Here is a 60,948-nt window from a genome sequence, read left to right on the forward strand (position 1 = left end):
GCAGCAGACCTGATGAAAAATCTCTCTCGAATGGTGTGTATGCACTTCCAGAGAATTAGACTTTGTCTGCTTATCAGAACATGGTAGAGTAGATGCACCTTTGATGCACTACCAGAGACAATGCTTGGTCTAAAAATCCATTTGAAAAACATGTCAAAGTAGTAGATGTGTTGGAGAAGATAGCACAAGTGGTCCTGATAATACCAAAGAAATTCAGATTTGAGGCTATGACAGTGGGGTTTTTTTGCCCTTACCTCAACAAGGTTTCCATCAGCATTAAGTATTTTTACAATAGCAACAATGGGAATCCAGATGACGCAGAAGATGATCATGCACCAGCCAACAATGCTTCCCCAGGCTGGGTATAACACTGAGCCATAAGTGGGGTTTGGAAATGTCATCAAAGACCAGACCAAAACAACCTAGAAAAAATGGAAAAATAAGAGAAAATCAGGTTTCCAGCAACATTGAATTTGCACTGCTTCCAAGTTGGTTTAATAAAAAGAAGGACTGTCTACAAGTTCTGCATGGTTCCATTGTGTTTTCTGAGTGTGAAAACAGTTGTGCAGGATTTGGTGTTCAGTCATCACCAAGCAGCAAGACTGAAGGCCAGGACTGAAAAATGGCACCAGTGCTGAGATGCACTAACTATATTTGTGTTTACACATAACTTTATCTCTGGGCTCTCTTTAAATCTTATGTTGGATAATATACTTGTTGCTGGCTGAGCCCAGTACCCTTCTCTACATGTTTTATGTGTTCCTGTGTTCCATTATTTACAGGAATACAGGAAAGAATCCAAGATTAGAAATTGGCAAATATCGTTTCAGAAATTGGATAGTTGTAAGCAGCATTTTCTAAACTAGAGTCTGGACAGATTACAGGTAATGTGCTGGCCAGAGTGACTGGCCACTCTTCCTGGATTGGGGATGTTAATAAATTCGGTCATAGTAACATAATCCAACCACCTACACTCACAATTGGAAGTACAGGAGTAACAAAATCCAGACATGCAACAGGACATTAAAAGGTCTCAGTCAGAGAGGAGAACAGCAGAACATATGACCCAAAAATGAGATTTCCCTCAAAAGATTTTCAAACCAATCTCAGTCTAAAATTAAGATAATCCAGCTGCCAAGGCAGAGGATCTAGTTGCCCTGTGTTAGTCCTTGGGAGGGTAGACCCAGCTCTTAGTAACTGATCCCAAGCTCCAGCCTCTCCTGGAGAGGATCAAAGGAGGAGGGAGTGTATCAGAAAGCAGACACAGCCCACAGTCCACTTCACTGGCACAGCTATGCCCCATCTTTATACACAGAGCCTGGGCACTCAGCCCTGACTCTTCACAAAGAAACCTCTTCAATATTAAGGTACTAAGTTCTGTCACACTGACACAATCCAGTCATGTGCACGCACCATTAACAGCACAGGAGTGATGAAAAACCAGCACATTTTCCACCACAGCCAGAATGAACTGCTCTTCTTTCCAATCATCATTTCAATGTCTTCAATGAATCTTCTTCCTCCTATTGGAAGAAAATCAAGGGACTCACTGTAAAGTAGGTACCTCCCCTTGCAGGTGGGGTTACTCAAAAGTGATCAAAGAAAAGCAGTCATCAAGGACAGTTCCTCCAGTTCTGCATTAAAGTTGTCTTGAAATTGTAATACTATTTAGATGGTTAACTTATAAATTCTTTATTGCAATAATTAGGATTTGTATCCTTGGCAGTGCTCAAGGCCAGGCTGGATGGGGCTTTGAGAAACCTGGTCTGTTGGAAGGTGTCCCTGCCCATCAAAGGGGTTTGGAACAGGATGATCTTTCAAGTCCCTTCCGCCCCAAAAGCATACTGTGACTCTGTGATATACACTGTTCCTGGGATTGCTTAGTTTCATTATGTATTTTCAAAGCAAATAATTTACCGTAAATGTGGGCAATGCCTACTATCTCCAGGACAGCTGAAATAAGGATTCCCCATCCAGCACAGAAGTGATCTATTAGGTTAACCCAGTAAATTCCTGCCTGCAGAACAAACATTAGAGGTTAAAATTTGAGTAGTAACATACAAATAAGATGCATTTGTTCAAGACAATTTAACTAATCATCACTCTGAGTTTTTCAGTTCACAGCTCTCCAGGTCAAGTACAGATTTGTGAATATTATTTTCTTTAAATCCTCTATGGAAAGTTGAAAAGCACATCTAACAAAATACTATAGATGCTAAAACCAAGATCTATGTATATGCAGAGCATATATAAACAGCTGAGAGCAAGATTTAAATTTGGAGCTTACAGGACTACAGCTGGGACTGAAGTTTTTATACTGAACTACAGCAACATCTATACAGTTATCAGTTCTGGGAGGCTTCTATCCTCCTACATGCATGACTCCATGGGGTTAACCACAGCTTTAAACACCAGTATGCAATAGCAGGATCCCAGAGCAGGAAACAATCTCTGAGCCATTCCCCACTCTTGTGTACTAAGTCCTTTGCAAGCTTCCCCACCACCCTGTTTCATGACTTACGTACTTTGCTTGACCATACAAATGTCTACTCGCCACAATTACCTCCTTCACATTCTCAGTCTGATTACACACATAAATCTGCATTTCTAGATGGAGTAATTGCAGTGAATCTTTATACCCTTCAAAGCAATTCTCTCAAGAAATTTTACTCAGTATACTTAAAATTCCTTTTCTGTACATCTATTTATATAAATATACACATGCAGGAGAAGTAACCATGCCATTATGAATGCTCATGAGCTAATGAGTTTTTATTACATGGATAGGCCATTCCTCAATTCCTGTCCTGTTTGGTAGTGACTTCTGAACAAAAAGATCCCATCAGCATTTATTAGCAGCACCCATTGTGCTGTGGACATGTTGTATGCGTGTACTTGTGACTACACAAATAAATTCCTGAACTGAGGAACGATAAATCAGGCTGATCATTCACAGGCTCTGTAAAGGCCTTCTATTTCAAAGCATTTCAAAGTCTCAGTTCAATAATCACAGAAAACCTTAGGTTCTTCAAGCTTTCCCTGGGAGTTGCTTGCTTGTGTGTTCAGACACACTGTCAAAATTCAAGGGTCTCTAAGATTTATCCACAAACACAGGAACAGGTGGAAAGGGTATTTTGATTTGAGTTCATCACTTGCAGCATAACTAAACTCACTACCAAAAAAACCCTCCATTTCTTACCTGAGTAACACAGATAAGCCCAAGAAAAAAGAATGCTGCACATAGACCCAGGGTTACAGGTACTCTTAATTTTTTCATCACTCTGGGATTTATATCTTGAATGGTGGTTGTAATTGTTTCTGCAAAGGAAGTAGTGAGTTTGAGCAGCAAAATTAAGAAAGGCAATGGTCATTTGAAAAGCCATGAGTCACTTAAAACCCCACTTACCAATGGAGGCAAACTGGGAGTCAAGGCCCAAAAGCACAAGCATGAAGAAAAACAAGAAAGACCACAGAGGAGAAACTGGTAACTGGGAGAGAGCCTCTGGGTAGGCTACAAAGGCCAGTTCAAACCCTGGAAGGTAGTGGAGAGAAGGATGTTATTGTCATGCCTTGACCAGTTCAAGTGCCAGTACCAACAATGTGACCATCAGCCTACCTGAGTCCACCACCTCTGAGACAGGCCTCTGAGACACAAATGCCATATGTCCCAGGATGGAGAATATTGCAAACCCAGCAAACACGCTGGTGGCACAGTTGGTCACACAAACTAGAATGGCATCTGAGTAGCAGTTGTTGTGGAACTTGTTGTATGAAGACAAAGCAACAAGCCCACCCCACCCCACGGCCAGGGAGAAAAATATCTGGGTGGCTGCATCTTTCCAAACCTACCAAAAAAAAAGAACATGAGAAGTACTGTATTACTTATAGTATTTGTCACAAACATTTAAGTCTGTCTTCCATTGAAGATTAAGGGTATATATTTTTTTCATTCAGCCTGTATATCTAATTCTATTTCATATGAATTTTAGGGAGGATAGAAGAGATAGCCAGTATTTATCATAAACATTTAAGTCTGTCCTCCATTGAAGATTAAGGGTATTTTTTTTTCCATTCAGCCTGTATATCTAATTCTATTTCATATGAATTTTAGGGAGGATAGAAGAGATAGCATGCTGGTGACCTTGCAGTCTCATCTCAACCTTTAGACTCTATAATGTCTAAAGATCACATCCCAAGCGTGTTGCCAAATACTTAAATCTTATTGGGCTAACCCTGAAGAAAAGATTAGATTTGTTCACATAGGTGAATTGCCGAGATATGAATTTTGGCACAGATACAACAAATAAGGACAACCAGGACTGGCTGCAGGAGTGAGAACTTCCATGTACCCTCCCACTTGTGTGACCCAAACAAACCACTCCTGCCACTGATGTAGCCCCTCAGCTAATGCCAAGCACTCATAGAAGTACCACAAATAAATATCACACTCATGATTGCCTTTGATAAAACTGCAATAATATTGGCCTAAGCCAGAACAAAGAAAGTTCTGGCTTTCTTTGCATGAGGTGCCCTTCCTGGTCCACCTAATTACTCAAGGTACTTTCCCAGGCAAGGCATGGCCTGAATTTAAAACTCAGGCATCCCTTCAGCCTTATTATAAAGTCCCTTAAAATTATCAGCAGGAACTTTCTCAGCAGATCTTGCTAAGATTAAACTCCAGCAGGATCCCCAAGAACTGTTTAGAAGCAACAGCACAGTTCTCATCACTGGTGTGGCAGGGAGGGGGAAGGAGGTGACTGTCTTTCAACGTGAGACTAGCTGGAAAAGGGGCTTGGAATTTTTACACAACCAGCTGCTGATACAAAATACAGGGCAGGACCTGAAGCACCTGACTGGGTAAAAAAGAAGAAAGCCACATAACCAGGAATGGAAAGGAAAGGATGTCACTCTTCTGGGGCTGAACTTCCTCTCACCTCTGCCTCCATCAGCTTGGTGATGTTGGACTGTCTCCCAATGTAGTACTCAATGCCATCCAAAGCACCTTCCAGGGTGACCCCTCGCACCAACAGGATGAGCAGGATGACATATGGGAAGAGTGCAGTAAAGTAGACAACCTGCAGAAAGATGGGCAGGGACATGAGGTGTGAGGGGATCCACAGACCTCCATGCAGCAAGACTGGACAGGCTTTAGGCTAAGGTCTGCTGGGACAAAAGAAAAACAGGCAACCAGAGAAATGAACACATGACAACCACCAAACCATCTGGCTTAGCTGGTTCTGGAGCTGCATTCCAACAGAAGCAGAAGGCCCAACCACATTTCAGATAGCACTTGACCAGTTTCAGAAATGGGGTTTTCTGGCATGATTTACTGCTGTAGCAAGGTCTGAACTCAACTACCCCAGCCATCTCTTGCTAGGTAGTGCTTCTAGCAAGTGCAAACTGAAAGCCAGGAAAAACTAGGTGACCAGGGTGGAATGATCTCCTCATGAGCTCCCTGCTACTCCCCCCTACCACACCTCAAAAAAAAAAAAAAAAAGCCAGAACAAAATTTTTTTTTAAAAAGTCACAGTTCTGGAAGCTTTCTTTACAGAACTCCCTACCACCCCTCAAAAAAACAAAAACCCAGAACAAAATTTTTTTTTTAAAGTCACAGTTCTAGAAGCTTTTATTACAGGACTATGCACTTTTAGGTTCTCTCAGACACAGTTCTATACTGTTGTACTAGCACAGTGGGACCAAGGCCAGCAGTACAGTTATTGTTACACAGGCTATGTTAAACAATACTCTGGTTTCTTGAGTCTTAGTTTCAGTGTTATTCAGACAGGTAATTGACCCAGAACTGCTGGCTCCACCAAGCCAGAGCATTGCACCATTGTGTGGTGAGGCTGACATTTCCGAAGACCTCCTTCATGCTTGCCTAGAATGGACAATTCTCTCTGCCTTTCATCTGTCTTGAGAAGCAAGGACTTTTAGGTTCTCTCACAGTTCTATACTGTTGTACTAGCACAATGGGACCAAGGCCAGCAGTACAGTTATTGTTACACAGGCTATGTTAAACAATACTCTGGTTTCTTGAGTCTTAGTTTCAGTGTTATTCAGACAGGTAATTGACCCAGAACTGCTGGCTCCACCAAGCCAGAGCATTGCACCATTGTGTGGTGAGGCTGACATTTCCGAAGACCTCCTTCATGCTTGCCTAGAATGGACAATTCTCTCTGCCTTTCATCTGTCTTGTTCCTGCCCAGCTAGATTCTTCCAAGTCTCACCTTACTCTCCAAAGACAATTGCCTTTGCGCCAGAAAAAAACTGACAATGGGAAGAGCCAACTGCCAGGAACCCAAAGAACATGAGATTCAGAGGAGCCATGCAGCCAAATAACTGAGGCTGGCAAAGCACAGGTACTCCAAAGCACTGAAACAGGGCAGAAAGCTCCAGATCGAAAGCAAAACAGGAGGAGACATCACACTGAGCAGGGGAAAGGAGGCAGCAAGGAGCCAAAGAAAGGCACAGTGACAGAAGGAAAAGGGGGGGAAAAGAACTGTGCGCAGAAGGTGAACAAACGAACAAAGACAACTGAGGCTGAAGATGTAAATGATGGCGATGCAACATGAAGGTGAGAAAACAGAAGGAAGCCACAAAACAAAAAAAAGGGTCTCAGGTGAGGAAGGATGAAATTCAGCCTGCCTTAAGTCAGCCTAGCCCAAGAAAAACTCCAGAAAACCACGGTGAAGGTTGTGGAAATGGCAGCTCAGCAGAGACAGATTGTGAAAACACGCATCTAAGTACCTTGTCCCTACAAATAACTTCAACTCTTGGGAACAAACAACATTTCACAATCTGGAAGGAGCCTGCACACACACACACACACACCTGTTCACAGCACCTGACCTGTATGGTCCAACCATCTCCACCAGACTGGAAGTACAAAATAATCACCAGGTGTTCCCAGGGCGTGTGCCCGTGTGTGCCATCACATGCACGCTTCCATCACACAGCCCAGGCAATGGCTAAAACTCTGCTGGAATCACTGGCATGACAGCAAGATCCCAAAACACAGGGCAGCCTGGTGGAGTTGAGGCCCAGGTGTTAAGTAATGGCTGTGTAATCAGCACCTTACTCATACTTTATGTAACAGTTATGAAGCCGAGGAGCAGGAGGGAAGCCAAATGCTGAGCCCAGCAGAGGGGGTGTGTTAGGACTGCCTTGTGCTAAACTTCTCTAGGTCCAGCTGACATTGGGAGGGCAGAATCATCTCCTTGCTCTTCCTAACATACCTTTCCAGAAGACTTGATTCCTTTAAACAGGGCAGCTCCAACAATCATCCAGGACAGGAGGAGGCAGAGAGCCAGGTACCAGACGATCCTGCCGGTCTCGTCCAGCCCACTCGAGCGCTGCAGAGTCACTTTGCTGAAAGCACACGATGCTCCCGTGAGGAAGGGATGGCAGCAGCACACACACCTCCTCTTCAGTTACTTCTCCTGTCTACCCCATAGATCCTGCCCTACAGATCCCCTGTGCCCCATAGATCCTGAAATCCTGCCTCATAGATTCCTTCTGCCCCATAGATCCCACCCTGTAGATCCCCCATGCCCCCAGGAAAAAGTGAGCTGCTGTGTGAAGCTATATTGAACTGCATTTTTCCCCTCTTTTTGAAGCCTACCAGCTCTTATCTCTCCACACATCTCCTGGAAGGCCCACCTAAGATATTCAGTGTTAATCATGAAATTCTGACAGGAAGAGAAGAGCCCAAAAGAATCCGTGTCCAGGAACCCAGGGAACAAGAGGCAAATTGAGACTGTGGGGCAATAAAGAAATGGCAATTTTACAACAGGCCCAGATTCAGAATAAGGTGACTATATTTTACACAGCAGCTCCTGAGAAAAATAAAAGTATATGCTGCATGTAAAGATGCCAAGTAGTGCCTACCAGAGAAGAGAACTTCTTTAAATTGGAGTATTTTTCAATTGGTTAAAGGTTGACTCACTTGCTTCTCTTTCTATACATAATTTCTCTTAAAAAGGCCAAACTTATCAATTAAATTTTAAGTCCCCTCTCTAGTGATTTGCCTGCCCGTGTCCCTTGACTAGATTTTTTTCTGAAGTGCACGATAGGACAAAAAGAAAAGGTACATCCAAAACCACAATGCATAAAAACGTATTTTTAGTAATGTCTATAAAATATTTACTTACTTCCAGTATTGCTCACTGGGAAATTGCACTGGTTTGTAGCTTATGGTGCCATTTATACACGTGAGATTGTTGCCCGCGATGAATGAGTAGTTCGCACGAATGATTTCCCCATGCAAGGTTGCGTTGCAGTCACTTACTGAAATCAAGAAAAAGGAATCATTAACAATGGAATGACTATTATTAAAAAAAAAAAAATCAGACTGATACAGGAAACATGTTTCCTAAGCAATTAGAGCTTCAGTTTGCTTGCTAACAATATTTGGAAACAAACCTGAAATGTCACTTGCAGCTGTGACTTCGCTACTTGACTGTAAATCAAAAGAATCTGGTGTGCTCACCACGTTTTACTTATCCTCAAGAATACTTATAAAAATCAAAACTGAGCATAGTTAAAATCGAAGCCTAGGTTACTCTATGAAAACCTTTGTCCCAAACCAAGGTGATACATGGATCTTCTGTGTCTGATATTCATCTTAGTGTGGCAGAGGGCTTATTAGAGCACTTCAAATATTTCCCTTGGAGCAGAGTTGGATGAATGGAAACTGGGATAGGGAAATTTTTGCCAGAATATACAATAAAAACAATAAAAAACACTTTATCAGCATATGTATCAGCATTTACTGGAAATTCTTGTTGAAGCCTATTTCAGGACAGCTTCTTCCATTCAGTTTTGTGTTCCCCCAAAACTTACAAATTAGATGCTGAAATATTTTTTGTTTTGTCAATAAATAATCACTAACTTTTTGATACATAAGACCTCTTAGAAGATATTTTCAGATATATGGTTGAGATGTATTCACATTAATTCTGTAAACAATGCAATGCATCCTCATCTTGTCCTTGTTATTTTTATAATCACTGGTTACCAGGCAAGACATTTCCAGCTGCTAACTGGTAATTACCTTACCACCTTCACCTTTTGCCTTAAACTGGGCTGATACAGAAACTGGCAATAGAGACAAGTGTTTGGGCCTTACATCTACTTTGAAACACAAGAACAATGGTGTGGAGATATGTCCTAAAGAGTTAATGAAGTGTGAAACCAGTGCCTCAGTGGTGCTCAGGATTACCATAGCCACAGGGGAGGCAAGGGGGAATGAAAAGACCTCGATAAAAACTACTGCAGTAGTTTGTCTCATGGAAGGTACTGTTTTTGCCACAAAGCCGGATGAAATGGGAATGCAGTATTTCCGGGGATTGGAAATGTATAGACTAGAAAAAAAACTGAGGTTTAAAAGAAAAAAAAAAAAAAAAAAAAAAGGGATCCAACAAGGGGATTTCTGCCCAGTTCTCTGTAGATTTCCCAAGCACCCAGAACTGGTGGCAAAGTGGATAAGCATCAGTCCTCTGTGGTCAGATGCAAAATTCCAGGAAGGACTTTTGAAGCCATGGGTAGCTGTCTTGTTCCCATACTTCCACCCAGAAAACAGTCCAATGACCAAAACCAATAAGATTAAACTCTATCTGGTAAGTATGGTACCTATTCGTGTCTTGCTGCATAATTCATCTGCCCAGGAGAAGCAATCTGACCATGGCAGCACTTTTTGAAATGAGGCAAATAAGTAGTAAAGTGCATAAGCAATGATAACGTTGTAGTAGATAGTCACAAATGTTGAGATGATGACCATTGTGATGCCCACTCCTAGGAAAGAGAAACACACAATATCATAACCACCCCAAACTTGGGTTACAAACACCACACCACCACCCCCAAAAAACAAATAGCCTTCACATGAACTTTAAAAGGCTACTTGGGAAGAAGTTTACGTTGGTTTTTGTTTGGTTTTAAAATATTTTTTTAACAGCAAACAAACAGTGAAATTTTAAACCCATTAAATGATGGATATGATCCAAACTGACCATTCAAACATGGTTTTGAAACAGAGTTTGAATCAGGCCCATAGAAAAATTGGACTATTTACAAAGTCTAAAGGAGAAATTCAGTATTTTGTTCTCTCCCCAGTCAGAGGGAAACTTAGTAAAATAAACTGTACTAGGACTGCCCAAGCCATTTTAAAGATTCCACTGTAATGCATGCTTTAAACAACAGTAAATATTGTCCGTATTACTGTTCTTCCCGTGTAGAGTTTTGTTTTCTGAGTTTGGGAAAGCCTGACAAACTGCACCAATCATCTTAAACATGTATAAAGTTTCTGTTATTGCAGACACATTAAAGATGTGCTGTGTTAAAACCTTTTGCTTTAAGATAGACACACTGCTTTCATGAAAGTTTCTTGTGCTGCAGAACAGAGACTGGCAAAAAGAGTAAATGTTGGGGCAACCAGTTTCTGTAGGTGACAAGCAAATTCTTGTTGCATCAGAAGGAAACTTCCTCCTTCCTACGTTAACTCCTCTGGTAGATTAAGACAAACAAAACCATTGCATAGTCCCTTTACACCCATGGTGCACGACCAGGATGGACAGGCGTGGGTAAAGCACGTGTTAATTGTTTCCAAACAAATCTCCCCGTGAGAGAGTTTGAAATACAAACCCTCACCGAGACAAACTACCTCTACAGCATGCAATGATATCTCTGATCTCCAGAGGCATCCCACTTTACAAAGCCAGAGTCCAGGCTCTTTTATCACACCTGCAGATGAATCCCAAGCCAGCTGCTGGCTGATTGTGCACAATATTGCACAGAGCACCCAGACCTGTGTGCCTGTGCCCACACTGGCAGCCAAATACACAATTAACCCATCCAATACACAATTGCCTTGCAAGCTACACTGGACGTGAAGCATAAAGAAACAGTGATAAATAAAGTCAACTTCTAAAATTTATTTTCAATCAAATCTAATCAGATTTTCAAATCAAGGGATATTTCCTTCTGCCTGGACAGCTAGAGTGAGGGTGATGTGCTGCTGAGCTCTGAAAGAATCACTGATAAAACCTTTCATAACCAAGAACCTTTTTGGGGAAATCTTTACTCAACATCTGTTTATTAGCTGAATAATGAGGAAGTATATACCTGGGTACACAACACTGACCCTGTAACACTGGCAGTAGTTGCAACACGGATATCGGTGTCCCAGAATTAGTAACTTCATGAAGAAATCATTAATTCACAACAGTTTATTACTGGAATAAAAGGAAAGATAAGAAAACCAACCTTGAAACAATGGTAGTATTCTCCAGATGGAAACTGGCCCTAGACTGGCAAACTGCCCAAGGGAACATTCCATGAAAAATAAGGGCAAGCCAGCTAACGCCAGCATGAGGGTGTAGGGGATTAGAAAAGCACCTGAGAGAAGGAGATAAAAAATAGGGGGAAACACAATCACACACACAGAGAAAACAATGCATCTTTTAGCATTCACCACAGTTTTATCACATTTAGTGTAGGGGATTAGAAAAGCACCTGAGAGGAGATAAAAAATGGGGGGGAAGCACAATTACACACACAGAGAAAACAATGCATCTTTTAGCATTCACCACAGTTTTATCACATTTGATACTCCTCCTTTCTCCCCTGCTCCCCACTGTAGGGGCTTTTTTTCGAAATAGAGAGATTTGTTTCCAAGTCCTGTTTTCTAGAAGACTAAAGAGTACCTGCAATGAATGTCAGAACTGCTGATTTAAAAAGAATGGCTTCTCTTATAGAAAGTACATTAATTCTATAAAAAACTATTGAAGATGTGCTCTAACACAAGTGGGAACACTTACATTAATTTTATAAAAAACTATTGAAGATGTGCTCTTAATACAAGTGGGAACACTGCTTAGCTGTAGGCACCACCAGCCTTGTCCGCTTTCTATTCAATCTTCCAACTTTTAATTTAAAGAGGAACTTTTAGAACCATTCCTGTGTGTGCTCAGCTGTGTTTTGCAACTACCCCGTTAAGCAGCTACTGGACATCAAAGCATGAAGATTATTTTCTATGGTTGGCTGAGTCCTGTCTCAAACAACATCTCAGGATGGCTCGTGTTCAAGTCCATTTAAAGGTGCATGTTAACCTGATATCAGTGAGCACCTTGTTCTGTGAAAGGGACTGGCACTTCTTTGTGTGTGCACAGAAGACAGGGAAAGAGAGAGCACGAGTTTCATAAACACAACACGGTATATCCCTGCAGGAACCTGTCCTCATCACTCTCAGTGAATTTAAAGCAATCAAGGACCCAGTTCTGCAAGGAACTGCAAATACCTGATGGAATTTCAGGAAGTAAATTATCCCAGAGAATTAACTGGATTACTCCTGTGTTTCAAAACAAGGATGTAACAGTTGCCTTTTTCAATCATGACAAGGGGCACAGAAAGGATGCAAGCAACAGCACAAATATGCCTTAAATCCAAAGTCTCTGCTGCAGCAGATAAGAAAAAAGATCTACTTCAAAGGCTGATGTCACAACTTATTTGTTTTCACAATTTTCCTCAACAAAACTCCAGGTATTGCAAACCAGCCCAGCTCACGCCAATAAAAGTTCTGACCTGGGAATGCCTCCTTATGTTCCATGTGCATCTGTGTGGGCTGCACTGCATTTACAGCCCAGAATTTTACTTCAACGACTTGGGCAGAGCAAATAGGTACAAATAAGTAAGTTCTCTGCAGTTACTATTTACGGACTCTTGAATTACCAGTGGTAGCCTGGCAAGTAGATAAAGCTCTGGAATACAAGCCAAGGAAACCAGTGCCTCTGCTTGGCTTTGCCACTACTTCATTGTGCAGGCAGGTAGAGGCTCTCTGTCTCACACTTCCCAAGTGTTTGATCTGGGTAATTATTGAGCTGAGATAATTATTCCAGCTTACATTGTTTGCATGGAAAAACAGAGGTGCAGTGGGGATTCAATTGTTCTCTAGAAACATACCAGGTAGGGTATGTAACAAACTTACCAGGAGGTAAGCACTGGGGAGGGAGAGCAGCTATTTAGACAAGTAAAGGATATTGGCACATGGACAAAAAGGTACATGTTGGTTGTGAGTAATTCAGAAGATGGAATTCTCAGGTAGAAATTTGCAACTCAAACTAAATACTATTTCCCTTCTCAGCTGGTACCCAAAAAGCACATAGCTGCCTCTTACTGCCCTTTCCCATGAGCAGGCTCCATCCCAGTTCCCAGGGTGACGCTCACATCCAGCTTTGACAGAACATGCCCAACCTCAGACCAACCCTTGGAGCTTGCCCTCCTCTCTCCTGGGGAGAGCGAGGCGTGCCCACCCGACCCTGCCATTCAGCACAGGTACCTCCTCCATTCTGGTAGGTGAGGTAGGGAAAGCGCCAGACGTTGCCCAGGCCCACGGCATAGCCCACCAAGGACAGCAGGTAGTCGGCCTTGTTTGACCAGTTTTCACGCTCTGAGTTCTCTTTGCTGATGCGGGCATCTCCAAAATTGAAGTCCTTTGAAGAGAAGAGGGAAGGCTTTGATACCCACCAGGCAAGAAGGGCAATCATATCATCGTTTCTCTGTCCAGAGACGCACCTTGGTATGGCTGATCACCCAGACAGGATGGGCACGGATACTTGAGCTGCCAGTCCTCCTGACCCCTGGCAGGACAGCATAGACCTGTGAGAGAGGGTCCCACCAGAGAGCCCAAACGCCTCCACAGTTTTTCCTTACTCCCACCTTACTCCTGCCTTACTCCCTTGTACAATCAGCTCCAGGAGGCTCCCCTATTCTGCCCCTGCACATGCCCCCACACTTGTTCAGACGTTCACATCAGAACATATCTCTATGCCCACTTTAAAAAACACCTGACCCAGTGCCTTGCACATATGCCAAAATCCCACTCATCCCACTTTCCCTTCCACTACATGTTTGGATCTCACCTGCCCAGACAACTTCATATCTGCCCACAGCTGCCGACGTACCTGCAGCCTGCTTGCCCACCTGGGCACCTCCACAGCTCACCTGCTCAGCTGCACCTACACTTGCCTACATGCTCGGGCACCCTACCCGCCCGGGAGCCTCCGGCCAGCCTCCCTCCGCCGCCTCACCTTCTTCTTCCCGCAGGACAGAAAGCCGGGCAGGCTGAGCATCCCCATCGCTGCCGCCGCAGCCGCTGCGCTCTGCGGGAAGGCTTTGATACCCACCAGGCAAGAAGGGCAATCATATCATCGTTTCTCTGTCCAGAGACGCACCTTGGTATGGCTGATCACCCAGACAGGATGGGCACGGATACTTGAGCTGCCAGTCCTCCTGACCCCTGGCAGGACAGCATAGACTGTGAGAGAGGGTCCCACCAGAGAGCCCAAACGCCTCCACAGTCTTTCCTTACTCCCGCCTTACTCCTGCCTTACTCCCTTGTACGATCAGCTCCAGGAGGCTCCCCTATTCTGCCCCTGCACATGCCCCCACACTTGTTCAGACGTTCACATCAGAACATATCTCTATGCCCACTTTAAAAAACACCTGACCTAGTGCCTTGCACATATGCCAAAATCCCACTCATCCCACTTTACCTTCCACTACCTGTTTGGATCTCACCTGCCCAGAAAACTTCATACCTGCCCACAGCTGCCGACGTACCTGCAGCCTGCTTGCCCACCTGGGCACCTCCACAGCTCACCTGCTCAGCTGCACCCACACTTGCCTACATGCTCGGGCACCCTACCCGCCCGGGAGCCTCCGGCCAGCCTCCCGCCGCCGCCTCACCTTCTTCTTCCCGCAGGACAGAAAGCCGGGCAGGCTGAGCATCCCCATCGCTGCCGCCGCAGCCGCTGCGCTCTGCCCGCGCCGCCGCCGCCCGGCTGCCCCACGGCCCGGGCGGGGCCGCCTCCCGCCCCCGGGGCAGCCCCTCGCAGCCCGTGCCCGCTTCCCCGCCGCACCCCGCCCGCTGACCCTCCTCCGGCCCCGCGCCCACTTCCTCGGGAACACCCACCTGCCCAGCGCCTCGCACGGTCACCTGCCCACTTCCCCTGCCGAGCGCTGCCTGGCCTCGCTCCTCGCCTTACCCCGACCCACTTCCCCTGCCACGAACCTGCCTGGGCTCGCTGCCCCAGTCAGGGCTCCTCAGCTCTCCTTGCACCCCTGCCTGGCCGCCTCTCTCTCACCCGCCTTCACTTCTAGCGTGTCCCCCCCACTCCTTCCCCTCTCCCTCCTCTTCCAGTACCTACCTATACACTCTTCTCTTGGTCTTCTACCTCCGGGCCGCCAGTTCCCCATCACACAGTGACCCTCAGCTGAGCAGCTCCCTGTGCCTCCCCTCGGAGGCACTGCCTGTGTGCATCACCTCTGCTCCCTGCCCTGGAGACCCTGCTCCACCCCTGCCTGTGCCACAAGGGGGTTAAACACCACGGAAAGTTCTGAGCACACCTTTCAGGTACAGGCACAGAAAGGGCAGGTCATAAAAGTTAAGTCATCTCCAGAGGAGGAATTTCAGCAGAAGGACTTAAGGATTTTTCTAAAGAACTCCCCCAGTTCAACCACCAAGGTGTCTGTGACATTTCACCCTTGATGGGAAGGGATGTCACAGTGACCTCCCCCAGGCATTCCATAACACATGAGGACACTGCTCACAGCACACTCCGTGTACAGACATAAGGACACACAGATTGTCTGGTCGCTTAATTGCTCTCCCCTATTTATAAATGGTCTTTCCCATGGCTCTTTCAGATCCACACCTTGACAAATACCTTTTCTGTCCAAATTAGTGGGACTTTTCATTTAGCAAAGTGCTACCCAGCATGTCTCAATCTAGCCACAACTAAGAGGTACACCAGGACTGAGGACTGTGTGGGACAGCACCTTCTGAAAGGTGGGAAAGTAAAATAAGATTGTATTTTATCATCCTGTGCAGCAGACTTTCAAGGAGAGTTATATTTTAGATAATGGAAAGATGTCAGAATACTCTTATCTTTGGAACAAAAAACAAGTACAGGTGCAGTGTCCTGACAGGACACAGGCTTTGGGAGAAAATAATAAATAAAAATTAAAGAAAACTCTCCTTTACAGGCTCTCTGTAGCGAGCAGTGGAGAAATTAGTATCTCCAAAGAGGATACTGGAGATATCCTCTGACAGGAGCCTGAAGCAGGGCTGTATTTCTCCTGTTAGCTCTGCAGCTGAACAGCACAGCAGCTGCACTTGCATTCACCAGGGGCTGAGTCCATCAGGTTGATCCCTGAAGGCTGGTTCCTCACAGCTGGGATAGCCACTCACCAGCCAAGCACCATGCCAGCCAGCCACCCCTGGAATGTCTCAGCTATGAATACAGAATTATCAGCCACCAAACCAGAGCCAGTTTGGCTCTACCATAGATGAGATAACCCATCTCCTGACCAGCAGCCTAACTGACGTCACCTTTCTAGTTTGGAAAGCACCCCTGGATTACTATCAGTGCCATTTACTGAATCTTCTGTTAATCCAATGGGGAGAAAAACTAATTTAGAAATAAATTAATTATAATCTTAACATGCTGAGAATACAGCAAACAGTTCTGACATTTCCTAGGAGCAGAGAGATACCTGTGTTTTCCATTTGGTTGCACCAGTGCTATTATCAGATGTTGGGTATTGCCCTTAGCTAACACAAACAGCTCTGGTGATACAGCAGATTGTGTTTGATGTGCTTATTTAAGAATACGATGAGTAAATTCTCTTCTTAACCTATACCTTCTGCGATAGCAGTGCTTGCTAATATTGGCACCTGACACACACATCCAAAACTGATTCAGCAGACAAAGCTGGGGCTTGTTTACCTCTCCCCTTCCCAACTGGTGTGAGCTAAAGACCAGAAAACCCACTTTGCAAATCACTTTAGAATGCACTAAATCCTGGCAAGCCAACACATGCTGACCAACCAACAAACAATAACAAAAAAACCCCCATGTTGGCCTTCAGGATCTGAGGAAGAGGACCTAAATCATTTAACTGTCTATCAACAGCATGTAATTACTCTCATCCAGAACTCAACTGGCAATGTTACACTCTTTAGAGGAGAGGATCAGACAGACAGGACTGCTATAAACTGACAGGTGAAGCAAGGCAGAAAACTTAGAATGTTGGCTCCTGCAGCTGCAGGAATTATCCTCTCCTCTGCAGCTGAACAGAACCAAGCCCCACAGTTCATATTTAAATTAAGGCTTTCTGCCTAAGAATGTCTTTAAATCAAGGTTAAGTGATTAAAAGTGAGATGATTTCCTTGATGTTGAACTGATCTACAGGCAACTTAGACCAAACCTTTACCACTAACTTAAAAAAAAAAAAAAAACCAATCATTGGTCTGGTAGTTCATGAAAGCAAGGCAGCATTCTCTATCTGGTGAGAAATGTCTTATTTCACTGTGAGCCTGCTGTAAGCAAGGTGGAAGTGTATCTACAAGGAGGGCATGTCAAGCAGTGGCCCTTCTGCTTAGAAGACAGAATGGAGAGGTGAAGATGGTGTTGTCAAGGACAAATTGCAAAGGCAATGGATTCTGAAATGGCCATCTGTGACTCCAGAGAGGTACCTGTGGAAGCAGACAGGGTTTGTAGCAAAACACAGTGTGGGAATTACTTGCTGAAGAGGCCTCGTGCCAATACTGGCTTGCCTGGCTCTAATAGTTCATCCAACCATTTGTGCAACAAAGGTAGGAAGAAAATTTTCCTCCCATCGCTGCCAATCCCTTCAGGGTGATGAGGTTTCGCTCATGGAAAAAGGAGTTGACGCATTGTATATCCTTCCTGGATTTATTTTTTTTCTTTATCAGTTTTTGCTTTTCTCCATAACTGGGATGTTCATTGCTGCTGCTCAACAGGTCACCAGGACACACACATCTACTCAATATGGATCTCAACCCATGAATTTGTTTTCATTAATGGAAATCCTGAAAAATTTTGATTCAGAACAACATCCAAAATTTTCAGTACTGTGTGATGTTTGTTTCACTAACATAATAGTAGTTCATTCTATTATGAATTATGTAATCATATTAAAGACCTGTATTGGCAAAATCACAATGAGCTGCTTAATCCAATTTTCCTCCAACTTCAGGACTTTTGGATTAATCTCTAAAGCCATCTCAGAGGTGAGAAATGCAGCAAGGTCACTCCTACTTTCCTCTATGGACAGTCTGCTATCACAACCCAAAAGAAGCAGCTGAAACCTCGCTCGTTATCTCCTTACGTGGAACAGTTGCAAAAGTGCTATAAATGCAAAATGCTTAAGCCTTCGAAGTCGTGCTCATAGGATGGGTGGAGACTTGAAACTATATGGAAAGCAAATTTGCCCTCAGGCCTTTTCAGCAGGTTGCAACCTGCAAATCGTTCATATTACATGCAGTAATCAAGTTAGTGATGGAGAAGTTTTACATATGCATGTAGAAAAAACTTATAAGGCAGAAATAAATAAAAATATACCAATAAAACTGAAAGGTTCTGCAGAACTGCTTTTCTACTACACTGAGCCTAGAAGATTTTGTTGTCCCAGCAACTCAAGAGGAAGCCACAGGTATTCATCCACAAAATTATTCAAAGTGTTTTCGTGACTCTTGGCAACATTGACAGCTCTGTATCTATGGAACATTAATTTCCACTTTAGTTAATTTTATTCAAGAGTTGGAATGCACTCCTCAATCACTTCACCCTCTGACCAAAACTCCAGGATAACATGGTCTTTCTTGTAGCACTGCCTCTCTCCAGTCCCTGAGAGCTCATCAGTCTGTCAGAGATTACTGAATTTGCCATACAGGAAAAAAAAGGTTGCTCTCAAACACAGAGCTCCATATAGAATAAGGAGAAAAGCAACCAATAAAGGACTAAATGTTGACAAAGGTCGAAGATGCTCAAATCACACAACCATCTGAAAATCTCTGCTGAAACCCAGACTTGCATTAGAGTTACCAAAGCACAGTGAACAACAGCATTTGTGGCCCAGGGCTCCTAACTCCCCCAAATCTGCTTCTGCTTTTGGCACAGAGCATCTGAGTTTTCCATGAATCATTGCAGCCTTGTGCCAAACAAACATCCAAGCTTTTCCACGGTGCATCAGGCAGGTGTCACTCTACCTGCCCCCTCCCTGACCATTCTAGAGGCAGGTTCCAAACACGTCCAACTCGTCTTTGAGCAACTGAGGCTCTGTAAACACAAAACCTCGGGTATCGCATAAGGGAGGACATAACAACAGATCCAACGAAGGAAAGGGAAGAGATAAAGTATGGGAAAATGAAAAACTGGAAGCATGCAATTATCAAAACTTAATGATCAGGGAGCACATAGGTGTCAGAATATAATGACTTTTCTATTACGAAATATTTCAGAGGTGGGGCCAGTAGAAACTAAGGAGTCATTTTTAATTGAGCAAAGTAAAGCCCAGGAGTGAGCACAGTAGTAATTTTCAAATATGCTGTACTGAGTTCATCAATCATTAACAGTTTCATTTTTAAATTCTTCCCCAGCACCAAGTGTCAATATTTCTGGAGTTCAGCACAGCCAAGAGATGCTGGTAGGTAGTTTCTCTTCCCCAGCCCCCCAGCTTTTCACAGAAGATAACATAAATGCATATTCTTGAGAAGCTTTTGACTAACAGAAAGGCTTTGAAATACAGGTATTGGCTATCACGAAGCAAAAAGAAGACCTTTCAGCTCAGTCCTTTCCTTGAGGTAATTTTACATATTGACATGCAGTCTTGCTATGTGATAGCCAAGAGAATTATCTTTGTGATTGTCCTCCTTCACAAAAGGACAAAAGCCGGGCTGTTAGTCCTGCCTGATATCTTTGGAATGGAAATACCCCCATCAACACTTTCCTCCGTGTGATACCTGTTCCTGCAGGTTAGCAATTACTCTCAGAAAGAGCCTCATCCAAGTCCCTGGGGCTTCTCACGTGAGAAAAAACAACCTCATATCAAGTAGTAATGCCATGAAGTCACCTGCTACAATAGCATGATTCTGAGTCCAAAACGAAAAAGCAAGATTTGCAGGGACACTACAACAATTACTTAGCTGAGCATTTTCACAATTAAAAAAAAAAAAAAAAGAAAAAAGGCATTTAAAATAAGTTAAATACTAGAGGTATTAATATTATTCATTCTGCTATCTGCATCTCCTACAACTCTTTTCCTAATTAGACTTAGAAATCCTTTCTAAAAGAAACTGGTCTTTTTAGCTTGTTTCTGGGAGGGTAGCAAAGGTAGGGCTCAGGTATTTAATATAGCACAACTTCTGCAGAGAGCATGTGAACTGCAGTGGTCACAATTACTAGACCCCATAATTTCTTTAACTTCACCACAGAACCTCCTCCCCTCTAAAATCAGGCGGTGCGTTTTTATTCCCCTTAGCAAGGAAGAAAGCGGACTACCCCAAAATAATCCATAACTGACTGAGAAGAAAAGCTTTAACAAGAAACACCATAAATTATTTTACCATCCACAACACTCACCCTGGCTGCCACAAACCTGGTCACTCCCCTGACATTCCTTTCCAGGCCCTCAGGCTCTCTCCCTCTGGCTCAGGCTCTCCTGGAGAGGCATCCTCAGAGCCCAGACCATCCTTTTCTCCTGCAGGATCAGGAACGGCCATATCTGACCCCAAAAGCCCAGAGAAAGGCTGGGTGGAAGGGATGTGAAGGCAACTCCCTGTTTCCCATGGCCCTGCCATTAGCAGGGCAGCAGAGGCAACACCTGCTCCAGGGTGGATCCTCTCAGCACACTCTCACCTGACCCAACGCCAGAGAGAAGCCATTCTCTAAGGAAACACTGATTTTAAACAAGCCTCTCAGAACTCCCAGCGCTGAGGATTTTCTGGACTTTGCCTGACTTCTTGTGCCGAAATTTGGGGCCCACAGATTCTAAATGTGTTAGGCAGCATCTCATCCTCATATAGGATTACAGTTTTGGATCCGTGTTCCATGGAATTGCCACTTTAATTGATTGGGGGGAAGGGCTGAAGTCTCTATCAGACTTCAAGGGGTCTCAGTATGGAAAGGTAAGGGACTGAGCACTGTCCTGATGTGAGGTCTCCGTGCAGCTGTACCTCTGAAAGGTTAATTGCTAAAATGATTGGTACACCCAATGGCAGCAGCCTGTTTCCACTAGGTTACAGCTGCTCTGTAGTGCTAAGGATGCCCACTCCTACAAATGTTTTACTCCAGAGGACAAAAATAAGTACACTCCACTTTCCTAAAAGGTGAAGACTAATGTATGAAGTTTCAGTTATTTTTTTGTTCTCAAAGGACCTGCACTTTGCATGGCTGGTTTTAATGTTCAAGTGAAAAAAAAGTATTATGAAGACATGGGGGTTTTTTCCCTTAAAGCTGGGGCAATTATATAAAGGCTGGTGTCTGGTATATCAACATTTGGCACTTGTCTGGACACCTCTGGATTGTGAAGCTTTGTAAACTTTTATACAGTCATGAGTTTCTTTGCATAATCTTTGTCTGGCAATCCTGTAATCTCCTACACTCCTCATTACAAATTTCTCCTTGACTGGCAAACAAGGGAGTAAAGTTTGAACAGGAGTGCAGGAAGGCAAAGTAAGGAATTGCACTGACGTCCTTCCCATGAGATGAAGCAAGGCACAACAAGCTGTGTTTATGCACTTGGCAGGAACACCAGGACAAGGCAGAGACACCACTAAAAACAGTGGATTGGGCAGTCCCTTGAAAGGTACAAATAAACTGTGATGGACAGCAAATACTGATCCCTAGGGGACTAGCTGTGAGAAATCCTGTGCTTTATGGTGACAGTCTGAGTGTGAGGGCTCTACAATGTTCTGTTTCTTATCCCCAAAGGCTCACCTTCTCTCTGTTGCTTTGGCTTTGGTTTTTTTATGAAGAGCAAAAGCTGAAGGAGAACCAGATTTTCTGTCCATTATAGGAAGTCTCCACATAGGAGACTGTTCCACACAGCACAGAGCACATGCAGCTGCTTTTAGGACCATGTAAAAAAATGCCCTACAGATTTATTGCTGAGTCATGGTACCCAGTAAGAAGTTAAAAACAGTGGGAAACCCCAGAGTTTACGCAGAACGGCTACTTCAAACCCAAGAAATGTGCACAGAGATTGTCTTTGTTTGCATATCCAGATACATGCTTTGCAGCCATACCTCCCACACCAGCACACGTAAGAGTATTTGCCCTGTTTTAGCACCCTGAGGCATGCAGTTAAAACACATCATATTTTCAGCCTTCTGAGTAGAAAGGACCCGCCTTGATTAAAGAATTTAATCAAGTAATGTGATTAGATGATTTAGTCAAAGCAGATCCTGTCCTACTGACATCATGTAACATGATAATTTTCCCAGTTGCATAGTACAGCACCTGGAAAAAGTCCCAGGAAACTTCTCTCCGTTATTCCACCCAATCCCATGCACTTCTGAGCTGATAATTCAAGGTTTAGCACTCCAGAGCTGTTGCAGAATGGAGAAAATTTGAGAAAGTAATTTTTGAGTGTTAATTTTCATTTTTAAAATTGATGGCTTATGTCCAAACCACAAGATTCTATGTTTATTGATCATCACTTTGCAGAATTTCATTAAGTAAGCACATATCACTTCCTTCTACAGATGTTTCAAGGTAGCATTTCATTTAGGACATTCTGGTCCTTTGTATTCAAATTTCATGCACTTGGGACTTACCCTGAATGTATATACCTGAAACACTAAATAAATAGATTTTTTTTTAAACCTCAACAAGATTACAGGAGGCTGATAGTACTGTAAAAGAAACATTTTCCCATCAAAGACTAAAAGACTACTGGTGATAGGAGTCCAATCAGAAATCCTGGTACGTTTATCTCAACTGTTTCCTAAGGATTTCCAGGGTTCACTTGACAGTGAATGCTCTTTCTCCAAGGGCATGCATTGGCTGATGAAGTGGATGTGGATGGTGGAGAGGAAACTGAAACCTAGAGAAAAGTTCCATCTGCCATGCTAGCAAACAGATTTACTGCTATGCTGCTGGCTGTTTATATAAAGATTGAGGTCAGGTCCTTCCTATTTGCCTAAATCAAGGCCAGATAACATCTCTACTAGTTTGAATATTTCAAGCACAATATTTAATGGCATGGACACTTGTTTTAGGCCTTTCGTTTGGGAAGATAATGATTGCAAACACAAGAACACAGTCACCACATGACTCTGAGCAAGGTCAGGAGATTCACAGGCACACTAAGGTCACAAATGATAAAACAGACTGCAAATGGCTAACTTGCTAGCTTTGCTCCAAAATAGAAAGGATATTTGCCAACTTGGCACCTGGATCTTCTTTACCAAAAGAAGATATCAAGCATTCCTATTACAGGGTCAGGAAAAGGAAGTAAATATTTCTTTAAAAAATTGTTAGTTGTCTTCTTTAGTAGGAAGGGTCACTGTGGTGTCAGAAGGCACAAAGCAGGATTTAGGAGACAGGCAGATCTAGATTGTACAATCCAGTATTCTGTGGACAGTAGCCTTATTCCATTCCTCACAAAGTGATCAAGCCTCAATTTAACCTGTCAAGGTTTTCCACCCACTACTCCAGATAGAGCATTTCCACAACCTGACACCTCTGAAGACAAAATGTACCTTTAACAGCTGTACTTGTGCTTAATTCACTTTGTCTTCCTCCTTTGTTTTTCCCCATTTCTCCCCTTTCCTTCTGTCTTTCCTCTTGCCCTTTTCTACTGAGACCTGTCATATCTCTTCTCACTCTGGCATTTCTAGGGTAAATAAATTCCTCCAGTCACATCTCAGTGATGTGACTCACCTCTGGTTATTCTGACATCCCTTCTCTGTACAGTCTGGATTAAGTCTTCAGTCTGAATTAATCTCCTTTGAACATGGGTGACCACAGGCAGGGACAAAGAGCAGGGAGGCCAAGGATGCAAACTTTGAAGACAACCAAAGCATCCTGTTTACATGAGAACCCAAACAGAAGAGGAACATTCTCAGCCATTTGAAAAGCTGTTGATCCCAGCAAGGTGATAAAGTAGAACCAGCAAGTCTGAAGTCTTTATCAGCTTAATAAATTTATTTATTAAGGTGTTTCTTTGGTTACTGTTTGAAGGTAGTTCCCCACTGGAAACAAAACAAACAACTATATTTGCAGAGGATTAGATCATATTAGTCTGTTTTATAAAGAGAAAAGTATTTAGGAGGAAGTCACTGGAGGTGAGATGTCTTTTTTAAATGGCAAGCTCAATAGAGCTGACTTTCCAAAGAACTAACTCATCTCAAATTCAACAAAAAAGCTCAGGCTTTTAAAAAAAGTTAGAGGGGAAAATACTGTAACATAGTTTTTTAACTTTTATTTGCAAAATATCTTTTACATTTTGTTGTAATTGTCTTTATCTTTTTTCTTTCATCTTAACCTGAGCATTTATATGACAACAGTCTCAGAAACTGAACAACTCAGGCAGGAATGTACCTCTAGTCCAGACTCCTGCCTATCAGGTGAACAAGTTTTTGCCTTTTTTATATGAAATTAAGTAAAGAGGATGGAAATCTAGGCTGAAGCAAGGTTTTGCTTTACACTGAAACCATTTTCACCTTCAGAAGACAGGAGGAATAGCTTATCCTCATCCCAGAGTGAGCAGAGGCAATCAGAGGTGGCCACAACAAACATTTCTGCTAAAAGTCCTGAGATCTGTTTTACTGAACCTGTAGTAGTGGAAATGAGATTCCTGAAAGAGAGAAATTGAAAAAAAACTTCCAAAAAATCAATACCAAAGCAAAAGCCTGCTGGAGATAAGGGAAAGAAAAAAATAGTGAAACAGAACAACCAAAAGCTTCTAACACCCTAAAATCATTTAAAGCTATAGAAAAAAAAATAAAACAGGGCTTTGACAGTCACAGAGAAGCAATTCAGCAGGAAAAGCCAGAAAAAAGTCATTAATGTTTCTGAAGCCCAGAGAGTTTGGATATATTATGGCACTTCACAGGCTCAGCAGGCAGAAAGCAGTCCATAGGTCATTTCCTCATGGCCCATGAAACAGAAATTCTTGCCTGACTAATGCCAGGAAAAGAGAAGATACTTTTCTGAGGAAAAAAAACCAAACACCGTAAAGACCTGTAGTGTTTCCACCAACCCCCTCAGCTCTTCTGCTGAGATGACATTTGAGATGACATGGGCATCCAAAGATTTGAGAGCAGGCATTAGAACGAGGAATCACAGCTGCTATTGCTCCAGAGTCACTGTTGTGTATCCCATGCTTAAACAATATGGTAGACTCACCACATACTCAAATGTTGTGATGACGCTATGAAACCTTACAATAATGAAATAATGACACTGTGATGTCATCCAAACCCTTCAGTTGTCTTTCTGCAACTCTCTCTCTCAGAGCCAATTGGCTGTATCCACCTCACTGGATTGAAATATACTTCTAAGTCTCTTTTATCTGATCACAATACCTGATTTCTCACCGTTACTGAAACCTGCTAGGCTCTAAATTTTTGGCACTTATTTTGTGTTGTGAATGTATAAGAATTTGCAAATGAAGTAGGAAAAGTGTGGGAGAGGTGTGTGTTGACTATTTCCTTTTCTCTTTGAGAAATGCCTTTGCACTATTCTTGGTTTTTTCCAGTTTGGACCAACTGATATATAACCCAGACACAATTTAACCAACATACACAAAACCTAAGCCACATGCAATCACAACAGAAATTCCAATTTCACAGCAGGATGGTGAGAAAGAGACAAAGTTCAAGCTTGATTGTGGAAGAAGGATAGCAAGCACAACTTGTTTGTTTACTATCACTATCTCCATTCCTCACCCCTCTGCTGAGATGCTGAGCTTAGCCTGTGTACAAGCCAAGCTGAGATGAGCCTTGGAGCCTGTGCTGGCCACGTTGGTCAAAGACACTCAGATAGATGACCTCCAAGCTCTTTCTAAAAATATCTACTTCTTCCTCTTTGAGAAGCTCCATGACAAGTGTTTTCTTTAGGAGGCTCACTCATGTTTACAGTTGCTGAAGAAACCAAGATGTGTTAAGAGGAGTGAAACCCACAGGGCTGGTTTTTCTGATGACAGGACCAGTCTCTTCCTCCTTGTCCTTGGCCAAGTTTTCAAACCTCAGCAATGATCTGGGACCTCCTTGGACAGGCAGTTTGGAGCACCTTGCAATGGAGCCTGATGAATGTGCTCTCTGCCACAGCAGCACCTCAGCACTGGGAACGATGGCTCTTGGCTCTGCTGAGCAGCAAATTCAGAGCCAAGAACTGAGAATTTATTGAGAATAAAGCTGTCTGTTCAATAGCAACATTTGAGTACTGGAACAAACCCCCATGTACATCAGTTTAGCTGTGTCTATCTGACAAAGTCAGCATCTAGATAAAATGCCAGTACACCCTAAAAATTATGTGGAGCAACCCACAGCAAAACACCTTTCTATAGATTTTATTCTTTGGCTCTTTTTATGACAAAACACTTGGAAACCATCAGAGGTGGAGTTTCACTCAGTGAAGAAAACTTCCTTTTTAGATTAACTTTTCACTCTTGTTTATAGAGGTAAGATAGAAGTTGGATACCAATGGACTCATAGTTTGCTTAAGGTAGTAGTCAAAGGGTGTTTACAGCTTTTGTAAAAGAATGTGATTATTTTATACTTGTATTTATTCAAAATGAGAAATTATCATCAATTTCCTTCTATTATCATTTTATTTTTTTCCAGTGAATTCTAGTCCATGGATTCTGTTTTGAAAAACTCAAATAATTTAATGTTTCTGTGCCTACTATATTTTCTCTGGATTAGACTATTTAGACGATGAAAGAAACGTCAGACTTGTTTTAATTCTTTGTTAAACTAGACCATTGTCTGTCAGGTGGATGCCTAACAGATGTAGCAGCCATTTTCTTTTTTAATTGCAGTATATTCAGATCACAGGACTTCTGTATGAGCAAAGAGAGTAATCATATACCAGGTAGAAAACTGGATTCCAAAAGGCTACATAAAATTCCTTTTATTTCCCAAATGGGACACAGTAGGTTCCCATGGAAGTTGCCAGATTAGCTTAGGATAATTATATCTATTTTCACAAAGCCTGCTAAATGAACCCTATGAAGATATATTAATTGTTTTAAATATTGCAGTAACCTCCTACCAAGCTATGCCAAATCTTAGAGGTTGCAATGTCTTTTCCTTGTTCTTCCAAACTCTGATTTTGACTACAAGTCCTGAACAGAGGAAAACTTAAAAGCCTCCTGTTGCAAGCCCACGTTGAGCTAAAGGAATCATAGAATTATAGAATATCTCAAGTTGGAAGGGACCCATAAAGATGGAGTCCAACTCCCTGCTCTGTATCTAAAGCTATCCCAAATGACCAAGAATGTTCTCCAGACACTCCTTGAACTCTGACAGGCTTGGTGCCATGACCACATCCCACTGTGGAGCCTGTTACAGTGACCAACCACTCTTCCAGTGAAGAACCTTTTCCTAATGCCTAATCAGAACTTCCCCTGACACAGCTTCATCCCACTTCCTCATATTTTGCTGGTCACCAGAGAGAGACCAGCAGCCCCCCTCCACTGCCCTCCCTGAACACCCTGCAGACTGTGGCGAGGTCCCTCAGCCTTCTCTTCTCCAAGCTGAACAAACCATTTGCCCTCAGACACTCTTCCAAGTCTTGCCCTTGAGACTTTTCACCACTTTGCTTGCCCTCCTTTGAACATGCTCTATAATTTGATGTTCTTCTGACAAAGAAGCATCAAACCTGCACATGGGACTCATTGTGGTGCTACACCAGCACAGAGCAGAGCAGGACAATCCAATCCCCTCCCTCAAATGGCTGCTGATGCTGGGGTTGATGTACCACAGGACATGGTTGACATTTTCAGCTTGCCATCAACCCAAGCCTCCAGCACAATTCTCACGAATTTAAATACTCAGAAAGGCCTGAGGAGCAGGGATGCCTGGTTAGAATTGTCCATTTCAAGATGCCACAAGGTCTATTTTGTCCTGCTCACCATTCCATGTAACAAGAGGGACCACCAACAGGCAGGTGTGGTCCTAAATGCAGCAAGCCCTCTTTGCCCAGAGTCCCAGAAACACACACATGAGGTGAAGGCCTGCTAGGTGTAAATTTAGAAGGCTTCAAAAGCTGTCATGGAGCTGTGCAAAGAGGCAACTCCCAGATACTGTCAATTGTCTGGCTCTGTTTCTGTTTTCTGGCTGGTTTGTTTCAAAGTTGTGAGGTTTATTTTTTCAAACTTTCCTTAAAGTTACTTGGTCTGGCATTGAGGAAGGTAATTTATTTACATAGAAGGGGCTGGAGTTTAAACACAAAGATGACTGAAGATAACCTTCCCTTCTCTGTTTTACCCAAAAGGAATTTACTGAAAGTCTTTATCAAACCCTCTCCTCCCTCAGACTTGGGAGCAGGAAGAGGCATAAATGGATTAGGGCCTGTTCCACCTGCAGCAGTCACCGAGTACAGGCCAAACAGTGAAAAGTTCAAGAAAGTAGGTAACACTGTCACCTCACAAAGGTCTGGGGACCAGGTCAGTTGTGAAACACACTAACAGCATGGGGCTGGCCCAGCCTTTGAAACAAAAAGCTGAAAACAAGCTTTAGTCTGACACCACAAGGAGAGGAAGCACTCAGGCTCAATCAGGAGGAACGTGTTGCACTGCAAACTGGCAGGGATTTATTGCAATTCCCACTTCCAGTAAAATCACAAGTGAGGATCAGGGGGGTTGGCTCTCTCCCCATCCTTGGCACAGGAAGCACCTCTTGGCTCTTCAGTTTTGTCTGCTTAAGCCTCTCCTGTAGCTCTGGGTGTGTTGTGGTTTAACCCCAGGCAGCAGCCAAGTACCACAGGCCACTCGAGTCACTCCCTCACCAGCAGGATCAGGGGGAGAATTGGAAGGGTAAAAGGCAGGAAAATCAGGGGGTGTAAAAAAGACTGTTTAATAGGGAAAGCAAAAGCCATGCACACAAGCAAAGCAAAACAAGAAATTGATTCACTTTTTCCCACAGGCAGGCCGGAGTTCAGTCACATCCATGAGAGCAGGGCCCCACCACACAGAACCATGACCTGGGAAGACAAAAGCCATCACTCCAAACATCCTTCTTTTCCTCTTTCTTTCCTTCCCCCACTTTATATACTGAGCATGATGTCATGGGGCATTTTTCTGCAATAAAGAACAGTGTCATAACAACAACTACAACTGCAGAAGGTCATTATTTCATCTGTTCAGAGACATAACCTCACCAGAGCAAGGATAAGGTAGAAAAAAATGTGGAAGTGTATACGTCCCTCACAGCTCATTTTGTGTGTATTTGGCACTCCAGTAAAAACTTGCTGCTAGCTCTCTGTAGCTCAGTTGTATTCACTGCTTGTTGAACTTTTCTTCAAAAATGGGCAAAAAGCTCATGGCTAAATTTGGGTCAAAAGAAATTACAGTGGTGAGATTTAGATTCAACTTTATGTAACTGGAAGCCCATATCAGCATTCCAAGTCTGCAAGCAAGACTCAACATTTTAATTTTGGATTCTGCTCAGAAGAATCCAGACAGAAAACCTCGCGAATAAATAAAATTTTGACAACATTATGAGCATCATTAACAACTTGATTATTTTTCTACAGCTGTCTCTCTGCCAGCTGCCTGAAGTTAAATGTCCAGAGTCAACAGGAACATGCTGAAAGAGCTGCAAGAAACAGCAACTTTGTTTTTTCAAACAGCATCTAATTGGTATTTTCTGAAGATTGAAGATAAGGAAATATTGAATTCCCTAACTTTCCATCAGCCTAGAAAATCCTGTGCATTTATGGAAACCACACACATACTAGGTAAGGTTCTGCTGACTTAGGCAATGTGGGACTTCACCTGTTGCTTGGGTATATCTTTGTTGCAATTTCCTTCTCTTCAGACAGGAGGAAGCTCCTGTATTGCTTAATACAAGGATTTATGTCCTACAGCTTGCACTCCCTCCAGCAGCCTCCACTTCCACTGAGCACAGCCTTAAAGACATGCAATATTCTTCCATAAGTGCCAGCAGCCGGGTTCAACAATTTTTCACTTTGTTTTGGTCTCTCCTTCATTTACTGCCATTGCCATGACCTGATCTGTCCCTAGGATTTACCACAATGAAAACATATTTGTTTTTGTAAATAACAACATTAACTTTACTGATGCTAGAAAGAGGATCTGTATTAAAAATAACATGCCTAAAATCTGAGCACAAAGGATCTTGGAAGTCACATGGTTTGGAATAAACACACCACAGGGCTTTTTCATTTACAGGTGCCTGGATTTGGCTGCTTTGGAAGTGAGTGCCCAGCAGCTGCTGCCAGTGGGTGCTGAGGAGTTGGCACCTGTTAGAGGAAATTCAGCATTAAACACTCTGTTATCTTGCCCATGAAGCAGTCACCCCTCTCCCTTTATTTGCATAGATAAAAAATTTCCATGCATGTGTTTCTGCATTGTCCTAAACACTGCCCTGTAAACCTGAACCATACCACAGTGGCAAACAGAACATGTGAGCAAACAGAGCATGTGAGCGTGTAACAAATGCTGCTCACACCAGGCAGAGCCCGTGGCCATGGCAGGGATCCCCAGAAGGAAAGCAACCACCAGGCCATGACTAACAGAGAAGCAAGAACTGAACGTGAATCATCATCTTCCAATGTACCAAAACCAAAACAACATTAGGTGACAAATACACACACACTGAGACAGAGAAGCTGCACTTCCCTTGCCAGAGCAACGCAAAATTCACTTATTATTCTTTCATAAGCAACCAACACGTAATTCCTGGTGAAAAGTACACACAGCTCCCTCCCTGTGGCTGCCCCATCCTACTCTTCACGTGCTACTCCTGCCCACCATAGCACCTGTGGGCTTGTACTGTGGAGAAGTGTGGGCACAGGAGCAGATTGACCACAGGAGCACAGGGGTTGCAGGAATCTGCAGGAACAGGAGCACAGGGGCTGCAGGAATCTGCAAGAGATTGACCACAGGAGCACAGGGGCTGTAGGAATCTGCAGGAGATCCACCACAGGAGCACAGGGGCTGTAGGAATCTGCAGGAGATCCACCACAGGAGCACAGGGGCTGTAGGGCTGCCTGGCAGAGTTGTCAGCTCCTCTGGGAGGGGCACCCATTCTTGTACCATCTTTCATCACCATTACCTTGGCATTCAGGTCAAGGTTAGCATGCACCTCAATCTTCTCTTACTAAATGTAGCAGTATCAGTGCAGGAGTGTGCCTGGGTTTTTAAAGTTCCGTTTCTGCTTCTGATATTGATTTTGTCGGTGCTGTACATGCCTAAAAGAGAGATAACATAACATGAACTCAAATGGCAATGGCAATACAAAGATAGTTTGTTTGAAGCACTGTCAAAACCTTATGAGATCACACAAACACTCTGTTGAGAGAATGTGTAAACAAAAATAAATGTCTTGTATAAACTGCTACACCACTCTTAATCAGGAAGCTTTCATTGCTGTCAATCTTAGTTAGTCATTACATTCATTGTTAATTATAACCCTCCCAAATTTTATTCTATATTATTCTTAAGATCAAGGCGTTCTGACTGAGACAATCTTTGAGGCCAACACCACAATATAGAAACCTCTGAGACAGAAGTGCCTGTCTATAACAAAAAGTACAGGGAGGTCAGCCCTGGCTAATGCCAGGGAAAACTCCTTGTGCATTGTGACCAACTTGATGGGTAAAGGCTCTATCTGCTCCTAGTAACTTCAGTTTTAATATTTGTCCTAATACAAAGTTACTGCTTCATATTATTTGTAAAACTTATTAAATGTAAGACAGGTGAAAATTTTAAAGACTTAGTAAAACTTCAGAACGATATTTCACTTTGGCTGAAGTCACAGGAATCTAAAGCAGGAAATGGGAGTGGACATTGACACTAGACAATGAACAATTTGTTCAAGCAAGGATTTAGAATTTGTGAAAATTCTTACATATTGCAAAACACTAGTGAAAACCCCTTCATCCCATGGTGCAATATCCACACTTCTGCCTAGGTCTTACATGCATAGAGATCTTTCAGTTGCTGACTACAGTGACCTCTGCCCACACTTCAGCTCTCAGACTGAAGGGTACTTTGCCACTGAGTACTTGCTCTTCACGTAAAGATGGTGTCATGATTTGTATGTTGTGAAGACATTTTGTACTCATTATTAATACAGCAGTATTTCTGTGCTTTGAACATCATCTGAAAGACCATCTGTAGAGTTTTCAGAATTAAATAATGTGCAAAAAATAAATCCATCAATGTTCCAAAGTTTACTGAGAACAGAATTTATGATTGCTTATGTACAATGTTCCCTTTTCAACTTGAAAGTACTCCAGCAAATACCTATATTCATTAGGATGGCTGTCAGGACTTTAAAACTCTTCTTGGGACTGCACATAGAGGAAACATTATAAGCTTCCTCATTCTCTAAAGAGATGAAATGTTATGGAAAGGCTGGTTTACCTGAACAATGAGGAAGCAAGGTCAAGCTCAGAAGTGGAGGCACCAGACAAATTCAGACCAGAGCTCTGAACTGCAACCCAGGTCTTATGACTGAATTTCAATCTGCCTTAGGTAAAATGCCGTGTTCCTCCTCAGAACTGGTCAGTTAGATTAGAAATCTGGTAGGGAATCATATTTGATGAAGAATTTTGTATGAAGCCATGTACACAGTTTTAAGCAGAAAGCAGCTTAAAACTGAATGTCACTACTGATTATTTACAGTGCTGCATTGATATTAACTGGTAGGGAGAATTTGGTTTGGCTTTTGGCAAGGAAATACTTCTAAAGGTTATCACAGACTATCACAGAGAGATTGTGAAGTTTGGGGAGTGAACAAGGAGGGGATTCTGGGAAAGGAAGAAAGAAAAGACTGGAAATAACTGCCAGGTCAGAACCACTTATTCTCTTGAGAATTTTATTTCACCACTGTAGTAATAACCTGACCTGATTCAGTGGAAATTGTTTCAAGGCCAGGGAAAGGCAAACAAAAACACACATCAGAAAGCTGCAAACAGAACTGACACTGCAGGATCAGGATTTCATCACCTCTAGGAAAAGACAGCCTGATCATTTCCCACGGGGAATACCAAAACAATCTCCCTTGCCCTACAGGCGCAGGACTGGATCCAAGGTGATTGCAGAGGAGAAACCAAACATCTGCCCTTCCAGTAAGGGGCACAGACAGCCCTCAGTAATGCCATGCCCACAGCAGTTTTCAAGGATGAAGTCAGAAACTACTCAGAAAATAATTGGCAGTTGCCAAACTAAATACTCAGAATGTTCTATTTGTTTCATAACTTTATGTTTGTTTCTACCATATTGCTATGAAAAGTTGTGGCACTTCTCATTAGATGCCTCTAATTCTAAGTTCCCATAAAAATTATTTGCCACAGAGCCTTAGGAATGATGGAAAAAGCCCACCAGTCTCATTCCTTCAATTGCTGTTAGATCTAGCTGGAAATTCACCCATAGAGCAATTCTCCAAAAGAACAGTAACTTGGTAGTGTCGTGTAAGGGTTTTTGGCAACATTATATTTGTATCTGTTCTCTACAGAAATATTTTGTTTTGACTTCAAAGAATTTTATGTTAATCTTTCTTTTACTCCAATAGAATTACAATTTTGTGTTTAACACTGCTGAAAAAGTAATGAAATGCCTTGATCTAGTAAAATAAATTATCTTTATCTTGATCATTTAGAAGTAAAATGTATCAGAAAAAATTAATTGTAGTAAATAAAAAAGGTCAGCTTTTCATAACAATTCCAAAGAAAAGAATTCTTAGAACTTCTAGTCAGAAAAATTTTCATTTTTTTATTACACTGTAAAAGCAGGTGAGATTGATGGAATTACTGGCATCATTTCACTTTCTCATGGCTCATAGTAATTGTTACAAATTTTAAATCTGAGACCATGTATGTAGCTTGCCAGACACAACAGGGAACTGGAAACTGCAGACATCCATCCTGAGTCTGACACAGACTCACTGCTGCTCAACTCCCATCTTCTTGCTCGCCCACAGCTCAGGGAGCCTGTGGGAGGCTGGGAAATGCCTGGAATGCAGACACGTGGCTCAAGAGGGCAATTTCATCTTTCTTTTTCCTCCTATATGGCAACTGGGAGAACTACTAAGCTACAAATCTTACCTAAGATTATCCTTGCACAGCATTTTGTAGCGCAGAGCAACCCAAGACCTTGCACCTGTTTGATTTATCAATGGGAGTAGTAGAGGATTAAAGATTATGAGTGATTATTCAAAAAAGCTGTGTGTAGAGGTGTGTTCCTCAGCCCTGACAGCTGATGCCTCTCCAGAGGCAGAGCCCAGAGCTCTTGCTGCCACATCCCCTCCAGGAGCTGAGTGCAGTGAAGGGAGAGGCAGAGGTTCATCATATGACCAAAATCTATAACCCCCTCACCCTTCCTTCTTCCCTCAGCCAGCCTGCCCTGGAATTTGGGGGCAGATACCCAATCACCTTGCTCCCTGATGGCTGCTGGAGGATCACACCAGTGCTAAAAACACCAAGAACCCATGCTAGGGGAATGACTGTGGACTCCACAGCCCTGGAAGACAACAAAGCTGAGCTTCAGGCAGCCTCTCAGAAGCTGATAGCAGACACAGAGAGACTGGGGAGGAGTACCAATAACACAAGAAACTACTTAATCTTTTGTTAAATTATCATACCACAGGGTGCAATTAAGGCTTAGGACAGTGTAGGCTCTAAGGGCTATACTTGTGTGTGGGAGAGGGGTGATTTTCTCCCTCCCAAAATTCATGTGCACATTCCTCAGCTCCACTGACCTCACTGAAAGGATGGAGAAAAGTGAGGAGGACTTCACCAAAAGACAGAGGTGCTCCTGCAGCAATAGAAAGTAAGGGCAAGACTGAGACTTGCTCCTACTTCCAGGCCCATATCCCCCCATATTCACCCCCTGTTAAGATTCCCCCATGGCCCTGCACTTCAGGGAAGTTAAAACCCCACAGCCTGCCTGCACGAGACCAGAGCCCAACCACACAGGCTGCATTTGAAGTCTTGTGCCTGTGGTGCAGTTTGGCACAGCGAGTTCCCAGAGGGCCAAGGCAGAGGCACCTCCCCACTGCAGTGAGAAGAGCACAGACAACTGTCCTCCTGTGTAGGAAAATCCTTCCCTCAAAGGCTTCTCCCCTGAGACTGACCAACTGATTAACACCCCCGAGAGCTTCTTTGACTCATTCATGGATGCAGTTAGGAAGAAATGTTCCCACTCATCAAGGGCTGGTCTGGAATCTGACCAGAATGGTGCCTGATTTCCCAACACCAGCTCTCAGTGGTGCTGCCAGCTCAGCACGATGCCACAGCCTGGCTGCAGAGGGTCACCCTCTCCAGCAGGAACAGCCCCTGGCAGGTGTTTGGTTTGTAATTCCTTGCCTTGTGGTTACTCTGTGCTCCAGCTGGACCTTCCCAAGGTAGTCCTGCTCCAGAGAAGGAACAAAACTGTTGCTCAATAGGGGAAGTTTGGTGAGCGTTATGAGATAAAGCTTCCAAGAAATCGGAAGGAAATCAGGAATGTTTTGGCTGCCAGATCAAAAACAAACACTCAAAGGTGCATACAACATCAACCTTCCCCCCCACCCCTCATGTGCTCCCAGCACATTCCTGTCCCATCCAAAAAGCAACAGTAAAACCTCTGACCTGCTGCCTAGTGGCAGAAAGAAGAGGAAGCAATGTCACTGACTTTGTTGATGGTGTCCCAAGGCACATAACTGAGAATTAGAGAAGTACCTGTTTGGAGGATTAAGACCCACAGCAAAAAGTTTAGAGGATTACGTTGAAATAATACCTGACCAGTTCTTTAGGAAGTACTACACAGATTATTCTTGTCACAATTTTTGAGGGTAGTTTTCTGTGCAGTCTGTGCAAAGACCCAGAGGAACATTCACAGTTACACCAACTCAAATAGTTGCTTTTTATGACTCACAAAAGAAGTTTAGAAGGCTATTATTAAAAAAAAAAAATAGAGCTGACCCATAGAAAGCTATTAGATCAAAAATCTTGGACAAACACCACTGTGTTTCCTACATCAGGCAGTGATCAAGGAAAAAACCAAAACACAGAAGGACAATTAGGATGAACTAAAGAAAGATCCTCTGGGGAGGTGTCTTCTCCAGTACAGAGCCTGGGACAAATTTAGAAACAGGCGTAACCACTGGATGGTTGATTTTGTGTTTTCCTTGGATTTTTCTCAGTGCAGTAAAGAAATATATTTGCTAAAAAGTAAGAAAAATCTAACTGCAAATATTTTGTTTTATAAGGCCTTTCTCTACATGTTGAAAGTTGGAGAAAGAGGGTTTGAAGCTGGAGGCCAGAGGTCCCTTGGCAGCCCACCACACCCTTTCTTCTCAGAGAAGATTTACAGGCTTTACTGGTATTACCAAGCACTCCAACTGCAAGAAACTTAATAATTTTCTGAAGCTGAAAAGGAAGAAGAAGCTGAAGGAAATTATGAAGCTGAAGGAAAGGAAGAAACCATAACTTCCCACTTTGTAAATCAAGTGGCAAAGTCCAGCAACTGAAGGAGGTGATGTGGTTGTTTATTTAAAGGAGTGCTAGGCAGGGCTCCTGTATTATACTCTCTAACAGGTACATGTGCCATCCCAGTGCTGCTCTCATCATCTCTGTGGTGGGGTTTGAGGAAAGGAAGAGGACAAGGTTAACAAATTTGAAAGAAACTCGCTGTAAACAACCATCTCTCAGGTGTGACCATATGCAACTTGTGGCATTGAAAGTTAAAATCACTCAGTGAAACATGGCTTTTATCAGAAGGAAAACAAAAGTTCTACAGAAGCCAAGAAAAGCCAGGAAAAAGAAAATAACCATGCCACAGGAGACAAAAGACCAGTAAAATCAGGCAGAAAATCTAACTTCAGGTCTGAGGAATGCAGTACTAAAGCTCTGTAATTGCTATGGACCAAGTAGGAAGATGAATGAGTAGAGATGGCCAGAGATTTGCCAAACAGAAAAGGTAAGCTTAAAAAAAGAGGAGTAGAACCAACAAGGACAAAGAGGTTCAGCTCTGAAACACTGACCTGACAGCTTTGGTAGGCTGCACAAAAGCAAAAGGAAGAAAAGGGAATGTAAAGAAGATTTGGCTACTTCTGTCTTCCATCAGGAGTCATTGCAGTGTATGATAGTAACAGGCAGCATCAGATTTCTCAATATTAGCTTTACGTTGTGTTGCAAATAGCAAAAAAAAAATCTGATAGTATGGTGTTAAACAGAATCTTACAGAAGAATGTTCCCTCTTGGCTGAAACATGCCATTTTTGTCTGTGTGTGTTCCTTCTACGTGCAATTTTTATCTGTATTATTTCTTCAGTTTTGGAAAGTTAAGACATTAGTACCAGGGAATTTTGAAGCTTATCAGAAAAGCTCTAGAGCATTCCTTCAGTTCTTGTATCTTAGGGGTTTATGAACGTTCCCTCAATTGCACAAGACAGAAAACACTGGAGGATTCTGCAGGCAGAAATTAGAGCTGCTGATAAATCTACCACATGGAATTTATTTACTCAAGTAATTACTTTGCTTCAGATAGGAAAGAGAACAGCACTTGTAAAGGTACCAGAGAGAGACATGGCAAATTTGCTTCTTGTGACCATACATACAGGAAAGAGAACACCACTGCTCAGTTGCAGCCCAGAGGGTCCCCAGAGGAGGCACTGCTCATTGCAGTGTCAAACACACGTTTGTAGACTCTGACTATAGTGCATTATTCCTGGACTGTGTTTTGGAAGGGGACACGAAGATAAAGTCTGCTGCTCACTTCAACGTTGACAAACCTCCAACAAGATCTCCTAACAGATAAAGATCATCATCAGCAAACAGTTTGTTTGCCTGAAGTATATTGACCTCCATGTAGCGAACATTTTTCTTCCCCATGATCAACCCCAGTGGTTTGTAAATGATACTGGTATCAGTGGCCCATGGGTGGAGGCAGTGCTGTGTAGACATGGAAGGATCAGCAGTGGTGCCTATGACACCTTCTGACCTAAGAGTGTGTGAGTTTGCGTGTGCAGGTCTTGTCACATGTTCAAATCACGTTCCACCACGTACGTCATGGTTTTCCAGCCTGATGGAAAACACAGCTCTGTGGTTTGGCACCTCTTGCCCATGATCCCTGCAGACCAGTGGACTACAAAGAATAATTATAAAAAAACCTGCCTTATAATACGCTCTGGGTCTTGTACTTCCATAGGATTTTTTTTTTTTTTAGGATTCCTATATCGAAGTAATTAGAAAAAACACAACCTGGCTGAAGTAGGACTGTGCAGGAGATAAGAGTAGTCAATTATAAACACTATAAATATCCCTCTTATCTTAAAATCTTGGAATTTCAGATATTAGACATAGTGAAACCCTTAAGCTCCCACTAGCCTATGTGAACTGTCCTCTTCAAGAACAGAACACATTTCCAAGAGCAAACCAGGGATAGACTTGATATTATGGGCCAGATAACTGGGAGTCATTAAAACCCAGCTCCAAGGGCTTCTGTCTCTAATAATTTTTGACTAACTTCATTTTTTATTTGCTGTAATCTAACTGTTTTGCTCTGGAATTTATTACCCACATAGATGCCAGACTGAGTTAGAGCTTCTACTGAAATATGTAAAAGAGCTGGAATTGCCACATGAAACTGCCGCACTTTCCAAACATAATAAATAATTCACTTAGGAATAAAATCATATCCATGTTTGTAGATTTTGTCACAATGAGTTCTCTAAATATAGCTTTTTCTCTGAAGTTACGCAACTTTAAAAAAATATTACTATTTTTGCTATTATGTTGCTATCCCCATCTAATCTGGTACACAACAATTTATGCCTGCAGCAAAATGCCTCAAACACAGAACAAAGCTGATTTCATCAATATGTAATCTTACATGTAATCTTGCCTTATCTTCTGACTTACTCTTTACTTCTATGTAAATTTTTAGTTGTGAGAAGCCTTGTACATCAGAACCCCATTCTTATATAGCTGCACAACAAATTAAACTGACCTGCTGGAATTCCATATTACCAGGCATGCACTGATGCCGTGTGCAGTCCCATCATGGGACTGTCCCCTGTGCTTGCAGAAATTACTAAAGCACTGATGTGAATAGTGAATATTTGTAGGGAAGAGGTGTTTTCATTAGAGTGTTTGCATAAGGCACAAGTGCACAGAAACACTGATTTTGGGCACCTCCATTTCTGGATGTTTCAAAGAAGATACTTAGGACCTAACCTGGAAAGTACTAAACTTACAGAAGGCTCCAGTCCTCAGTGACTGATGAGTGAAACTAAGCACCAAAATATGAAAAATTTAAAATTTAAGAACTTCGTTTCAGCCATCTTTTTGGACAGCAATGTGGCTCAGAAGAGGAAATGGAAAAGTGATTTTTCTCCTCTCAAGGAAATTGTTTCATGTTGTGTAGTGACTCATGTCAGATAAAAACAGGGGATTTACTTCTTACCCTGAACTCTGTACAGTAGATTCACCTTTGAAAGCAAAGAGTGTCACTGGAACTCTGATTGAACACCAGAGCATGCAATACCAGTATTTAACAGAGATGCCTGATACATGCCTTGGGGGATTATTCATGCCATCCACCTTAGTTATTCAAGAATGATAATCACAGTCTCCTAGGAGAACATTTCCTCCTGCAGACAATGCATGCAAAGCCAGGTATCTCCAGAAGACAACAAAGACACCTTAGGTCAAAACTTCCATCAATTTAGACCCTCCTCCAAACATATCCCCATGCTCCCAAAAAAGTCAATGCAGAAAGAGGAGCAATGGCAGCAAGTAATTCAGATTTAAAACAAACTGCAGGGGTACCTTTTTCAACACTGAATAAATATAAAGCAAGCAGAGGTCCTGCAGTGCCAGTGGTATCTCTGCAGCCCGCAGGGGTTTTCTGTGGTGCCCCAGCAGCTGCTCTGGCACCAGCAGGTAATGCTCATGAACATCTGTTTCACTGCCCTGCAGCCCTTGCTCAGCTGGGACAGGGTTCTGTGGGGCAGTGGGGTGTTCACAAATGGGTCAGGTTAATTACCATTGGGATTGTTTTCTGAAGGCTGCATGGACTTCCAGGAGCTGAAAGACTCAGTTTTTATGATAAGCAGTGGATCCACCTGTAAAACAGAAACACTGACTTTTTAAAGTTTGGCTAATTGAGATCTGATTATTAATGTCTAACAATCTTGGTTTAAAAAAAAAAAATCTTTCTACAAAAAGTGTTATTATTGTATCAAAGTTGTTTTCATACCATCCAAGCAGATAGTCCTCTACAGCAGTCTGTAATTCAGCACTAGGTGGCCTCTTTCTTCTTTCAGACAATGTCTGATAGATCTTTATATCACCTAACGACTTTAACAAAAGTAAAAAGCATTAGGCAAATCTAAAGAACTTTGTTCAGAAGGATTTTAAGACAAATATTGCAAAATGGTCATTGTTTCCTAACTAGAATGCATTCAGTATAGCTCAGAATACAGAACTGATTCTCTGTAACTTGGCTTGCAGCCTAAGCCTTGAGCAATGTTTCATCCACAACTTCCCAGGAGGTACACAGAGTATTTTTATTCCTGAAAAAAAGCCCAAAACCAAAACGTGCCTTCATCCAACTCATAGATGCAAGAGCATACAGAGGGGAAGAGGGTGTGTAGATAAAATAATTACACTTTTCTACTCAGCTTAGGTTTTTCCAGGTGAGATCCAAAATAGCAGTCAGAGCTTCACCTCCCCTGCTCTGAACAAAGCTCTTGCACTCCAGCAGCGTGTGCTCCTCCTGCCAAGTGGTCTGCAAAAGCAGAAAACTCTGATGAATCACGGAGCATTTAAGAGACTCATGGATGGGATTGAGGTTTCTAATGCAGAGACCAGCATAATTGTTTAATTGGAGCGTTTAGCTTTCTTGAAGAGGCTAACAAGGAAACGAGCATTGCCTACAGCAAGAGAGCACTCTGGCAAAATGGCCTCAGGAAAGGGGTTCTTAATTTGCCTTTCAGAATTTCCCAACCACCAAAAGCACAATCACTTCATTGCAAAATCACTGTGCTTCTGCAGGATAAGCTTTGTGCTAAACAAATGCTTGTAGCAGTATGGGCGATTAGGTGAGATCATATGAGGAAATAAAATATGTTTTGCCATGGTGTGGCTGAGCAGTGACTTCCTCCATCAGTTGAAATGGGATAATTTGTTTACAGAGCAGGTAAACGCTTCTTGCTAGGTAAAGAATGAAGACTGGAGCTAGTAAATGTGAGCCAACAAAAGGTGATTTATGACAGGCTGCTTCTCTGGGGAGTTCTGTGGGCATCCCCATGAAAAGGAAAGTAGTGACTTCTGTTGGTCACCACATGAAGGGAAGCAGAGGCTGTCTATCCCTGCTGTGCTGCTCTGCCTCTGACTTAACTCCTCTGCTCCTTTGGAGTATTTTTCTTCTCAAACAAGTAACAGGAAGGGTTTAAGACCCCAGTGAAGTCGAAGAGATTTCCTCTATGTATTGTCATTAAATATTTGGTCTGAGACAGAAAGGAAGCAAGGCCAAAGGAAATGCTCTGTGTGACAGCTTTAGGTGCCAGCTGCCAGCATTGCCCTACTTTATTATGAGTTCAGCTGGTCTGAACACAACACAACAAAGATTATAGGACAGGCACGGGTGGCATCGTGAACATATCAAAGACTTATGACAGGATCCACAGTAGGAGGGAGCTCTGGGATCAACCTCTCAATTCTTCTTGTGTCTCCAGCCGTGTCTAACTTGGCTCACCCGGCCTCATTACCAGTGTCACAAGTCCTCAGTACTGCCACCCAAGGAGAACCTGTGAACATTCCTCAGTAATTATTCAGAGGCTTTCGACAGACCCTCACGCTGAACCCACCCTGTTCATTCCACCTGAATCTCTGACATTTTTTAAAAGGTGGATTTTTTTTTTTTTTTATGGCATGCCTTACAAGTCTTGCTTAACCCAAGTGCTGTCTTTGCAATCAACAAGTACATCATTTCCCACCCAGCTTGGGTATGGATAAAATCTGCTCCTGCCTTCAGCATGAAGACTGCTCTGGGTACTCCTGCAGCTGAATTAACTACGAGGTAGCCAACATTAACAATTTTTTGTTTTCATTACCTGTTTGTGTTCCTCATTCATCCTAAAGTTACCTGAAAATTATCAAACATCAGAATAAAAACAGCTAGAAAAGCAGCTTGTTGTGTCATAGTTCAGGTTCATGTGTGACTCAGAGCTGAAGGAGTAAACATTCCTAGCTCCTATTGGTAATTTCTTTTTCGGGTGTTCCAGTTGGTGAAAGAAAAGTCTCTTTGCATTCCTGCAGGGGAAGAAGATCAACAGAAAATCAGATGAAAGACTGTCAGATCCCAGGCTGAGTGCCAGTGAAGTCCACAGGGCTTTACCCAGTTAATACAGCATATTTAGTGTCATACTATAAAGTCTTTTTTACTTAGACTAGTCCTTGAAAACAACTCCCTTGGGTTGTATAATTTTCATAGTAAAAGCCCATATATACTGAGCTACAGCAGTCTATTAGCACAGATTTAAAAGAAAAATGAATCCTTTTACTATTCAACATGTTGATTACATTATGAAATCTGAGTTGGTCTAAAAAGTACATTCTTAAGCAGACCTTTGTCAAACATTTTTACTGCACACTGAATGCACATGGAGGAATCCTCTTGCAAAGAAGCACAACCACTTTGAAGAACAAATTCTGCACACTGTAGTTATCTAATAGCCTTTCAGAATTTCCCAAGCACCCACTGAGCAGCATTACTAACATCAGACAGCTAATACAGTAAACAAGGACACTCAGCACTTTATGATAAAAAGGGATTCACAATCACAACAGTAGAGATATGTATAGAGAGACAAATTGCAGAGTCCTTCCCTTGGAAGAAACCCGGCTGTGGTTTGTGGGGGTGTTTGCAGGGTGAGATGGAGCACATGAGTAGCATAAGATCTATTTCACTACGTGTAAATCTCCTCAAAGCACTCACCAGAGCAAGTCAAAAACCACAAAGTAATGCTGCTCAGCATCTACTGAGAAAACTTACCATGCTGCCCTGCAAGTGAAGGTCCTAAATAGTTGTATGTCACATAAACATCACCTCTTGGAGTGCTCCATTTTCTCCAGAGACTGGGTGCTTGCTGCATGTGTTCCACCCTGCCATGACACATCTGCATGCCTAGCACAAGCTGTATTCATCATGTTCACTTTCCTGCCATTGCGAAAGAGCTCATGTTTGGATGCTGTCCTGACTGCTCCTGCAGATGTTGTTTTTTTTTTTTGCTGTGCTTGTTGAAGGAGGCTGTGCTTTAGGTATGGCACTGCACCCTGGCTAGTGGGGCATCCCAGAGTGCCTGGGGCTGGCATGGCTGAGGGCACAAAGGGACAAGTTTAAGGCACACACAAGTTACTTCAGAGTTCAGTCCTGTGCCTCCAGCACAGCAAACATCTCTACATGCATGTGCTTCCTCCACCATGAATGAGCTGCAATATGTGTGGGCAGAGAGATTCAGAGCACAACCTCAGAGACATCACCAGGGAATGCAGAACACACAGTAAAACCCAAGTTTAAACAGTAATAATTAAATGCTGGTTCTGTCTCCTCATGGATATGTTACATGAACGTGACATCCTTTTATTCCATTGCACACAAGCTCTCCCACACATCGTTCAAGAGCAATTGTATCTCATATATCCATTACATCTCTGTCTAAATGCATTTAATGACTTTACCATTTTCTTTCCTGTTAGCAATGCTTCTTACAGTTGTTTCAAGGAAAGTGTGATTTCTAGAGACAGCCTTGTCTCTGCTCCATTTTAGCTGTCTGTCATGTAGAATTGACAGCTGTGTCAGATAAGTCACATCTGCACTGTTGCAGTTTTTGATTTTCTTATTTAAATTTACAGTACTAGAAGCCAAAAATCACACTGAGTCCTGGCTTCCTATAACTGCTTGTCTTACAGGGATGAAGCAGAGCTTTGTGATTTCATGTTTGCTTACTCCAAAGAGCTACTGGTTGTCAGAAGGGGATAGGGGGCAAGTTCAGATGTCCCTCGTGGCAAGGAAATTAATGTCATGACGCTCATCCACTTCCAGATCCCTCTGCTTTGCCCCTGTGAAGTGCTTTGAGGATTAACTGAGTTCTATCCGGAGCTTACAGTGTCAAATCCAGGCTCTCCCTCAGCTGAAGAGGAAGTGGAAAGTAAACATTTGAAAGAGGCAATGAGAGGTTGGCTTGCTCCCTATCCTGGGACACTCTACTCCAGGATCCCACTGATTTCAATAAACAAATCTAAATTTTTACCAATTTTTTAATTTTCTGTCGCATTTTGTTTCTAATGAAAGCTGGCAAACAGGAGGGAGCATCCTCTCTCAGACAGGTGCCTCGCTGGATGCTCTGCCACAACCACAGCACTGGGATGACCACTGCACCCAAACCAGAGGAAATGGGATGTTGAAGACAGCAGCCTGGGCTCCTTCTGTAGACAGGTATCTGGTAAGAAAGCCATGGGAGACCCAAACCCTCCCTGGCAGAGCCATGGGCCACAGGAACAAGCCCCTCTCTGGTGCCCCCAGCTGGGTCCTGCAGCAGGCAGATGTGAGCAAAGCACATCCCAGGACCTTGTGGAATGGAGCAGCCCTTCCCAACAAAAGCAGTCATTTTCCTCCATGGGAAGGAGATTTCAGATGAGATCAGCAAGGCTGCCAGCTTGGAGCAAAAGCTTCCAGACCACCTCAATCCCCATGCCTCAGGTTTCCTGCATTCCTGCCAGGACCACTCAGAATATCCAAAAGGCCTCATTTTCCTAGGGAAACATGAGCAGTTCATTGCTCCCTGGCACCTCCTCACCCTTCAGCCAGGACAAGGGGAGGTGTGAAGGGAAGCCAAGTTGTGGCAGCAAGCTACAGAGTGGCAAGATGATATTCCTGCTCAGAATCTGGCAGGAACTGCCAGAACTCTTGTGCTGAGTGGGTGCCAGCACAAGATTCAGGCCACGTTGACTCCTCAGGGAGAACATGCTGTACCAAACATTTCTTATTGTATATCTTACATAAACAAAACATTTAGCTCACCACCCAGCACTAGCTCCTAATAAAAAAGCCAGTGGCTTTCTCTGCTGAGTTGTGTAGTCAAGTCAGCTCAGGGACATGCACAGGATGCTCAAAGTGGTCTGAGCAATCAACTAGAACTAAAAAAGGCAGCCACAGAGAGGTTTTGCTGAGCAGATACATCAGAGACAGACTGACCTGTGTAGGAAACCATGCCTTCCATCTTTCTTTGGTGAAAGACCATCTAACAGGTCCAAAAGTGTCCCAGGACATTTTCCCCTCTAAACCCATCAGAATTTCCATGTGGTCCATCACAAAACACCCTTTCCACAGCAGGCTCTCCTCTCCACTGCTGCTGCACCATAGCAGAGCCAAAACCCAGTGGCTGCTCATAAATTCATCTTTCTTCACTTGCAGAGTGCACAACCCAGAGTGACCACGCACTCTCCCAAAGTCCCTGCCAAAAGTGTGAGTGGCTCCCAAAGTCCAGGTGGGTGCTGTGGGGTGGCCAGGCTGACCTGAGCAGGCCCCAGGCTGCAGGACTCCTGCCTTGGAGAGGGGTTTGCATTTTTTAGGAGACCCTAAGGCAACACAGGGCTTGCAAAGGACCTTGCAAATATTGTGGTCTGACTGACAGGGGTTGCAGTCCTGCACAACTATCAGAAAAAAATTTCAAATAACAGCAAAAATTTATCTTAAAAGGAAAAAAGAAACTTCTAAATTGCAAGGGAAAACCTGCTTAAATTTCCATCCTCATTCGTTTGCTGAAAACCATGAAAAAATAAACACAATATGCGGAAACTCTGAAACCCCTCCCACACACACATTTTATTTTAAAAGTCCCTCAAAAATCTCATAAGAACTTGAGTATGATGGAAGAAATTCTTAGAGCTCAACATTAATCAGTTTGCTCTAAAAATAAAGCAAAACCCTTGATACAGAACCTCCCCTGGTTCTCCCCTCTTGAGACAGAATTTTTGGGATGTTTGTTTAACCGCACTGCTCAAATTCATGACCTATTAGAGGTACAAGGCAGATCTAGCAAACAAAAATGTCACACTGGGGTCACTAAGTTTGTCACTCTTGCAGAATATGACCTTCAGGGTAGACTTCTTTTGAAACTGCATTTTGAAAGAAAGAATTTTCCTCCCCTCTCAGTTCACCTCACATTTAATATTACTTTTTTGTTCCCCTGTTTGTAGGAAAGCGACACTGGGTGCAGCTGTCTCAGCCTCTGCAGGTGGTTATCAATCCCTGCCCTCCACAGCCTACCATGAGTTTGTCCCACAGCAGTGGGAGATGCTGCATTGCTGTTCTCTCCTTGGGAAAGCTTTATTCTCATTTTCTCCAGCCTCTCACAGCTGTAAATGCAACTGGATTTCAGATTCCTGTAGTATTTCCCTGTCAGCATGTCTGCACACCAGGGAAAAGGCATGATCCTTGTTAAACACTGCTGTTTTTAGCAGGTCCAACCTGACATGCAGAGAACGTGCAGCCTGTCCTCCTCTCAGGACAGGCACAGCTGTGGCACAGAGCTCAGATGGTGCAGGTCAGCTTTTGATTTGAGACTCCAAAGACACCAATTAATGTCCCACTTGTGTTCTTTACTGACCTGTATTGCAGCAAAGGTAAAAAGCTTCCACAACCTCTTATTATCCCTCTGAGCTTGCTGCCTTGAGCACCTGGTGATTTTCTAAGTGTGCTGGTCCGTTTTGCTGTAGCACAACTGTGTTGCTGTCCTCATTGCTAAGCAATTAACAGTTTGTCCTTCCAGAAATACCCAACGCCCCAGACACTATTAGCTCCTCGGAACATTTTCAACAAAAACATTCCAGGGGAGCTGCAGGAGTAGCTCTGCCACTTTCAGGGATGAGCATCTCTCCAGCCACATGCCCCACTAGAGAACATCAGAGCAGGATAGGGAGAGGGGGTTACTTATGGTCAGGCCTTGTTCTGCCAAGTTTTGCACAAACTTTTCACCTCACATCACTCTGAGACTCACATATTTCTTGTAAAATCCAGTGAAGAAACTTAGCCCTACCTACCAGAGAAAAGGGAGAGGGGGTTACTTATGGTCAGGCCGTGTTCTGCCAAGTTTTGCACAAACTTTTCACCTCACATCACATCACTCTGAGACTCACACATTTCTGGTAAAATCCAGTGAAGAAACTTACCCCTACCTGCAGAGAAGTGAACCTGCACAGGCTCCCATGGTTTCCAGCCAGGTGGGACTTCCAGGGAGGCTGGCTTGACCCCCAGATCAAAACTGTGAATCCAAGCTTCAAAAGTAACTCTGATATCAGAGGTAATTCCCTGAAACTCATGATCTTTAGTCACTCACCCTGGGGAAACCTGCAGGCAGTGGTAAATGTGCTAACAGACCCCTCTTTTACACTGAGCCTGTCAAAGGGTCCAAGAGGACCTCTTGGACCTCTACCTCTCCAGCAAAATAAAATCTCAAATAAATATCAAAAGCAACCTCCAAATAGAATCAGTATTTCCCAAATATTTTTTTTCATTCATTCTTTTAGTTAAAATGAGTAAACTCACATCATCGTTTTGCTTCTGGGTGACAAGATAGAGTCACTCGGGATTTCTGTATGCAGTACTCCAAATTCACATTAGTAATTGACGTTTAGAATGAAAAAGGTCCACACAATCAGCAAGTCCTTGCCATGAAGGCTGCTGGACAGTGTGTGGGGCTCAGCATGCCCATGTAGCAGTGGGACACTGCATGTTCACTTCCTGCAGCATTTTTGTCACAAGTGACCACACTGAATCAAAGAAAGGACCCTCTAGCCCATGGACATGCTACCTGCTGTAAGAAAGGTATATAAATGTGCACTTTGTGGGTTTTACTTTCCCACAAGAATACCCTCCCACCTTCAGCAGTCTGCAGAACCATGTCTCCACAGATTCTCAGGATCCCAGGCTGAAGCAAGCTGGAAGTATATTTGAAGCATTTTACATACATCTCTAGCCATTTATTTTTAAAAAAATTAAAATATACAAAATAAATGTCAAAATATTTTCTTACAGGTAGGTACAGAAGTATCTGCACTGCTTTATTTACACATTCTCTAGTGAGAATCTCTTTTAGAAAATCAGTTTAGGGTACAATACTCAGTACCTATGCAATTGTAGCTATGGTGTAATGGTCCTTCTTGTGTTACATATGACAGTTGCCTGATCTCAGCCACACAAAAAGCTGACATTCAAAATGCCATCAATACAGCTATTTGTCAGAACCTTCCATCTGTGTGAAACTTGAGTTCTCATTGTGAAAAGGAAAGAGGAATAAATCCCCATGTACGACAAAAACAGATTCTCCTTCAAACAGTTGGTGAATAAATGGGCACAAAACAAAGGGAAGAGGAGACAGTAATGTCCCCACTGCAGGGACATCCAGCTGCACTGACATCACCCCACACTGTGCCCAGAGGCTACAGGAAGGACTCAGGTTCCCCCTCTTTGCCCACGGGGGTTTCGGCCTCTCTGAAGCAGCTGCCCCTCCTGGCAGAGGAGCTCTCCCGGTGGCTGCTGAACTGGTGGACTCTCCTCTTGAACAGGCGGTGCAGCTTCTCCTGGAACTGGTTGCCAATGAAGCAGTACAGCAGGGGGTTGATGCAGCTGTTGGCGAAGGCCATGCAGATGCCGAAGGGCAGCGCCGTGTCGATGAGCCCCAGCACCTCACAGCTGTCGATGACACCCATATGAGCCAGAGCATTCAAAAATGTCAAAACGTGGAATGGCAGCCAGGAAATCAGGAAGGCCACGACGACAGCAGCCACCAGCTTCAGGACTTTGTCCCTCTTCTGCCTGCTTTTCCCAAACTGCTGTGCTTTAAGCAGGTGCCTCCTGATCCAGATGTAGCAGGTGGTGATCACTGCCAAGGGGATGAAGAAGCCGAGGGTGTTTTTCAGGAAGGCTGTTGCCACAGACCACTGTGCATAGTTCTCATAAGGAAAGGCCATAATGCAAGCATTGACCTCCAAGCTTTCAACATAGTGAGTGTCTCGGAAATAAAAAGTTGGGAGAGAGGACAAACAGGCGAGGCCCCACACAACCAGTGCTACAAAATAAGCTTGTTGTAGAGTTCTCCTCTGGGAGTGAATAGGGTGGACAATGGCGTGGTACCGGTCCACGCTCATGCACGTGATGAAAAAAATACTTGCAAACATATTCAGACAGAGGACAGAACTGGAGATCTTGCACATGAGAGACCCGAAGAGCCAGTTGTATCCCTGAGCATAGTAGGTGGCCCAGAAGGGGAGGGTGGCCAGGCACAGCAGGTCTGCCATGGCCAGGTTGAAAATGTAGATATTAGCAACTGTCTTGGGGCCAGTGTGACGACAGAGCACCACAACCACCACGCTGTTGCCAACCAAGCCAAGAACAAAAACTGCAGAGAAGAGGGCTGGAATGAGTGAAAACTGATAGTCTGAAGAGGTAAGGGGGCAGGGAGGGGATGAGTGCGACACAGCCGAAGAGTTTGTCAGTGCTGTGGACAGGACTTGGAGACTTTCCCTGGTGGTGACAACCAGGGAGTAGTTGCTCTGCATGTTGGTGCTGGTGGAGAGGGAGTTTCCTCAGGAAATTCATGGGCTGGCAGCACTTTCCTATCACGTTGCTCACCTGCAGATCAGAAACCATGTGTTAGACATGCACTCTGCAGCTGTCTTAGCACTGAGATCACACAGACACAATAAAATAAAAACCATTTGAAGCTGTATCGGTAAGCTGAGTGCTGAAATACCAGGCAGCCCTGCTGAACTCCTTACCTCCATCCCACTGACAGAGCACAATTAGCCCTAGGACCGTCACAGCACTTTTTAATTAGCCTGGCAGAGAAGAGAGCAGCTGGGGTTTATCTGTGATTACAGAGGGTGCTTTCTGTGGCCAGCAGAGCAGAAGGATTATGGACTCAGGAGCTGGAGACACTTTGGGAGCTTCTGTGACCCAAAGGCCACACTGAAGCTCCTCATGATCCTTTTCTCAGTTTTCTCATGATATTTCCAGCACTCTGAGCAGTTAATATAAAAGAACAGGCATGAAAGCAGCCATTAAAAAGGACTATTAGGAAAGCAAGCTGTGATTTTTTTTTTCTTTTTTCCCCAGTTCACAGGGCTGGACACAAAGACACTGAAGGGTCTTTGCAAAATGTCATTCACTGTCAGTGTCCTTCTGACACATATCTGTATCTCCTTCCCTCATGACAGCTTTAATCAGAACAGTAAAAGAGATAATTTCAATGTAGACACAAGCAATAAACTCAGTCCTTGCAGGCACTGGGTTTAACAGTACTATGTGCCATTTAGAGATATCAGGACTGGATTTCAATAGGGGAAAATGTAACTATTAAACAGCTAAAATAAGAGAATTAATTGACACGTCTGTCTCTGTAACATTTCAACAGCTCGTGTCTGCACTCTGAGCAGGACATTTTGCAAACTTTAAGACTTTCCAAGTCAATGAAAAAGATATCATACCCAAGTATTTTATTTTACATACTAAAAAGAGGCAATTCATTTTTAATTAAGTTTTTGTGGAATCAGGCATTTAAGAATTCTCAAGGAACTCTAAAAATAACAGACATTTTCACCAAGACAACAGATTTGGGTAATGATCTCTCATTTAACAGAAGGCAACTGATCACTTCAAACATATTTTTCTGTATCAACAGTTTAATGTACAGTTGCTTATCATTTGCTTAATGCAAAATATGCAATATACTACTTTGGAGATACTGACAAAAAATTAATTTTAAATATATTGCCTCAACAATGAAAGCAGGGGAATTTCTGCAAAGTGCTGGTATTTAAAGTCACAGATAGTTGATCATAAGCCCATGTTCTGTATTCAAACAGGTCCCAAACCGAATCAAAGCTTTTTCATTTGGGAACACAAATATCCAGAGAGGGTCTGGAGTCCCATTTCACCCTTATGTCCTGAGCCCTTCATTTTAACACAAAGAATCTGAAATCTCAGAATTAATCACAAAGCATTCCCTACCTCCCTGACTCCTAGCAGAGGGACCACAGCATGATCATTTGTACTGCATTACAGAGAACAAGGTTTCATTGACAAACACACTCCCTCCCTCTGGTCCTGGACAAGTGGTGCCTTAGAATCTGCTCTGAGCTGCTCCTTCCTCCCCTTACTGCAGGCACGAGGCATTCCAGCACAAATGGAATCAAATCAATGGAAATTATGTTCTAAGAGCAGACAGAAAACCTACCTCTCAAGCCTCACATTTGTCTGGATGCAGCTCCAGAATTCCGTGCTCCTTTTTTCTGTTTTCCTTCTGGTGAGTATGGCCACCAGCAATCTGCTCTCTCATATCTTCCCTTTTCCACTGGGAGACTTTAACCTACATAACTCCAGAACTGAAATATGAATGCCTGCCAACTTCTTTTCCTTTTGGAAACAAAACAGTTTGAGAACCCCCCTTTCCAAGGCCACGTGAGCACATGCAGTAAATCAGGAGAGAGCAACAAGACAGCCAGAAAAAAAGGGGGAAAAAAAAAAAGGAAATGAAGCAAGCAAGAAAAAGGAAATTCACACAAATATCCCTGTGGTTTTCTACTGCAGCTCTCAGGCCAGGAGGACACACCCACATGCAGCCCCTTTCTGCCCTCCACGTGCACACACCACTTGTGGGAGCCTCCATGAAAGGATCCATGCATCTCTGAGGGCAGCGGGATTCCCGTGCAGCCCGTGGAGTCCTAGCACTGGCTAACACATCTGAGAGTGAAATAGGCTGTTAGTTTTGGCAGAATTGACTAGAATGTGAACACAGAGAGACAGAAAGTGGAGAAACATCACCGCATTCACAACAGTACTGCCTGGGTAAGGGGGCTGATCCCATCTCCCGGTCAGAATGGGAAAGCCACTGTCCCATTCCTTGCAAAGACAGGCACACTGCTGGGGCTGAGGAAGGCAGCAGGACAAATCAGGCCAAATTAGGACAAATCAGACAGCAAGATGTGGCTGAGAGCAGGCTTGGTTCTGAGGCTGCACTGGGGTAGGGCATGACCAAAGTGAGATCATACCAACTCCCATTCACACAACATTTTTTACATCTGCTCCTTCCTTGCATCACATGCTGTGCCTGGCCCCAGCTCCCTCTCCCTGGAAGGAGCTCCAAGGGGGCTCCTGGAGGATGAGAACAGTGGCAAAGGAAGCACCCATAGGTTTAACCATTTTGCCCTGATGCCTGAGTGTGATCTCTGCAGTGTCCATTGACTGGGGGCACGTGTGCTGTGCTCCCCAGCAAGGCTCACAGACAGAAAGCAACCACTGGAGCCCCTGGCAGTGACATGTCCCTTTGCCCCTGGCTCTCAATCACTAGCCAGCACTGGACCCAAGCTCATCCCATGCTCTGAACACCAGCACAGCCTCGGGGTGATGTGCATCCACCTGTGGGGCTTGGGGGAACCCCAGTGCCTGGCCTTGCTCCAGGAGTGTGCAGCACACCAGAGCCATCACCAGCTCTGCTGGTACCAGAGTGACCCAGAGGAGAGATGGAAAACAACCTGTTAACAGCATCTTCAGGGGAACCAAGGGCTGAGCAGGCTGTGGAGAAGAGTCTCACCAGTTGCACCACAGCCCAGCTACGTTTTTGACCAGTAAAAGCTTCAGAGAGTATTGAAAAAGCTTATCAGCAAACTCATATACACCCATCCCCTGGAGGTGAGTGCTACATTCAAGGCAGAGAGAAGAGTCCTTGGCAGCTTTTGTCTTTATCTGCCTCATAATTCAAAGTCCAGTTCTTAGCATTTTCTGTGCTAAAAGGAGACTGAGTTATTTAAAGAAAGGGAATCCCACACAGCATTTCTATTTACCACAGTTCAACGATTTACTGCTTCAAGGACATGATGACAAAGCAGTCCATGGTCAGGACTGTCAGGCTGCAAGCACACAGAGGAAAGTCAAGAGTCCTGCTGCAAAGGAGCAGAGATGCACCTTCTGCCACCAATTCCCCCTGTACAGACCCTGTCTGGGGTCTGCTGGCCCACTGGTGAGTGACCTGAGATGTCAGCACTCACTCTGAACCATATTTATTAATTTTTTTTGGTAACAAGATGTGCCAGGACACCCTCAGCCAGGAGTCTTTGCTGCTAGTTGCACACAAACCATTGGTAAAAGGTTTTGCTGCATTCCTCAGCAAACACCCCATGAAGGAAAAATGCACAAGAATGTTTATTTTTCAAAAATAACAAACACTCGTTGTTTAGACTTAAATATAAAGTTTTCCTTGCCACACAACTTTGATACTTACAGATGCTGACTGTGTTTATTCTGTTTTGCCTACAGAATTGAGACTTCAGCAGACAAGAAATGGCCCTGCTGCAGGCAGGCAATGGGGGTTATAGCTCAGGCTGCCCTTTGACAAATCCTGCTCCTGTTCTCTCCCCTGCCAATGCTCAGTGCATCTGATTCCTTATCTGATCCCAAGTCCGCACTGCAAAGCTTCCTCTCACTAATGTAAAAATCCCTCTCTCTTCTATTTCCCCATCACTTCTTTCTTCCTCTCACTATTTCTGAACATCTTGTATGGCTGTGAAACAGATGCCCAAGCTGTCCATGCACAAAACAACCTCGTGCCATGTAGAGCTGAGCTGAGCTAATGCCCCCTGAGCTTGTGGGATGTGTTTTTCACACCAGGCTGGTAAATCCAGCGCATGGATCTGCTGCAGCAGAGCCCAGCACACAGCTCAGCACAGGGCAGAGCTTTTTCACTGCTCATCTGGCTGCAAAGTTACAAAAGCTGAGAGTTTTCAACACAAGAACTGTTTGATTTTAAATTAGTAGAGGCTTGAGGTATCTGGGGTTTAATTTGGGGAAGGATTTTTGGTACATCTTTTATACCAACTAAAAAAATTCACAGTTCAAGAGGAGCAAGAAGTTTGCAAGTCCACATACAGCCCTTAGGTTTGTCTTTCTATCCTCAAGCCTATGCACCTGAAGAGGTCAAATGTCACCAGAAGTGTCTAAAAAAAAAAACAAACCCAAAAAACCCCAAACCACTAGACACTCAATTCAAATATCACCTTCTGATCAACTGTACAAATAAAAAGAAAAGGATCCATGCACTCCAAGTCCTAGATCTTGGATTTTGCAGGGAAGTGCTGCCGCTGTCAGGGATGGAATATTCCAAACAAGCAGCCTGACAGTGCCAGCAGGCTGTCAGAGCCACCTCTTGAGGCTAAACCTTGCCAGCCTGCCAAAGGCTCAGGGTAATGTGAGATCCAGAGGCAAACTCTATTCATGGGCTTGATTTGTTCCTTTTTGAGAAAGCAAGAGGGGAAAAAAACCTTTTATGAATGTGCTCCCCAGGATGCATAACCCAACACATATCACTGTGGCTGTGTTTGGTGTTGATTTACAGCAGGATCCCCTGACTCCCTGGTCCCAGGGCTGGCAGCAGGAGTTGGGGATCCAGCACCAAATGCCAGGGCAATGATGATTTTCATCATGCCAGACCCTGGCATTAGCTCAGTTGGCTGGAGCATGGTGCTAATAATGCCAAGATTTGATCCCTGCATGGGCTGGAAGAGCTGGATTTGATGATCCTTGTGGGTCCCTTCCAACCCAGAATACTCTGTGATTCTGGGGTGTGCCGTGCCAAACATTCCAGCATTCCATAAACTTTTCTAAGCATTCCTCCTTCCTGCATTTGTTTATTCAAGGGTTTCTTTAGGGATTCATTGCTCAGTCGTGCAAGACTGGAGAATCTAACTCACCCTTCCCCAGCCCCAGAGCACTCCTTCAGAGAAAGCTGACTGCTTGCATCCTTCCTGAGGACAGGGAAGGGAGCAGTTGTGAGCACTGCCCTTGAAGGCTGAAGGCTGGGGCAGTGACTCCCATTCCCATCCAGCACCCATGGCTCTTGCTGGGTCACTTCTGGGTCCTAGCACTGCCTCAGGTACCTCTGAAGCATGATCAGCTCTGGCAGTGGCTGTCTGCAAACCCAGGGTTTTGGCCAAGAGGGAGAGCTGCCAGCATTCTCAAAGGCAAGACCGTGCTCAGTGTTTCACTCTCCCTGCTGGGGCCATGATTTCACGTGGAAGAACTAAGCAGGGCTGGGGAAAGTGCTGCTTTTTCACTTCACAGGAGCACAGCAGTGACCACAAGAGCCACCCAGACAGGGCCCATCAGACACTCTGAGAGAACAGACCTTCTGTGCTGGAGGAGGTCAGTTTTGGAGCAGCTCAGTGAGTGTGACAGAGGCATTTGGGAGGGAAGAGGGATGCCCTTTCCACCTTCAGCATGCAGAAAACTTATCCAAAGCATTTATTTTATGAGAGATGTTTGTGTCCAGCCAACAGCACTGCCAAGATTGAGGTTATCCTCCACGACATTGTTTGTTCAAATTATTGGCTGTAAGCATTTTACAAGCTCCTAAAAGCAGTGAAGAAAACAAGCAGATAAGTGATTTTGAAAACAAGCTGCACCCGTTGCTATTAAAGGCAGGAAATGCACACACCCTGGCACCACTGCCTGTTCTTGGGGCATGTCTGCTCTTGCTGAAGGCAGCAGGACTTGGTCAAAACTCCATCCCTGAGAGCTGCACAGCTCCCAGCCATGCCCCCAGCACAGACAGACCACCAGACTGCAGGGCCTGCCAAAAACAGGCACAGAGCCTTCATGGCCACGGCAGAGCAGCATTTCAGCAACTGAGACCACCACAGGAAGCCACAGTCAGCTTTCATAATTTGTCATCACAGGTAATTTTCTCCTCACTTCTCTCAAAGCAGTTGCTGTGATGAGCAGCAGAAGTCAAGACACTGGTGCCCAGAGCCTGTGGGAGAGTTCCCTCCTGTCTAACTTCTGCTTTATTTGAACTAATATAGTTATACATAGCCTGGCATTCAAAGGATGTGGGAGAATGCTTCACATTTCTCCTTAGGGTCTCAAGGTGGTATTTAGGGAGAGTTAGGGCTCTGTGGAAATTTTTATAGAGTTAAAGAGCACTCAAAGGGTCTCTTTCCAGAGATCTTTTAAAAATAAAGATCTTCCTCCCTTTGCTATTCTGAACTATAACCACTGCAAACAGCTTCCCACTTTTTAAGTGCTTTTACTAGAAATTCCTCTTATGTTCCAAGAATAGTGAGATACACATGAAAGAGAGTTCACCAGCTAGATAAAGCTTTGGGGGTGTCAGATTATTCCTGACATTTGCACATTCCACATTATTTAATCAATCTTTTAACCAACTAAGCTATTAAGTGATTCTACTAATTCCATCTTTCCCCAACAAAAAGTTTAAAGAATGCAAACATTGTTCTTTTAACTTATTAGACTAGCAAGACCATCCCAAAGTAGATATTTTTGACTGCTGCCTCAATCTTCTAAAGAAAATTCTTCTCCTTAAAATCTACAGTATTAGGCAAGGCTCTTGACATCAGCTACAAACAATTTCTGAAGGGGATGTGCTGGGCTATAAATCCCAGATGTCTGATAAATCAGTGACTGAAAAAAAGACAAAAACACAACCATGGTCATGTGGTGGGTGGAATACATTTTAACAGAAGACCTGCAGTGGTTCAGCTTTTCCATTAAAGCTGGGTGGATGAGCCACCTCAGCCAAACCACATGATGCACTCCAGAAACCCTCCAAGCAGATGGAGGGAGACAATCAGAATCCCTGCACGTGGAGCACAAAGAGCTGACCCTGGACAAGAGAGCCCAAGAGCAGGATGCTAATATTTGAACTGACCATAAAGGAAAGTTTGCTAAAAAGGCAGGTGGAGAAAAACTCATGTGTCTGTTCTTCTCAAGGAGGACATCCTTACCTTGCCTCTGCAGCACCTGGTGTGGCAGTGACTGCAGTAGAGATGCTCAGGAAGCTGGAGCATTGCTGAGCACAGGAGCACTGGGCACTGCAGCACACACAGGACATTCCTGTGGCCAGCACTCAGCCCCCAGCAAAGGTTTAGCTCTCCACAGTGCTGAGTGTTGGCACACTACTGCACTGCTTCCACCCCAAGGGCAGCTGCAGCCTGCGCTGCCATCAGTAAGTTTGGGCAGCCACAGCCAAAATCCTCTCACCCCACCTCCATGCTTTGTGTAATCCTTACAGGGAGAAACTGGAATTGCCAAACCTGTGACAAAGTGTAAAAATCTGGTCACTTTGATACTTACGGGTTTCCTTGGCCCTGTAGGCTCTAAAGCAAGGAAGCATTCTGCAGCTGCATGGTCCTGTTCCTCCACAGTGTTTGAGTCCAGTAAAGCAACATCTGGCAGCAGTGAGCTCCAAGAGCTGCATGCTTTTGGTCTGAAAATTTCCAGTGTGAAATCAAGGAGAGTTACAGAGAGAACTGGGCTTTACTAAGAGCTAGAACACGGTAACACTGCTGGAATTACTACCAGAATTACAACCAGAAATAAAGCCTGTGTACAATAAAAGGGACACCAGAGCAAGAGATCAATCTTTTTCAGCCTGAGCTACAAAATTCAGCTAAAGGCAAAAGCATTCCCAAGCACACAGTGCAGCTCCCTTGTCCTGCACAGAGACCAGCAGAAACCTGTCTCCTTCACAGGGTTGCACTGACAAAGCCATGGAGGGATGGATATTCCAAGCTGAGCTGCATCAGGAGGCAAGAGAAGCCATGGAGACCCCAGCAGCAGGACACCCCTCCAAGGTGATGTCCTCAAAGGAGCAGTCCTAGCAGAGCCAGGAATACAGAAAACAAAGGTTCACCCACCAAAACCTTTGGCCTGACCCCAGACACAATCAGCTGGATGGGGTGAGCAGTGCACGTTTCCTCTGGAGCTCCCAGGACCAGCCCTGGGCACGGTGCCAGCACTGCTGCTCGTGGTGGAAACCAGATTTTGGCCCCCAGTAACACTGCACCAAAGCCTGTCTAACTAAATAAATGATGTTGTTTACAGCTGGAAGATGGTCTCCATTACACAACATGATCATTCTGGCCAAGCTTCCAGGGAGAAGCTGTTCTTCAGGGGATTGTTGCTTGAAAAAATGAAGAAAACAGAACTAGCTGAAGCCAACACAGTGATTTAACAGCACAAGAGATATAATCTGCTTCTGCTGAGAAAAAAAACAGAGCTGCAAACTTGTCCAGGTCACACTTACTGTTGGGCATACTGTATATTTGGGGGTTTAGCCACTGTCTGGACAGGGGAGAGAAAGAAAACCCAACCTATAAAACATAAAAAAAGAAAAAAGCTGAGCCAGACCAAGAAATTAAGAGCAAGGAAATGCACTGGAAGGCGGAGGGCTGACAAAAGGTGCTTCAAGCACATCAGAACACATGAGAACTCCAGCAGAGAGAAGAGAAAAAGAAAAATTTAGAGTGATGAAAAGCAAGAGCAGCAATTGTGTCACTAGTGACCCATCAGCTGCAAGCCCTGGGTTTGGTCCTCCTGCAGAACGATCAGTCTGGAGATTGCTGATCCCTGGCTGTTGAGTTCATCAATCAGGCCTCCAAATGCACTTTCCCTTTGCATTGTGGATATAGAATAAAAAACAGGTCAAGGACATAGAATTTTAAGGACCAAAGTCCAGCTGCAGTTGCTCAGTGGCATCTTCAGACCTGCTGGAGACAAGCAGTGCCCTGGGAAGGACAGAGTGCCCTTGGGCTCCATGTTTCAACGACAAGGACCATTTTTCACCCCTCAGGGCTTATCCCAAGAGGCACTGCCAGGACACAGCACTCCCCCATGCTTTCCCAGAGAAAAATGTCAGAGAAATGTCTCTCATGTCAGAGAACACGAGGCTTGCACAGCTCCTGGCAGATTCCAGTTTTACTGCAGGGGAGTCACAGCCATCACCAAGGGAAATCCCTGAGCTGAGGCATCTGTCAGTGTGTGCAGCCTCTGTCAGGGTGAGAGCCCTCCCCTCACACCTGGATAGCAGAGCCACCTTCCACTGCCTTTGCTGAAGCTCTAGCTGGAGAAAATCACAAAAATTCATCCCAGAATGGGTATTTTGAGGCAACTGCCAAGCAGACTCTGAGAATGGTGGTAACCCCTGAGCAGGAGCCTCTCCCAGACAGCTGCCAGGGAAGTCTGTCACCTGCTGCTGTTTGCAGAGGGCAGGAGGTGAGAAAAACCGCTCTCAGAGCATGATGCTGGTCTGAGAAGCCTCCCTGTCTCTCAGGGCAGCACTTAATCAGCTCTGACGTGCCTGAACACTTAATCCCCAAGGGGCTGCAGCAGGAAGAACCAGCTGATTTATTTTCTCTGTGCACAGTCCAACCGACCCTGCCCTGCCCGTGGTTCACCTGCCCAAAAGGTACATGCTCTTCTTCTTGCCTCCTTCTCTACTATCCATCAGAAATTATATGCTGTGGCTGATGTGTGGCTGGTCATGTTCTTTCTCGTTATATTTATATTTACTTGTGCAGCACAGGCTGGGCTGAGTCTGAATGTCTCCAATTCATGCCCAAGCATGTGCAAATGTACATCTGAAAAGACCATCCTCTGCAACAGAGCTGGACTGAAAACCCTACCTGGAGAAATTGCACCATCCACCATCTCTCTAAACCTCTCCAACAATTATTTGCGGATTCTCAACACCAACACCTTCAGAAACCTGACTTTCCTTCACAGCCTCTGGCTAGATGGGAACAATCTGACTTTCCTGACCCCAGGAACTTTCCATGCTCTCAGCAGGCTGCAAGAGCTGCACCTCAGCAGGAACTCACGCCTCACCTACCTGCATGCAAACACTTTCAGAGGACTATTGAACCTCATCAGCCTGGATTTGTCCCACTGCAATATCTTTGAAATCCACCCACTTCTATTTTCACACTTGCCTTCTTTGGAAAGGCTTGATTTAGCCTCCAATAACATGAGGTACGTGCCACAAGCCTTTAGGAACCTCTCCAGCCTCACGAGGCTGTCCCTGGAGGGCAATCACATAGAAGCCATCGGCAGAGATTCCCTGAAGGACCTGGAAACCCTGAACGATCTGAATCTCAGGAAGAATCGGATATGGATCATCCAAAACGGAGCTTTCGCAAAGCTTCTCAGACTGGGCATGTTAAATTTAGGCCACAACTTGATCACTGATTTGCCTAATCAGCTTTTTGAAGGATTGATCCAGCTCAAGACCATGCACCTTGAAGCCAACAGAATCACTGCTGTCGACTGCACCTTCAGACAGCTGCTCAACTTGAGAAACTTGTACCTGAACAACAACCAGATCTCCTCGATCTCAGACTCTGCCTTTTTATACCTAAACAAGCTGCACTTCCTCCACCTGAGCAAAAACAACCTCAGCTCCCTGCCCGTGCGCTTGTTCTCCCAAGTGGCCAGGCTGAGGTACGTGCTCCTGTCCCACAACCCCTGGAGCTGTGACTGCAGCTTGCTCTGGCTCTGGCGCTGGACAGCCACGCGCCGGGCGGTCATCGAGGGGCTGGACTGCGCCTTCCCGGGCCCTGCCAACACAACAGCACCCCAGCAGCCCCGTGCTGGCCCCCTGGGGCACTGCCCCCTGCCACTGGAGCTGGCCAGCGAGGACAAGTGCAGGGTGCCTGGCACCAGCGTGGCCCCCAGGCCCCCCGCCCTGCCCGGCCAGCTCATCCTGCTGGCACTTGCCTGCCACACGTGGTGCAATGACAGGGGATGGGGCACCGTGGTGGCCACGTTTTAATGGTGTTCCTGTTATAAAGCGGAGGCTGCTTATTTGTTTTATTGAGATTTGTTTACGAACAATGGTTTTCGTGACGGGTGGATTTTATATGGAAATAAAGGGGTTTTATGATACAGGAATAAATTATTTCATTTATGGGCAATAATCTGAAATGCTAACATCAAAATTCAATGCAAATGCTCACGTTGGCAAGTTCAGGGCTGGGGCTTGTGCTGGTGCTGTGGGGCTGGGAAGCATGCTCCCCTCTGCCCTCCCCACTTCCCAACTGACCACAGCCAGATGTGA

General features: G+C 44.0%; 3 protein-coding genes and 1 long non-coding RNA gene across 5 annotated transcripts in view; 1 reads left to right on the forward strand and 3 right to left on the reverse strand.

Moving 5' to 3' along the window:
- The window catches only part of SLC6A14 (solute carrier family 6 member 14), a 15,913-nt gene extending 1,096 nt beyond the window's left edge, over window positions 1-14,817 (reverse strand). The window contains exons 1-13 of one of the 2 annotated variants that reach the window (XM_039717658.1): window positions 14,743-14,817; window positions 13,334-13,487; window positions 11,263-11,394; window positions 9,631-9,792; window positions 8,151-8,286; window positions 7,236-7,368; window positions 4,935-5,075; window positions 3,617-3,845; window positions 3,407-3,532; window positions 3,200-3,318; window positions 1,918-2,017; window positions 1,414-1,523; window positions 255-422 (exon numbers count right to left, since the gene is read on the reverse strand). In XM_039717658.1, the coding sequence (XP_039573592.1) occupies window positions 255-422; window positions 1,414-1,523; window positions 1,918-2,017; window positions 3,200-3,318; window positions 3,407-3,532; window positions 3,617-3,845; window positions 4,935-5,075; window positions 7,236-7,368; window positions 8,151-8,286; window positions 9,631-9,792; window positions 11,263-11,394; window positions 13,334-13,487; window positions 14,743-14,790 (1,758 nt within the window). In that variant the 5' untranslated portion in view covers window positions 14,791-14,817. Of the gene's footprint in view, window positions 1-254; window positions 423-1,413; window positions 1,524-1,917; window positions 2,018-3,199; window positions 3,319-3,406; window positions 3,533-3,616; window positions 3,846-4,934; window positions 5,076-7,235; window positions 7,369-8,150; window positions 8,287-9,630; window positions 9,793-11,262; window positions 11,395-13,333; window positions 13,488-14,084; window positions 14,133-14,742 lie in introns of those variants that run through there. The other variant, XM_039717657.1, reaches the window with a different exon arrangement.
- A 16,293-nt stretch (window positions 14,818-31,110) lies between these two features.
- On the reverse strand, window positions 31,111-41,125 carry LOC120506243. The gene is made up of 3 exons (XR_005628461.1): window positions 40,239-41,125; window positions 40,026-40,104; window positions 31,111-31,244 (listed from the first exon to the last, which is right to left on the reverse strand). It is a non-coding gene; the product is annotated as an uncharacterized LOC120506243 (long non-coding RNA).
- A 6,871-nt stretch (window positions 41,126-47,996) lies between these two features.
- AGTR2 (angiotensin II receptor type 2) lies at window positions 47,997-56,939 on the reverse strand. The gene is made up of 3 exons (XM_039717488.1): window positions 56,840-56,939; window positions 51,280-51,427; window positions 47,997-49,676 (listed from the first exon to the last, which is right to left on the reverse strand). The coding sequence occupies exon 3, from the start codon at window positions 49,601-49,603 to the stop codon at window positions 48,485-48,487; it is 1,119 nt and encodes a 372-aa protein (XP_039573422.1). The 5' UTR covers window positions 49,604-49,676; window positions 51,280-51,427; window positions 56,840-56,939; the 3' UTR covers window positions 47,997-48,484.
- A 2,437-nt stretch (window positions 56,940-59,376) lies between these two features.
- LOC120506273 (nyctalopin-like) lies at window positions 59,377-60,663 on the forward strand. The gene has a single exon (XM_039717668.1). The coding sequence runs from the start codon at window positions 59,377-59,379 to the stop codon at window positions 60,661-60,663; it is 1,287 nt and encodes a 428-aa protein (XP_039573602.1).
- Window positions 60,664-60,948: the final 285 nt, after the last annotated feature.

Source organism: Passer montanus, unplaced genomic scaffold (assembly GCF_014805655.1).
Source record: "Passer montanus isolate IOZ18808 unplaced genomic scaffold, ASM1480565v1 scaffold38, whole genome shotgun sequence".
Lineage (NCBI taxonomy): Eukaryota > Metazoa > Chordata > Aves > Passeriformes > Passeridae > Passer > Passer montanus.

Coding starts and splice junctions, on each gene's coding strand:
- AGTR2 (XM_039717488.1), bottom strand. CDS start 49,603: ATGCAGAGCAACTACTCCCTGGTTGTCACCACCAGGGAAAGTCTCCAA.
- LOC120506273 (XM_039717668.1), top strand. CDS start 59,377: ATGTTCTTTCTCGTTATATTTATATTTACTTGTGCAGCACAGGCTGGG.